At 35.9% G+C, this 60948-nt stretch overlaps 1 protein-coding gene across 1 annotated transcript; it reads right to left on the bottom strand.

The window, feature by feature from the left end:
- Window positions 1–24750: 24750 nt before the first annotated feature.
- On the bottom strand, window positions 24751–25933 carry LOC138856366 (uncharacterized). The gene has a single exon (XM_070107315.1). It carries the CDS (start codon window positions 25905–25907, stop codon window positions 24762–24764), a length of 1146 nt encoding a protein of 381 aa, XP_069963416.1. The 5' UTR covers window positions 25908–25933; the 3' UTR covers window positions 24751–24761.
- Window positions 25934–60948: the final 35015 nt, after the last annotated feature.

Raw genomic sequence — 60948 nt, 5'->3', positions numbered from 1 at the left:
TGCAGTATCACCACTTCTCCTCAATTTCTACAGGGTTGGAGGGTCCGGCTGGGAGCCAAACGCGAGCTTAAGGGCGTAGTGGAAGATTCACTTTAGCAACCGCCTCTAGTTTAGCTCCCCTGACCGTTCACACACCTTACCAGCTTATGCAGGCCGTGGTGCGATCCGGCGCTATCGCACCTAGGAAGTGGCCCGGGATTTCACTTGACCACCTTCATGACGGGAGCTAGCTCCATTTTCTCTGTTAAATACCCCAAGTTCAATGAAATCAGCACGTAAAGGGAGGCTTCCCTTTCTTGCGACATCTGATGCTTTACGGCAGTTTGGGCATCGTTCATTCCCGCTCTGTTCTCATCTCCACCGCTCAGCACTCTCTTGGCCCACTTAAGTGTGCTAGCATGCTGTTCGATTCTCGTCCATTATTCTTGCCACCGTAGCGCTCCAAGATCTTAGTTGCAAAGCGACGATCCGATTTCAGCTTTTTCGCTGCCATTACTTGTTTCTTTGTCTCCTGGAAATCTACTTATTTTTCGGTGCTTTAAATTATATTTGATTTATAATTTGAAATAAAATGTGGACTTATTATGATCAGGTAAATGAGCAGATTCTTGGAGAGAAAATAACGTGTGATTTCACTGATGAAATAGTTCGCGTATATACATACAGACGACAGATAGACGGACATGGTTAAATCGACTCAGTTCGTAATACTGATCATTGTCGACGTTTCCTTTTGAGTGTTACAAATATCGTGACAACCCTGTTCAGGGTAAAGAATAAATTCAAACGCTTAATTAACAAGTGTTAGCTTTTAAAAATTCAATTAGAACCACAAATTTCTAAGGTCTAAGTATACTCATATCTAAGTATGTGTGTGTGGATGCATTTGTGTTGGCTTGTGAATGCTTATTTAACGCACTGATGCACAAATTTCAAATTACACACTTTGCCAATTCAAATAGCAACTGAAGTGATTTGTGCATACTTATAGGCGCATTAAATCGGTTTCGGTTATTTTTTCGTTGAATATAGAGTTTGTGGTAAATAAACATCATGCATTTAAATTGCACTTTTAATATTTAGGTAAATATTTGCCACAAAGCAATCAATTGGGCTACAAATCAAAACTTTCAATTCAATGTTGTGTAACTGAGTCTGGATTCCTATAAGCAGTTACATATACTCGTGCATAAGTAAGCAAGTAAACAATATTTATCGAATTTGCCATATTTAATCAAAGTTCTAGAAGGATATTCTAGATTTTTTATTATTCAGTGGAAATTGGAAGCGTCAACTTATATTTTCTGCTGTCGAGAGAGAAATTTTTATTAATATTTCTTGAATGTGTTGTTCAGTATTTCGGCGTTCCATCACGCGAAACCGATAATTAGATAATTTAGTCTTTAGATTTCCTAAAATATCGTCATATTCTTAGCTTTTTTTGGGAAAAGTCCTTTAGAATACTAGTTTATGTGTTAGCTCAACGAAACCAACAATAATAAATAAAGTGAATTAAACTTTACACTTAAATTGATAACGTATTTGTTTTTTTATGAAAAGAAAAGAAAGAAAGGATTTCAATCTGCCCATTCAGTTTTTAATTTCAAATTGCTCTCTGAACTTCCAATGACAGGAGTTTTATATCTCCTTAACTCTCTTACGCAGCTTCCGCACATACATATGGTATACATGAAAGCAACAAAATTGGCTTTATTTAATTAGTTACAAAACATAATTGTTTTTATATTATATCACAAAAGTGCGCAAAAGTTTTAAAAAGCTTCTGTTCCAATTACACCGAACATTTTATACTTACGCAAGATATTAGACCACTTTTTAGTGTCTTTAACTCGGAATTTTTTTAATATTGCGCAAATGGCTTCTATTATAACTAAATAATTAAGCGTAAAGTGACAATTTTTTTAACCAACAAATAACAACGTGCAAAATGTTAATTTTGCAAACAAAATATTTATATAAACGTCAAATACGAATTTAAAAAAACATGTGCAGAATTCGCACCTAATTCAACCAAACAATTCAACCGACGACAAAATCAGAGATCATGATCACGAAGTTACAAAAAGAAAAAAAAGAATACGATAAAATATAAAAATTGTCCCTTCATATTTTAGGTAAGAGATTTGGTGTGAAAATTTCTGCAAAGGCACAAAAAGAAATTGAGAAACTGGGAGAGCTACTGAGAACAACGGTGAGTGAGGGAGAGACACCGAGAGGCGCTAAGAACCTGAGGGAGGCACTGAGAACCACGGAGTGTCAATGAGAACCTGAGAGAGCCACTAAGAATCAGGGATTATCACTGAGAATGAGGGAGAGCCCTGGGAAATAACGGTAATCACTGAGAACCAGGGAGAGCCACTGAGAATCAGGGAGAACCAATGAGAGACACTGAGAACCAGAGAGAGCCACTGAGAAGCAATGAGAACCAGCGAAGGCCAGTAACAGGAATTAAGAACCGCTGAGAGCCACTGGAAGCCATTGAGACTGAGAATCACGGAGAAACATGTAGAACCAGGAAAAGCAACTGTCAGTGAGAGACTAAGGGAACCTGTGGGAACAGTCTTTTAGAGGTATATAAAAGTTTCTGTAAAATATTACATTCCTTTGTAGTTCACAAGCTTGGTTGATCTCGAAAATACATACAGTAAAAAACAAATATTAACATACAAGTATAAATTATTATTATAAAACGTCCAATACGAGCTTAAAAACGCAAGTGCAGAATCGTCATCCAACAGTGGAACTCTGGGAGTAGCGGCAGTGCAAAAATAACAATTCAACCTGCGACAAATTTAGATCTGCATTATAATGTTACAGAAACAAATGTAAAATACGGTAAAACATAAAAATTGTTTGTTAAGATATTTTATCATGGCTTCAGAAACTGTTCTGAGCTAATCTAAAATAACTGCAAGGATATCTAATGTGAAGATTTCTGCAAAAGCAAATAAGAAGTTGGTGATGCGTTGCCCATGCTCTTCATTAATGATCGGCAACCTTTTAGCATTGTCGAGGACTGCGGATTTATTCAATTTGTTAAACGCTAACTTTTGCATATTATCTGCCCAGTCGGCACATAATATCAAGAACGATAATTCCAGTGTCTGATAAGGCAAGCAATATAAAGAGTGCCTTGCAACATGAGCTCAGACTACGCCACTTCTGTTATTTTGCATATACGTTAAATTTATTTGTTAAAGCAAGTATCTTTAAGTGGTCATGATGTTAACACTGTTAAACAAAAAGTAGAACAAATTTTCGCTCATTTCAAAAAAAGCACATATACAAATGAAAAATGTGTGAGTTTTCAACGCAATGATGGTACCAAACTTCTAAAACTAATTCGAAGTGTCGATACTTGCTAGAACTCTACACTTTATATGGTTAAACGTTTTATTAAAGAGAAAGATGCCGTTAAAAATACTGTCTCGCTAATAGATAAGGATTAATCCTGGCAGGATTGAATCGTTTAGTGGTTCTTGTTTTGCATTTTCTGTTAAAATTTACCATAGTAATGTGTTTATTTTTTTACTTTTTGAAAAAATCTGATATATTGATATGTGAATTTTTAACTGAAAATTTGCGTTTTTTCGATTTTAAATCAAAATAAGGTTTCCACCTTAATATTTTAAATTAAAAATATTACAGCGTGCTTGGTACATAAGAAGGTAAGTTTACATACAATTTCTTGAAAGAAAAAAATTTTTGTACAAGAGAAAAATATTTTTTTTAGATATTTTTATTGCCTACAACTTTCCCGTATAATAATTTTCTAACATTTTCTAACTGGACAAAAGCCAATATCTATGCAGATCCAATAGGATCAGTTGCTTTATTAAAATGTATCAATGAACGATTACGAAACGATGAATGAAATACGGAAAACCCCAACACCCCAGAGATATGAGTTTAAATCAAGATTTACACCAAAGCCTTACATACTCATAACTCTTAAGAAAACTCGTTCACTTAATTTTATTAAAATATTACATATTATGACCAACCTAAATAGTTTATAGTCAGCTGGAAAGTTTGGAAATCACTATACAGGGTATATTTTGGTCGAGAAAGATCTAGGCTTGTTGCGTTAACCTTTGATATCGTTAAGGTATACTTGAGAACATAAAAATAACAAAAATGATTTTATGTATGTACATATGGAGATAGGGGTATTATTGACCCGATTTTATCTATTTTTGGCATTACTACATCTTGCGCACGCAAAATATGCTCTCTAAATTTCAGGTAACTCTCATATTATATTATCACCAATACATAAGGAGTAAAGTCAACCGGATGTTTGAAAATTCTGATATTACTTTTGTGGGGCTAAGGCAAGTTTTCCTCCAATTATAACAAATTTGAGGCACAGAGATGCATCGCTATTAGAAAGACACGCCCGCTCAAATTTATTAAGATAACTCGCATATTTTTTATTAGGTATATGGGGCTAAGAGAAGTATTAAAAAACGTAATATCATCATGAAATAATATTATCATGAAATGATTATTTCCGAATTCCAGTTACAGATTTCATACATTGAACGATAATTTCGGTAAAAAGTCAACCATGGACACTGGGATTCATATTTCCGGTATCTGGGGGCTTGTATAGTTATGGTACGATTTTGACAATTTTTAGACTTGAGATGGCATATCTTGAACGCACTCATTTTGCAAAGTTTTATTTCAATATATTCAATAGTACTTTAGTGCATTAGTTAAAAAATCAGACGAGATTTAAGTTTTTGTTATATGGGAAGTAGGTGAGGTTGTACTCCGATTTCGCATATTTTCATTGTAACATAGGCATATTAGGAGAATGTTACTTACCAAATTTGGTTGAAATCGGTCAAGGAGATCGGGAGATATGAGTTTTCAACTAAAGGTAGGCACGTCCATTGTCCAATTTTTGTTTTGCCTCCTATAAATCTTAATTGTACCATCCTATTGAAAAGTTAAAAGTCTCTCAATTGTTTATTTAATGATTTATCGTACTTTTAGTAGTTTTAATCAAAACCTTTAGATAGGTAGTGGACGGGGTCACCTGATTTCACTCATTTTCAAACTGTCAGTAGGTGTGCTTAAATTATATGTGCTGATTGACGTTGGTTGTGTTCGTATATATGTGCCTAACTCGATTTTTTTGAGGTCATACAAACAACCGTTAGGATAAAAAATAATTATACTCTGTAGCAACATGTTGCAAGAGTATAAAAATGTTGCGAAAGAATTCAACATTCATTATTCGACGAGATCCTGAATGAATTGCAATGAAATATGTTATTTTATTAAGTTCTTTTATAGGTCACTTACTTAGTTTTATTGTTATATTTTACTTCGCGTCAGCTAAAATTATAGTAAAAACAATATCAAATGTGATATATGTGATACTAACTCAAAAGGAGAGGCTAAATTTAGTATATTGAAATGATGTGGAAAACGTTAACCAATCAGTAATATAATTTTCAAGACAACATGTTTATTTAATTTCATTTCGGAAAATTATCATCCAGGAGTAGGTTCAACGACTCCTCGCTGCTCGTTGTCGAAACGCTATCTGTATTTCTCAGATATCCCAATGGAATAGGTTTGCAAGAATGTGAGGACTCATAACAACCTTCTAAACTGCCAGTCCGCCCATGTACAGCGTCCAGTCGTCACTACAGCTACTTTTACGAGCTTTGTTCAATAGTCTTCCACTCAAAGATCCGATCTCCGTTAGCCCCGAAGTCCACCAAGCGGGTGTCCCTTTACCTTTCTTAGTTCTCACAGGACAAGAGCTTTCCAGAGTAGTGCTACTAACAGAGGTGAAAGCCTCGACGAGCTCATCAATCGCGTCCGCAGATAGGATCGTACTGTATGAACAGTATCCTTAAAGTTATTAAAAAATGATTTAGGCTTGGTTGCCATGCACTCTTATGTTATTAATAATCACTTTAAACATTTATTTATAAAAAATTTAAATGGCAACTTGAAAAGAAAAGGTATTCCACACAGTCTCAGAAAATTTAGATAAGTATATTTAAATCATATTAGCTTCGCTCCAGTTGATAAAAATAAAGAAAAGTATAGTTTAAAAGTTGAATGCCATGCGCCGAATTGAAAAGCTTTAGGTTTGCTTCAATTGCTTGCTGATTAAGACTAAAAGAAATATACAGACATCGAAGTTACCAGGCAGTTGAATTTTTAAATTACCGATTATTGTGTGAAATCGCCCACTAAATGTCGTTTTACAGAATAAGCTAAAATGTGTGTTATTTTATTTGTACCATATATGGTACACTATGCATTGGTGCCAAATAAAGGAGAAGGTTTTTATAGGCAAATTTCACTTCAGCTCATTAAAATGAAGGAAAATAAATGTATACAAAGAAGTAATTCACTGAAGTTAACAATAAAAGTAAGCAAACTTAATTTAAACGAAACTAGTTTATAAATATTGATTTTTTGTAGATTTTTTTTATTATATGCTACAAACAATTACGTTTATCATTGAAACAAAGATGTACGTTACATTTTCGACATTTAAACACTCAACATTGTTCATGTGTTTGTCCCCAACATAAAATGTTTATTTTTTTGCATTTTGTACGACATTGAACATTTTATGGTGGTCCATGTTATGCGGCATGAGCGACTGACTTTTGAGTTCTAGGCGAGCGAAGTGAGCAACAATAAGGTCCACATCTCACATATGAATATTATACTCTTTAATGTGTTGTCTGTTGTCCGTTCTAAGTCGGAACTTTAACGTTATCGGCATTTGTATTATGTACCGGTTTCATATCAATGATCTATTGATAGATGAGATTTAATTGGAATAGATTGAAGACGCGTGCTCAATTTGAATAAACGATCAGCATTTTTTGCATGTTATTTAACGTTATTTTTCTTGTGATGGCTTAGACCCATGAAGTACCATAATATCGTACCATACATATTATACAAGTATATCATACATAACCAAAAAACAAAACATATTATGATAAACGATTGTTTTCCATCACATTTAATTTTATTTAGCTAAAATATACACTAAAGTATTTACCGGTAACATTTATTGGACTAAGGATGTACTCACTTTTTATTTATGAAAAAACACTTTTAATATTTTGAAAAATTTACTTTCGATCACTTCGTTAGTTCATTGTCAACGAAGTATAAACATCAGAAAGCTGCGATTTTTGTGAGAATATTACATTTATTACAGAGCATCGATAAGTGTACTATTAAATAAAATTAAATTATAATAGAAAAGGGGAAATCGAAAAGTTAGTTACATATTTGAATTTAGGTTTATTGGTAAATTAATTTAGATGATTCAGCATGTAAGAATATTGGCGATTAACGGAAGCTTGCTCGTTTAAAATATATAAGTTAAAATGGAACATTTTCTTGGGCAAATCGATTTAAATTGCTCAACATTAACTATCTCCAGTAATTTTGGGTTGGTCGTATCATCATTTGCGCAAAGGATAGCGATTCATCTCTTTCTTTTATAATCCAGTTCACAGCCGCGTTATCATCTCCGTAGACTCCACTTAAGTGACTGAAACATAAAAGATAGATCACCACCAAGACCTTTTTATATTTCTTTGTACAATTCTCTGCAGGGTTATCATCATAATCACGATCATAAGTTGAAAATTTCCTTCCCGAATGATAATTTAAGGAATTGCCAGAGCTAATAAATAAAACTATTATACTCTGTGGCAAAATGCTGTGAGGGTATAAACATAGATGAAAACATACATTTTTGGGAGAGAGGCATTTGTCTGATCGGGCCATAATGCCCAATGTTTGAAAAAACGCAAATTTTTAGATGCTAAATAAGTTGGGTATCGCTTTATCAATGCTAATATGGATCGGAAGTATGTGTGAAATACACATACAGCTGTGTTCACAAAAATAGCAGTGCGAGAAATGCAATCAAGTAATGTTATTTTTTTTCAAGTTCCGTTACGATTATTCCAACGTCTACGCATTGTTGTTGTAGAATGGAATGTGTATATGGAAGAAACGAAAAATACCCGTTAGACTTGCGATATTTAAGCAAATGAACAACTCTTTTTGCTAGAAGCACCAGTCTTTGGCTGTTCATTAAAATAGCAGTGCGTATTATGATAAGTCAAAACAATTTTGTTAAGACGTTTAATTGATAAAAAGTAAGTGGTTTTGTGTTAGTGTATTATTAACATTAGAAAACACTAAAATAAATTTATATTTTTTAACTTAGTGGGTAGGGGCAAACATTGTACTCTTGAAAAAAGAAATATTATAGTGCAACTAAGAAACCTGGGAAAAACATATAAAGACATCCAAGAAATATGTGGATGTTCTGCTAAAATAATTCATACTGCTTTAAACTTTAAAGAAATGCCCGAAAATCGTGGTATCCAACGTAAAACCACGCCTCATGAGGACCGATCTATTGTGCGATATAGCAGGGCGCAGCCTTTTGCATCGTCCAGCAAGATAAAAAATGACTTAAGCTTGAATGTTAGTAGCGTTACTATTCGGCGACGTCTTAAAGAACAAAATCTCAAAGCGTGCCATCCACGAAAAGTTCCACTGTTAGCCACCAGACATGTCAAAGCACGTTTGGAGTTCGCCAAAAGTCACCTTAATTGGCCCATTACAAAGTGGCGAAATATTTTATGGGGTGACGAAAGTAAAATTGTGTTATTTGGTTAAAAGGGCTCCAGACAATATATCAGACGTCTATCTAATACAGAGTACGATCCTAGGTTCACTTTTGACAGTTAAACACGGCGGATTGAGTATTATGGTGTGGGCATGTTTTTTCTTACAGTGGAGTGGACTCTATAATCATGATTGATGGGATCATGGATCGATCTGTATATGTTAACATATTAGAAAATGTTATGTTTCCTTATGCCAATTGGGAAATGCTACTAAAATGGACGTTTTAACAAGATAACGACCCCAAACATACAAGCAAACTGGTCAAAAGCTGGATGGCATCAAAGCGGATCGATCTTATGTCATGGCCTGCGCAGTCTCCGGATTTAAATCCAATTGAAAACCTATGGGGAGATGTTAAACGATATGTTGCAAATGCAAATCCAACATCTCGATCACAGCATTGGGAGGTTGTTCAAAAATCATGGGAGCGGATCCCTGTCAAGCGCTGCCAGGACTTGGTGGATTCTATGCCTCGCAGTTGCCAGGCCATAATAAAAAATAATGGGTACACGACTAAGTTCTAACCCAAGCAAACAAATTAAAATAGTTTTTTGGAGTTCAACAATGTTTTTTTCAGCTAATTCCACTGTTTTCATTACTCACTGCTATTTTTATGAACAGCTGTAAACAGCACTTTTTTGTTTAAATTAATAATGTAAAAAAAATTAACAACATTTTGAATAATAAATTGATTTGTTTTTGTTTAAAATAATCACAAAGTTAAAACAAAATTAAATTTGTGAACATTCATTTACTTTTTGATATAATATATAAAATTAAGTTTAAAGTTTCAGCTCATGAGCACAGCTATTTTTATGAACACAGCTGTAAGTATACTCAGAGCGAGCTCAGCTATCATTTAATATTGTCTCATATATATAATATAATAAGTATATATATTAGGTAAAGTAAAAAGTTCGTTCGGTTTTTTATTGATTTTTCAAAAGATGTTAGCTTTGTGTGCATTTGTCCGATTTAAGTCAAATATGTGCCGTTTTGTTCATAAACTTGTTGCCAACGAGATGCCAACTTCATTATACCCCTCTCGTAGAAGACTGCGTCCCTATTGCCAAAAAACTCGGAGAGCCAATTTTCACAGGCCTCTCTTGAGGCTAACTTCTCACCATTAAGCGCGTTCGCCATGGACAGGAAAAGATGGTAATCACTTGGTTCCAGGTCCGGACTATAAGGTGGGTGCATTAGGACCTCCCATCCGAGCTCCCGGAGCTTCTGGCACGTCACCAAAGACGTGTGTGACCTGGCGTTGTCCTGATGTAATTCGGTCCATCATGTTTTTTTGCGTTAGTTCGTGTGGCACCCAAACATCGAGTTTGTTTTTGAATCCAACGTTATGGATTATGGCAAAAAGGTTTCAAACGGTTTTCTGACTTATCTTTAGTTCCTCAGCAATTAAATAAGTGCTCACGTCACGGTCTGTTTCCACTATTTTCATGATTTTATCGCAATTTTCGACGACAGGCCTCCCGACGCGTGGTGCATCTTTGACATCGAAATTACCGGAACGGAACCTAGCAAATCACTTTTGTGCTACACGTTCGTTTACAGTATCGGGCCCATAAACTAAATTAATGTTTTCAGCCGCTTTGGCTGCTTTTTCGCTTTGATCGAAGAAAAATTGTAAAATATAGCGAATTTTCTCTTTGTTGGTGTCCATCTTTGACGAGCGCTCACAACGAACTGAGTAAATCAATCGAAAAACTGTTAAAGACAAACTTTTAGCGCGAATAAACACGTTTTCAGCGCCGTATAGTATGATATGATGCGACACGTAACACAAATACTATGGACAATAACGCCATCTCTTAGATAAAAACCGAACGAAATTTTTACTTTACCTCATATATCGCTCAGTAGAATAGACAACATATCTAAGCAAGTAAGGAAATTCTAAATTCGGGTGTAACCAAACATTTTATACTCTCGCAACTTGCAAGGATCAAAGCCGGGAAATTACTTTAGGTGTTGTCAAAATTTTATATTAAAGGTAGTATTGAACCGATTCAACCCATTTTTGACACAAAACATACTACTATCGAAGGTTTCATTTATTTATTTTATTATATGAATTTCAATTATATATCTTACTCATTGACCGATAATTTCGGTAAAAAGTGAACTATAGGCACTGGGGTCCACATATTCAGTACCTAGGAGCTTGAACAGTTTTGGTTGGATTTAGAGAATTTATGATCACAAGATGGCACACTTTAAACGCATTATTCACGCAAAGTTTTACACCGATACATTCATTGTTGCTTGATTTTCATAGTGGAAAGTGAAAGAATCAGATGTATCAAATAACAGCCTTACATCCTATTTTGGAGCGTAGTTATGGGAATTTATTTGTTTTTGATTAATGGCGTTTTGTGGGCGTAGCAATGGTCCGATTACGCCCAACTGCAATACCAAACGTCTTACGGTACCAAGAAACATGTGTACCTCTGTAGCAACAGGTTGCGAGAGTATAAAAATTGGAAAAAGGGTTATACGTATTCTAATATTATTTCAACATGGAGAACATGTTTATTTTCGGTTCCATTATAACTTATGCTTTCCCTGCTGGTATACTTGCATTACTCACATATATACATGTATATATATATAAATATAAATGTGTATTTGTGTGCATTACGGTTTAATGTCTCCCATTTACAATGTGGATTTTCAATAATTATATGAATAAATATGTTTACATAGCAGAATATTTGAATGGAAATTGATTGTGTAGGTTAACGCTGTTAACACTCAAAAGCTTCAACTATACGTTTCCGACGATACGGAAGCGCACCAACAACAACAATATGTATAAAAAGCTGATGCCATGTCTGCCACGCCGGATCAACGTACCAATAGCCGGTACACGCGCATCCATTCCATTCTTGACTTAGCCCCCATATAACTATGTAAAGTCAGGATTTTCGAACACCCGGCTGACGTTACTCCATATGATTGGTGATGGTATGTGAGAAACCCTAATGAAACTCTGAGCGCATTTTATTAGTCTGTGGCATGTTAACAGTATGTGGTATTGGCAAAAATTTAGGTCAATACTACCCCCAATTCCCATATACTACTTAAAATTATTTTCGTTATTCTAACAAGTTTTATGCCGAATATGTCGGTCAGTGAGTATTATTTATATATAAAATTGCTTCAAAATACGTTCTCGAGTATACCTGAGTAATAAAAAATTTATGAAATCAATCATAAAAAATGATTTCCGTCTTTCCACCTGTATTTATACCGTTCAGGTTGGTTGAAATGTGTGATATTTAATGAAACTAAGTGGACAAGTTTTCTTAAAAATTATGTGGTTTAGCGCTGAATTAGAATGGAATTGATTTATACCTTGGTATAAATCTCATACCTCTAATATAATGAATTCCGATCCTCTGGTTGACGTTTTTCACATCAACTCAATATATTATATTAAATTTAATCTCTTCGGTTGAGTTTGCATCACATATATTTCATTTGAGGATGATTTATGTTAAGAGATTTTTTCTGACGAGAAATAAAATATAGTAATAAAACTAAGTGAGTCTTTGACATATTCAAAATATGATGTTCAAAATAAATTAATATGTATAAAATTGAATGTAGTTGGAAAGTTACAGGAGTGAAAATGTAAGATCTTTAGAACGCATGGACTACACACCTGGAATTTCAAACGTGTTTTTCTCGAATTTACATTTTTAAATTGGCGTCCACGATTTCTCAAAAACGGTTTCATCGATTGCTTTAAGGTTTTAATGGTAGATCAGGGATGTAGTTATCGCCCAAACTATGATTTTTCATAAAAAAGTGGTAGCAAAAATCAATGAAATTTGGGGTTTTAATGTATAATAGCGATTAAAAAGTTTTCATTTTCAAAATTTGTAAATGAATCTAGTTCCGGCGATAGCCATCTACCTACAGATTAGCCAGCATGCTAAAATCACGGACGCCATTTGCCTACCATATTTCAACCTGGGTGCCATTGAGCGATAATTCTCGCAATTAGCAAAATATTTTTACTTAAAAGTTTAATAAATATATAAATAGTAAAAATTTGGAAGCTCTGTGTTTTTTCATTTCTCCATAAAAAATTCCGAAAAAACCTTTAAAAAACGACCGTCACTCGTAATGACCTCCTTAATATAATATAATATAAAGTTTTGCCAGCACTTCAATAAATTGCAAGGAATTGGATTCTTGCAAATTGTAAGAGTATAAAATGTTCGGTTACTCACGAACTTAACTCTTCCTTACTTGTTTAAAATGAATTCAAGCTTGTGATATGACCGATAAATTGAAGGAATTTTCGGCATAAATCGAAGGATTTACCAAACACCGTATTTGCCACTTTTGATTACTAGCGATTGTTTCCTTTCTATTAGACTCTAATAGTGCCACGCTGTAAAAAGACTTCAATGAAATAAGGAAGTCAAGAAGGAAGCAAATGCCCATTATTTGGTCCCCTTAGCCTCACACCACCTAACCGGCATCGAAATGTTGAAGGACCATTACAACAAATGCAATATTCTAAATGAAGATCATTGCTTTATACATTTTAAATTAAAACCACGTTCTTTGATTGTTTCATCTGTATGTACATAAATACTTATCCAGCAGCATGAATGTAAATTATGTAAATGTGCAGAATTGCGCCGTTGCTACACAGTTTTATAATTATGTGATTGCTATACGCAGTGTCTGCATTCGCATGCAATTAATTGATTTTCATTTATGTAATTGCCTTAATTGTGTTATAGCTTAAAACAATCATTTGATGTTGGTTTGAGTTTATGACTGTTTGTTGTTTCAACATGTTATAATCAATAGCATAAATGGAATTTTAAGCGACTTCAGCTGTCAAACCTCGATAACCCCAGTTTTGATATATATAATACAATATAAATAATTGTGTAGTGGTGTTATGTAAATATTTGCAGATAACACAAGGTTATATAAATAAGAGGCATGTGTAAAAATGCTAATAAGTAAACATTTCATGCATTTGCATATGAGTACTTGCTTTAAGGTGCCGTTGGATATGGTAAGACGATGTACTTTTCTTCTAAAATCACTGTCAAAGAGCTTATTTGTCGCACGAAAATCCGTAGAACTTGATTTTGATCGTTTCTATGTCAGCGTAATGCTATAGTAATCTGATACGAACAATTTCTTCGGAGATTACACCGTTGCCTTGGACAATAATCAAAGTCAAATTTCGAAAAGATATCTTCTTAAGTATAAAAGTTTTCCATACAAAAGCTTGATTTCAATAGTTCAAATTGTATGACAGCTATATGCCATAGTGGTCCAATATCGGCGGTATCTTCAAGCAGCTATGTCTTGTCGTTTTATTCTGCGTGTTAAACAACTCATGCCTAGGGATAAAACGTGGTTCAGGGATAAAAATGTTGCGTACGCATTAAACATTCATTAATCGCTATTTGAATGGTTAACGATAATATTAGGTATCTTATTCACGTATATAGTGCGTCATAGACACACTTAGTTTCATTATCATATTTTGATTCGTGTCCGAAATATTTATATTAAAGTCAACCTATTTATACCCCGCTTGTAGAAGGCTGCGTCCCTATTGGCAAAAAACTCGGAGAGCCAATTTGCACAGGCCTCTCTTGAGGCCAACTTCTCATTATTAAGCGCGTTCGCCATAAACAGGAAAAGATCGTAATCACTTGGTTCTAAGTCCGGACTATAAGGTGGGTGCATTAGGACCTCCCATCCGAGCTCCCGGAGCTTCTGGCGCGTCACCAAAGACGTGTGTGGCCTGGCGTTATCCTGATGGAACACAATTTGGCCTCTGTTGATCAAAGATGGCCTCTTCTGGATGAGTGCTGCCTTCAAGCGGTCCAGTTGTTGGCAGTAGAGGGCCGAATTGAGCGTTTGGCCATAGGGGAGCAGCTCGTAGTAGATGATTCCTTGCCAATCCCTCCAAACACACAGCAAAACCTTCCTGGCCGTCAATCCGGTCTTAGCCACCGTCTGGGCCGCTTCCCCGAGCTTTGACCGCGACCTTTTGCGCTCGATGTTGTCGTAAGTGACCAATTTTTCATCGCCAGTCACAATCCGCTTCAGAATCGGGTACTCTTCAATAGTGCAGCATCCAGATAGGAGGTCTTACCACGGTAGGAGGTATATAAAGGGCTGGATCAAGGTGTCATGCGACCCGTGCCGAAGATCAACCTGGCTGGGGGCCCTTAAATAGCCCAGTCTCGCACGGAGCTTATGGATACCTGGCGTCCTCCGTAATAAGATAGCCGTAGCGGGCGCTATGCGCAAGCGGAAATACTTTCCCCTACACTCGTGGGTCCAAAATTATGAGCCAAAACTTCAAAAACACAAACAACAAAAACAAAAAGGAGTCCGGACCTCCTTCAAAAAGACCGGAGGGAGCGAGTTGTTCCCCGAGAAGAGCAGCGTTTGGCATGAGCTCGACAACAGCCAAAGCGAGGACAGGAGCGAAGCTGGGTCCTGGAGCAAAGGCAAATGCTAAGGGGCAGAAGCCAAGACTGGCGCCATGAAAGCAGCAGCGCTAGAGGCAGCCCATACCAGCCCCTGTTGCCAAGGCTTGGCTGCTAAGCAGGAGAAGGGGCGAGATGCCAAAAGCGATGCTGCCAGCAGTGGGTCAGCCAGAGAGTGGCCTTCCTTTAGGATTAAAGACGCAGCAAAAGCAGAGTATGCAGAGAGGCGACGCGCTGCATACCTGCTGAAGAAGGTGGAGCTGCAACCGCCAACCAATGAGTAGCTCACAAAGGAGCTCCAGGAATCCATTGATTGCGCGAGAGCTGTTCTACCTTACTTCAAGCTAGAAGCGCCGGTAGTGGCAGCTAAAAGATAAAGGTCCGCTGAAGAGGCTAAGCCGTCAGCTAAGAGACCGAAAACAAAGGGCGTGACGCCCGCAAGATCTTTTGCTGATGCCCGAAACCGCATTGTCATTCGGGTACTGGATGAGGGTGACCCCGAAGGAAAAATCCCCAGAGCCCAATGGAAATGGGTGCAAGCCGCACTGACGAATGTGGCTTTGGAAGTGCTACTAAGCAATCCAGGGCCACCCTGTCATGTGCGGATGCCGGATGGTATCAAGGGCAGATAAAGATGATAGCGTGTGACGACGAGAGATCGGTCCAGCTATATAAGGCTGCAATAGCTAAGGTAGGGGAGGTCTACCCCGGAGATAAATTACTAGCGGTAGACAGGAAAGATATCCCATCCCGACCAAGGGCAAGGGTATGGATCCCGGCTACACCATCGCAGCCGGACCAAATAATGCAGCTTATAAGAGCCTGCAACTCGAATCTGCCAACTGGGGGATGGAGAGTCGTCAGGGCCTTTGACGACCCCGCAGCGGAATCTGGTGGGGAGACGAAACGAGCCACAATGCAGATTCTGCTGCTTCTAACAAAAGAATCCGTAGAACCGTTAGCGAAAAGTCGCGGAGAGATCAACTACGGATTCACAATAGTAAAGGTCATGACCTACAAGTCAGATGAAGATGCAGGAGAAAACTTGGCATCGGAATCGGAGTGCGAAGTCGAGGAAGATCCAGTGGAGTCCTCGAGCGACGCAGAGATCACAGATGAAGGTGAGTGTACTTCGGGGTCTGAGCTTGCGGACAGACTCTCTAAACTCTACACTGAGAGTGAGCTTTTAAGCGACTCTCATGATGATGCAGAGAAGACAATAACTAATGCGTCTTCTCCAAATTAATCTACACCACAGAAAACTAGCGTCTTTAGCCCTAGTTAACCGCATGGTAGAAGAATGGCCTGACATTGTCCTCATTCAGGAGCCATGGGTTAATGGAGGGCGTATTTGCGGTCTGAGGACACCAGGATATAATCTATATGCGAATGGTTGTGTAGGTAAGCCAAGAACATGTATATTGGCTAGCAAAAAGCTTAATGTCTTTTTATTATACAGTTACAGTAGTAACGACACTACAGTGGTAAGCTGGGAGACGGGTAAGAAGAAATACCGGCTGGCACCATGCTACATGCCGTATGACGAGGTAGCAGTACCATCGCAGCTGTTCAAAGAGCTGGTACGAGATACCGAAGCATCCAAGTGTTCGATTATACTTGGGCGCGACTCCAATGCGCACCATACACTACGGGGAAGCACGGATATTAATGAAAGGGCTGAGTTGCTCTTTAATTATTTAATAGGAAGTAAGCTTTTGTTATGTAACAAAGGTAGTACAGCACCATTTATAACCAGAAACCGACAGGAAGTATTAGATATAACACTGGTATCGGAAGAATTGGTGGATAAAATAACACATTGGAGGGTACTGGAGGAACATTCCTTCTCAGATCACTGCTACATTGAGTGTATGATTGAAGAGAATGTAGTTAGGGAAGAGAAATTTAGGAATCATAGGAAAACGAACTGGCAGATGCTCATGCAGAAACTAAAAAAGCGTATTCCTATGATTCCATCATTTCAACCAGAAAACAAAGAGGACCTAGACATCCTCGTTAAACGATTCACAGATTTTTGTCGTCAAGCACTAGAGGTAGCTTGTCCATTAACGTACAGTAGGGGAAGAATTAGACCTCCTTGGTGGTCTCCAATACTTAGAAACATGCAGAAAAATTGCAGGAAGCAATTCAATTTAGCCAAATTATCCCAAGAAGATATAGAGTGGGATAACTATCATAACCCCTTCGGACATACAATACATAGTGTCAGAGGGCAATGTTTATTGGGAAATAAGCAGCTTCAGGCCTTATAAAACGCCGGGGCCAGACGGTTTATTCCCGGCTCAGTTACAGCAGTCCCTGAGCTATACAATAAACTGGTTAACAACCCTGTTTAGGGGGGCACTGAAATTAAACTATATTCCCTCGATATGGAGGGAAGTTAAGGTGATATATATGCCAAAGGCTGGCAAAAGCTCACACATTAATCCAAAGGATTTTAGACCAATTAGCCTTTCATCATTTCTTTTAAAAACGCTGGAGAGACTAATAGAAATACATATAAAGGACATACTTAACCCAAGAAAAATGGCAGTTTCGCAGCATGCGTACTCGAAGGGTAGATCCACAGAAACGGCATTAAGCTCAGTAGTAGCAGGGATTAAAAAGTCTCTGGAAATAAAAGAATACAATACAATAAAAGAACACAATACTCGTAGCCTTCCTAGACATAGAAGGTGCTTTCAATAACGTCCAGCCGAAGGCCATATTGAGCGCGCTTAAAGATCTGGGCATATCTGAGTCTCTCCGGAAATAAATTGAACAGATGCTCTTGGGCAGGTGAATTATTTCAACGCTGGGAGCTTCAACGATGCGCAGATCTGTCCGAAGGGGTACACCCCAAGGAGGCATGTTATCCCCACTTCTCTGGATCCTGACAATAAATAAAATGTTTGTGGATCTAGAAAAGAAGGGGGTACATGTTGTGGCCTACGCTGATGATGTGGCAGTCTCGGTTAGGGGCACGTTCCCGAACACCCTCGCTAGCCTTATGCAGACAATATTAAACTATAATAATCGATAGGCCGTATCATGCGGACTGAATTTAAATGCTAGCAAGACAGAACTAGTATGGTTCACTAAGAAATACAGTACTCCAGAAATCATGCCGCCATTTTTAAATGGCACCAGGCTAACGGTAGGAGATAAAACAAGCTACTTGGGACTAATTTTGGACAGCAAGCTTCCTTGGAAACAAAACTTGGAAGCGAGGGTAAAGAAAGCAGCTACAGCGCTTTACACATGTAAAAGAATGGTGGGGCCCAGGTGGGGACTGACGACTCGGGTGGCTCACTGGCTGTACACAGCAATTGTAAGGCCGATCATGACCTACGGTATAGTAGTATGGTGGCCATTTAAAGAAAAGAAATATGCGATTAGAAGCATGGAAAGTATACAAAGAACAGCTAGTATAATATTTGCATCAGTGGAGCTCTCAGAACTACGCCAAGCCAGGCACTCAACATAATTTTACACTTGCTGCCAACAGATCTGTATTGCAAGCAAATGGCAGCGAAGTCAGCTCTGAGACTGAGAGAATACTCCCCACTAGTCGCCAGCAACAAGGGGCATTCTATGATACTTACAAAGTTCCCGTTTCTTCCCAACTACGAATTTTCGCAATCCTATGGAGCTGAACATAAATCCGGTCCTCAATATTGCCTTCCCCTCCAGAGAGGAGTGGGAAAGGGTCGTAGTGGACAAGGAAGCAGGGATAAGCTTAGGAGTACTAACAGGCCACTGTCTAATAGGCAGACATGCAAGTAGACTTGGCACGCCATATAACGACTATTGTAAAATCTGCCAGAAGTAGAAGAGGAGAAGACCATTAACCATCTTCTACACGATTGCGCAGCACTATATAGGAAAAGAATCGCAGTCATCGGTTGTGGGTTTCTTGACGACGTCTCGGAGGTTGCACGGATAAAACTTGTCTCACTGATGAAGAAGTACGGGGTGGTTCAAAGAGGAGCCAATAGAGTGAGGGGATCACAGTCTCAGTGGTATCACAATGGGCCTCCTAGGCCTCATAGGCCTAAGTGCGTCGAGTGACAGCCACTTTACCAACCTACCTACCTAGGTACTAGGAGAATTAGTGAACGAATAAAGTTCGAACCAGAGGGTTGATAACTCTCTCGTCTATTTATAATACCACATAATGGTGTTTCTTTTTTTTATACGTGTGTCCACTTAATTATACTCAGACTTTCTCTAGAAAAATGTTTGCAAATAGTGTAAACTTATTACCAAAATAATTGCTCGGTTCGCACGACACATCGTAAAAAAATTACGAAGCTCATAAGCCTAAGTGGAAACATGTTCATAAGCACACTCGGGTTTAAAGCTAACCGATGTAGTGTTTTCCCACTTTCCAGTTGTCTATATACCGGTTTGTTGGTTAATATGTGTTATATTTTAGTGAAACTAAGTGGAAATGTGACTTTAATATAAATATTTTACACATGAAGCAAAATGATGTAATGAAACTTATAATTGAGAATATGACTAGTATGAATTAATAGCATACCGAATATTATTATCCAATCACAGTTTGCTGAAATGGTTTAATATAAAGTTTTGACAACCCGTAAAAATCTATCCCCGGCTTTGATCAATGAAATTGCGAGGGTATAAAATGTTCGATTACACTCGTACTCAGCCCTTGTTAAATCAAAAACTTTTATTAAATTTTTACTTAATTTGACTTAGATAATATTTACGGGTATACATATGTTACGTGTACAGATGTGATGCATATACACGCGAGTGCTGAGTTCATTGATTTTCGAAATTGTTTTAACAACTATCAAAACCGCATGAATCCAATCAGAGTCGCACTGCAACGCATCGAAATTGTGGTGAAGTTCGTAAATAAGGGTGTTCGATTATATGTTATATACATAAATGTATATATATATATATATATATATATTATGTGTATATAAATGATTAAAGCCAATAATCTGAAAATCATGTGCTAGTTATTATTCGTTCCCTCTTATTTCAAAATTCTCTTTATACTTACATACATACATATATCAAATTTAGGTTAAGTTTTTTGATAATATTAAATTAATATTTACCCTAGAGCTTAGGTTAATGTACTTCAATTTATCTGAAAGACACCTAAGATAAAAAATAGATTTGGTCGAAAAAGCTAGATAAAATAAAAAAAAATTATTTATAATTAAATTGCGTTCATTTGTATATCCAAATCTGTATAAGACTGCTAGTTTTTAAAATTTGATAATCGAAACTTGAGCACTAAGCTAATGTTCATTTATGGCTTATAATATATAGTATAATGCAAATGAAAAAATAAACTTAAATATAATTGAAATATTTTATTTTTAAAATAACTCCAAATCACAGTCGAATACATTTTATTATATAAATAGGTAGAACTATTTTTAATAGTTGGATTTCAGTTTTGAACTTGTACGTTATGAAAAATTATAACTAAAAAACTAAATGTGTTGAAATCGTGTATACAAATTAAACAATGGCAACACTGGTTAAATGAAAACAAAAGAGAACAAATGATTTCTACGTTGCAACTACAGGCATAACTTTTGACAAGTTTGGTTTGTTTCGGGCGGTAAGTAGGGAAGGACGGAATGTCGGTGACTGTTTCCAGCATTAGCGTAGGGTACTATACTCTTTAATATTTGTTTACATAACGGGTGTTTATAAACCGTATGATTACACTGGGAAACATTAGTTTTGTTTTATGAAGTTTCTTGGTTGATTTTGCACTGCTATAAATCTATAGTCAGTTTTTCTCTAGCAGTTCTAGTTTCCGTTATATGAACATATAACATTTTTAGGAAATATACTAAAATTTTTATAGAATCAGACGCGTTTAAACGGCATTTTCTAAACATATAGTCACCACAAACAGCGCAAAAGCTATTCGGATCATTTAAACAAGTTCTCTTTAATGTAGACAAAGCCTTTTTATACTCTCGCAACCTGTTGCTACAGAGTATAATAGTTTTGTTCACCTAACGGTTGTTTGTATCACCTAAAACTAATCGAGTTAGATATAGGGTTATATATATATAAATGATCAGGATGAAGAGACGAGTTGAAATCCGGGTGACTGTCTGTCCGTCCGTCCGTCTGTCCGTCCGTCCGTCTGTCCGTCCGTCTGTCCGTCTGTCCGTCCGTCCGTGCAAGCTCTAACTTGAGTAAAAATTGAGATATCTTTATGAAACTTGGTAGACATGTTTCATGGTACCGTGAGACGGTTGGTATTGCAGATGGGCGTAATCGGACCACTGCCACGCCCACAAAACGCCATTAATCAAAAACAAATAACTTGCCATAACTAAGCTCCGCAATAAGATATAAGACTGTTATTTGGTACACAGGATCACATTAGGGAGGGGCATCTGCAGTTAAAATTTTTTTAAAAAAAGTGGGCGTGGTCCCGCCTTTAATAGGTTTAATGTGCATATCTCCTAAACCGCTAATGCTATAATAACAAAATTCACTGGAAGCAAATATTTTTAGCACTTCTATTGACGGTGTGAAAATAGTTGAAATCGGGTGGCAACTCCGCCCACTCCCCATATAACGGTACTGTTAAAAACTACTAAAAGCGCGATAAATCAAGCACTAAACACGCCAGAGTCATTAAATTTTATCTCTGGGATGGTATGAGATGACTTTATAGGAATCCCGTTCAAAATTAGTCAGTGGGCGTGGCACCGCCCACTTTTAGGTGAAACCCCATATCTTGAGATCTGCTCAACCGATTTCAACCAAATTCGGTGCATAACGTTCTTTTCATGTTTCTATGTCATAGTGCGAAAACGGGTGAAATCGGACTACAACCACGCTTACTTCCCATGTAACACCATTTTCAATTCCATCTGATTCTTTCACTTTCCACTATGCAAATCAGGCAACAATGACTGTATCGGGATAAAACTTTGCGTGAATAATGCGATTAAAGTATGCCACCTTGTGGCCAAAAATTGTCTAAATCGAACCAAAACTGTTTAAGCCCCTAAGTACTAAATATGTGGACCCCAGTGCCTATAGTTGACCTTCTACCGAAAATATCAGCCAATCCACAAAGAAATCTCAAACGAGTATACTATTTGACTTTGCGAGAGTATAAAATGTTCGGTTACATCCGAACTTAGCCCTTCCTTACTTGTTTTTATAAAATTTTGTAATTTAATGCCCTAAAAATTAATTCAAGTAAGCTGAGTAATGATATTTCAAGAAAACGAGATTTTGTAGAAATTGAAGGATAGAGTTGAAATCAGCGACGTTAGACTAGTAAGAAACAGTTTAAAAACTTCATAAAATAAAAAAAAGTAATTTAGTATTAAGCGAGATAGATTGAGGTAGGAGTAATCAGACTGCCCCTAACGTATTGTAGTTAATTGTTTTTTTTTATGAATTATAACGTCGTTCTTTACTTACACACACATCTATATTTATTGAGTCCTAAATGGTGTGGATGCTAGTTGCCATATTTAAAGCTAAGTTCAATAAGTACTACAAGTATATCCAATGCTACCTACTTGTAATTTTGTTCACTTATTTTAGACCAGTTCAACGACTATGAATGACTTTAATGACAAATTACTATAAAACAAATATAATAATATGGTGATATTTTAGACCTTTAAAATTCAAGACTTAATCCAATATGGTATATCTATGTATATACTTGTATAAGAAAACGTTAGCACTTTACCAAAGCGTATATACACTTAGTTCTGTTTCCAACAATGAAATAACTACAACAATTTAAAAGGAGAATCAGATTACAGAAATACTATCGCTGTAGAGCTGATTACCGGCGATTCAACACTTTTTATTGATTTACAGACCCCCTGAAAAATTCGAACATAACCTACACCAAAACTTTTAACTGCCTTACTGGAATTATGGTTCAAATTCTCATATACCGGTAAGCAAATACAATAGTATATATGCGCGTGGATTTGCTGTTCAAATGTGTAGTTTTTGCTCGCCGTTAATTCGATTTTAATGACAAGATGACTCAACACTAATTAATTGATTTGACATAATTAACGATGGTATTTCGTGGATTAGGAATTGATAACAAATTAATTGTGTTACCTGAAAATTCAAGTGATAAATGTATTCATTATATTTTCACATGTTTGCAGGTTTTTATGGGAAAAGCAAATCAACAATATTGAATGTTCAACTTGTATGTAATTACGTAAATTAAGTGGATAAAATATACAAACGTAAAAGGATATAATGCATTAGTGATTATAATCGTGATGTATGTTAGTAAGTGTATGTAAGTTAGTGAAAATTCGACGGACAATTGATATATTACCGCGATGTCACCATGACAGGCAATAAAAAACCACTGACACGAAATACGCCTACTTATGTATAACTGAGTGATGCATGTGAAAATTAATGAATCATTGAAAACCTTAAATGGATTTTATTTCATTAGTTCATTTAATTCATTTGCATTATTTTTCACGAAGGTTTTTGTCAAGGCAATATATTAAACAACTTAAATACATCTACAAATATAAATAATCATAAGATTATCTATGACTTGATATATTATATAATATTTGAGCTGGTCCATAGTGCCTTCCATTATTTATCAGGCCCGTACTTGATCTTTTAATGACAAGCCGTTAATTGAAAATTGCGCGAGATAGCTGAGATAGTAGGTGTTGAAGCGATAGGTGCCGCGCCATACCGTACAATTCACCATGAAACCACGTTTCAGCAGTGAATGAGCGTAATCGTAAGGAGCTTCTGCATCATGCCGCAACGGTTGATAATACAGAGCTCCACTGGTATACCTGCGGTTTTCTAGGATTTCTAGTCTGTGACCTAAATCGACTACGACGATCTCAGGGTTTAACAATGCTGAATTGTGGGACAGAATTTATACAAAATTGCAGAAATAAAAACCAGTTGACAAAGAAAAAAGAGTAGACAACTAAATGTTGACCGAATAAGGTTACAAACTGCTGCCGTTCACCGCATTCTCCAGATGTGGCATGTGTGTGTGAATGTCAATGAGTAGGTAGTAGTTCGGCGTTAAGAAGGCCAGAAAACACATTTATCAAACAGTTTAAGAAGTTGGTTTTTTCATTTGTAGCTTAAGTACTTAACAGAATGCCTTCATATGTTTATAGATCGTACACGATTGTTAGTGCAGTAGCGGCAAACTGTCATCTACTTACAATGACTGGAAAATCCCTGAAACTAAAATTTTTTTTTATTTTATTAAAGGAAATACAATTATAAATAATTATACTACCAATAAAATATAACAGCACTAGCGACAAGGCCTCTGCATCATGTCTGTGGGCTTAATTTTACTTGTACTTTTTTGTATGAGATTTTACTTATGAATATGTATGTACAAGTATATAGTAATACTTATGGTTATACTTAAATACTAATGTCTATGCTTTTGCTTAGAATTAAGAGGTAGCAATATATGTTAATATAGGAAAATTGTGGTCAAATTTTATTATGGTGGTTTTAGATGAGATGTTTTAGTTGGGCTCTGGAGATGAAGTTGTAGATTTCTTTTATGTTGGCAGTTGACGGTTCTTTGAGGAGTTTCGAAGGAGAAGACTCGACATAGTCCCGTCTTATATGACGAAAGGTAGGACATATGTTCAGTATGTGTTCTACAGAATTTGTTGGACTGTTGCATAGCCGGCAGCCAGGCGTTATGTTGCGGTCCAGAATATGTTGGTGCGTTAAGATGGTGTGTCCTAAACGGAGTCGTGTAAAAATTTTTATCTCCGGGATGCTGCATGTAGAGGGGTATACTGCTTTTCTTAGTTCGGGGTTAACGAGCCGGTAACGGTGGTCGTAAGTATACCATTCCGCTTTAGCTTTAAGCTTTGAGAAATTTACAACAAATCGCAAAATGTCGTTGCTCTCATTAGTTCTCACGTAAATACATGGACTAAGAGTGGCGTTTTTTGCTTCCTTATCAGCGAGTTCGTTGCCTGGAATGCCACAGTGTCCTAGAATCCACATTACTTTAATTTTATTTCGGCTATCAATCAATTTGTCCCGAATTTCACTGATTAGAGGGCTGCTGTTGGATGTATTTCGAATAGCTGTGACTGTTGCAAGGCTGTCGGTACAGATAACATATTTACCTTTGGAAGACGTGATCCATTGGATAGCTTCTTTTATTGTGTATGCTTCTGCGGTAAAAACAGAAGATGGTGACAAAAGTAATCCATATTTAATGATTTCCGAGTTCTCGGAAACCACTGCATATGCGGTGTTGTGGGGATTTTTTGACCCATCGGTGTAAATAAATTTCCATCCTTCTGAATAGAGATCTGTCTTGCGCTGCATAAACTCTTGTTTATACACCTCGTAGTTAGTGGAGGCTTTGTTCCAGGTCATCAGTTTATCTTCTATAACAGAAGAGTCTAGAGCCCATGGAGGATGTTTGCTAATCTTCGAACGTTTGGGTGAAAGGTGAATATCAAGTTCATCAACGTACTTTAGAATTAGGTGTATTGTTGATGGGAACTTGGATGTTCGTTTTTTACGGGTGGCCGAACGTATGTCGTTGAGCAAATTCGGGTTAGAGCCTAGATATACCTTTGGAATCAGTCGTAATGTGTTAATCTCCAATCTTTCGTTAATGTGTGGCATTCCGGATTCAGCGAGAATGCTTTTGATGCTGGAAGTTGGGAATGCCCTAAGACTACGTCTTACTGCCATGTGATAAGGCGCATAGAGTTTCTTTAGCTCGCTGCCGGCGTGGTATCCGTATATTGGTAGTCCATAATCGATAATTGAGAGTAGTAAAGATCTCACGATATTGATAAGTATTGTAGGATGAACAAAAGAATGTCGTGAAGCTAAAAACTTTATTATATTTAACCTATCGAACAGTTTTTTTCTTATATATAAACAATGTTTTTTGAACTTAAACTTAGAGTCAAAAATTAATCCTAAAATTTTAATTTCATTTACAGTAGGTATTTTTATGTTATTAAAAGATAAAGTAATATTATCACATTTTCTTTTACGACACATATGTAAGATATTGCATTTATCTAAGGATAACTTAGCCCCGGATGTGAGCGACCAGTTAGATATATTATTAAGTATTTCCGTAAAAGTTAATTTGACGTTATTCAGATCCAGTTGTTTTGAAAATATCAGAATGTCGTCTGCATACATACAGTAGTAGACTGGGAAATTGGATAGTATCTCGCTTATTTCATTAAATACAATTATAAATATGACCGCAGACAAAGGGGAACCTTGAGGAACTCCATTTTCTAAAGGCAAACAGTGAGAAAAATGATTATGAACTTTAACCCGAAATCTTCGATTTGTTAAAAAATTTTTAAGTAGGTTGCAACATTTTGGTCCCAATTTCCATTTTGCTAATTGTTGTAGAACTTTATGCAGTCCGATACGGTCATACGCTTTTTCAAAGTCTAAGCTAAGGCAGGTAACGTGCCCCTTGTTCGAGATAATTTTGGAAGAATGGTGCTCAAAGTGTAAAAGGGCATCCATTGTACCTTGATTTTTTCTGAATGCGACTTGGTTGTGAGTGATTAGTCTACTCTTCTCTGCGTACTACATTAAACGTTTTGGATTATTTTCTCCAGAACTTTTCCTAAGCAAGAGAGCAGCGAAATAGGCCTATAGCTTGTGAGTTCTGATGAAGATTTTCCAGGTTTCGGTATTGGGACGATTCCAGCGATTTTCCAACTTTGGGGGTATATACCGTTTGAAAGTATTTTATTGTAAAGATTTACTATCCTTTTTTTAAAGTCATGTGGGATGTGTCTTAACATGTCATAGGTAATCCTGTCGATACCTGGTGTTTTACCTCTGGAGTTTGATAGTGCGACGTCAAACTCATCAGTGGAAATATTAGATTCTAAACTTAGCGCTGGATTACTAAGATTTCCGCTAGGTAAAAATTTATCGCCTAAAGATTTTTGTTTTTCAGCTGCGAACTGTTTTGTGAAAGTAGAGTCACTTGAATAAGAGCTCCAGAACGTGGCGAACTCGTTCGCTATAATAATTGGGTCGTTAGTTAATCCAGATTGGGTGTTTAAGTAAGCGATTGTAATAGGTTTTTTCACGCCAGACAGGCGTCTTATGTCACGCCAAATAAGTTGAGGAGAGGATTTGGTGTTAATATTTTCAGTAAATTCCTCCAGACATATTTTCTTAGCCTTTTTGGTTTGTCGTTTAAAGATAGCATTGTCGCGTTTATATGTTAAGAGATCAAGAAGGTTGCATGTTTTTTATATTTATACCAACTTCTACGTTTTTGTGTTCGAAGGATTTCTAGTTCACTATTCCACCATGGTTTATATCGGTGTTGATATGTATTCTTGATTTGAGGGATGGTGTGGTGTGCTGACGAACATTATATTTTTCTTACAACTGCGGCCTTTTGATTAATATTACTCGAAACAATGAATTTACTAGATATTGATGAGCAGAGATCTTTGTATTTCTCCCAATTGGCTTTATGTGTTAGAAAAATTTTTTTGTGGACTTGTCTGGGTGAAATCCAATTTCTATCATCAATGGGAAATGATCACTACCATGGAGGTCCCTAAAGACCTTCCAAGAACATAACGGAAAGATATTGGGGGAACATGTCGTGACATCTACATGAGTGAACGATTGATGGGTGGAGAAGTGTGTAGGACTACCATCGTTTAAAACTATGAGGTTGCTGCTTAATAAGACGTCTTCAAACTTTATACCTCTATCGTTTGATAGAGGAGAACCCCAGATCGGGCTCCATGAGTTGAAATCACCCATCCAAAGAATAGGATTTTGCGTTTTATTTAAAATATTTAAGATATCTGAGCAAGAGAAACTTTGCTTGGGAGGGATGTAGGTATTGATTATTGTTAGTTTTGGATTAAATAATATCTCAATCGCAATAGTGAGTAAGGTGATATTGGTAAAAACAATTTTATGAGGTATGTCTTCTTTTACCAAAATTGCAACACCTTGTTTGCTGTATTGGTATTGAGGGCTATTAAGGAAATAACCATTATAGCCATATGGAGGTTTAGGGTCGAAATTATGGCGTATATGTGTTTCTTGTAAACATAACACTGAAGGTTTCAGGTCTTTAATTAGTAACTGCAATTCGTGATAATTTTTAAAATATCCGTGGATATTCCATTGCAAAATTGAAATCATTAAGAATTAAGAGAATTGTGGGAGAATTATGTTATTATATATCTGTATATATGATTAGTGTTGTGGGGCTAGGTTTTGTTGTTGGAGTGGGAAGAAGGACTGGTGAAAGAAGAATTGTGTGAATCATTTGGATTAGAATTTTGTGCTTTTTCGATGCTGATATGTTGTGGGTTGTTATTGTAGGCAAGTCTATAAGAAGTATTATTGTTTTCGGTTGCATTGTTGTTTTGGGAAGGAATTAAATTGTTTTCTTGTGCAGGTAGAATGTTTTGGTAATCGATTATTCGTTGTGATAAAAATTCGTATATCTCGTTATCACTGTTTGGAATTTGTGGAAAGGAGGTGATGTTCGATGTTAGATTTTGTTGTTGATCAGAAGTATGCTCAAAACTGGTTTTTCCGCTTACGTTTTTTGTAGTTTGCTTTGGAATATGTTTTTGTTTGTTATTTATTATTGGGCTTTTGAAGGACCACCAACAATAGATGGGCATTGATTTTTATATATGTTTATCGCTTCTCTCATTGTACATTTGTTTTGTACTTGCAATTTCAAAATCTCTTTAGATTGCAAAAATTTGGGACAAGATCTGTCAAAAGATGGGTGCTCTCCTGCGCAGTTTGTACACATTGTACGTTTGCATATGTCAGGGTTATAAGGAGGTAGATTGCAGCGATCGCACATTTTTGGGTTGTTGCAGCGTTTTGCAGTATGATTTAATTTCCCGCAGTTTTTGCATCGCATTGGGTTTGGAAAATATGGTCTAACCTTAACAGAATGCCATGTCACATCTATGTGATTGGGAAGTTGGTACTTATCAAAAGTAAGGAGACAGACTCCGGTATGTTTTGGTTTTCCATCTATGTTTTTGGAAAATTTGTACACTTCAACAACTCCTTGGTCAGATAAGTTTTTAATGATTTCCTCTTCACTTAGGTCAATTAGGTATGGGGCATATATTGTGCCTTTAATATAATTAAGTTTTTCATGGTATTTTGTATTAACTTCACAGACACCGTGTAAAAATTTAGTACGAATGAACTTTTCGGCGGTTGATTTGTCTTTTAGTAATAGGCAAAGACTTCCGTCGCGTAGTTCTGTGATTTTTATGATTTCTTTGCATACTAATTTTAATGCGGAATGAATTGCAAAGCAATTATACTTATTTAATGGTTTATTTATATCAACGGACGATAATACAACATATTTAGGATTTTTCACTTCTATTTCTGGGAGATTAGGAAAAGGCTCAAATTGTTTTTTTATTTTTTTTCGTTTTGGTTGGGGGTCAGACGCCAGCAAGGTAAATCTGTTATCCCCAAGATTGGGGGGCCCGGGGGCCATTATTTCTTATGTCCCAAACTATAAGTTTGTAATTACTATATATATATGATGTTTTTTTTTTTTTTGTACTAGAAAGTACAGAATAGCTCAGTTCAAAGAGCAAACACACTCTGACGTAACTATAGCACAAATAGAAACCGTACTTTCGCTCAGGCGGAAAAGAGTAACCCGAAAAGGAAAAAACACGTCTGCTCGGCACGAGGGATAGTCGGTGACTGAAACTAAAAATATTCACGTTACCCATATCCATTCATAAAGTTTTTGACCATTTCAACTTTGACCACTTTATGTGGTTATTAGTAAAAAGCAATACGTTTTTATAGTATGAGTGCAGTTGAAATTGCTAAGTTTCGTGATTAAATTCGGCCTTAACCTTCCGAGAGCCAATATTGCAGTGCCTTATAATAATCCAACAATGTTCGGTCATGTTTATTCGTTTGTTTGTGCACACAAATGTATTAAACAAGTAAAATAATAATGCAGTTATTGCATTTTTATAAGTCCTGCTGCATTCTTCTAGCGTCAACTTGTGCTAATCTATACTAAACATGCTAACATTTCTTTTGCAGTAAACTTTTACAAAGCATTAAAAGTTTACGCAGTTAGAAATTTATTAATGTCTGCTGTACACAATGGCATCGGTGTCGGTGTAGAGAAACAATTCTATGAAAAGCATCAAGTTGCCCTTTTAGGCGGTTTTATTCCAGTAATTATCATTGTCCGTCAGTAAAATGAAAGCAGCAAAATTCGCAAAGAAGCTTCAGATAGAGATTAAATATTAGCTGCAGAGAATGGCTGAGGAAAGCTGTACAACCTCATTGAACTGAATTAATAAAAATTCTATTTTTTTGCACGTTTATTTAAGGAAAGATTTAAATTTGTTTACAATTTCTTGCAACCAGAAAAGTCAACTACTACGTAAGTATATACGCATGTATAATCAGACTTCGAGTCGCCGAGAGTTAGAGTGTAGCGAATCGAACAAACTACACTGGTTTGCTTAAACAGACTGACGATCTTTTTATTTTAACTTTTGACAGTAATATGTCATTTGAGCAATTTGTCATTGGTAGCAGTGAAAGTAGCACTTATATTACTTTTTGTAGTATACCCATACTCTATCTTACTCTTTCTGCATACTCTTGTATCGAATTCAACTCGTTAACAGTAGCGGAGCGAGCAGAAAAAATACAAATCGAAGACGACTAATATGTTTCGTTATCTTTGTCGGTTAGGCCTTTTTAAGCGCTACTCTATTATGAGAATGTTGCCAAGTGGTGTTCGAACCCTGGTGTGTTTTCATTTTAACATCGTTCTAACTAAAAAGGTATTTTAACTCAATGAACCATCAATTTTATCGATAAATTTAATTGCTCGTCAAAGGCTTTGTGGCAGCTGCAACTTCTTACAAAGCTATAAAATCAGATATTCAATCAGTGCAACATTTTTATTAGCGCCACGTGAATTCTCAATTTATGTGAGGATTATATAAATGAGGATTATAAGTTGTATTGCTATTAACATAAAACCATTTCCCAACCTAGCGCCAATGGCTGAATGTGAATAATCGAAGATAAAAAGCAAAAATCAGCCTGAATATCACAAAATTAAAAAAAATAACATTTATGGTTATGTTTTGAACATTTTTCATTTAGAGAAGCAATTCATCCACCATATTGAGCGTATCCTTTACAATATAAAATTTGTTATACTTTTGTCATATTGGCAACCGCGAAAATGTACAAAATCTAAATAATAGCTTAACATAAATCTTGGTCCTGCTGCCGCTTTTGTCGGTGGTTATTTGTCAATGACATATAAAAGTCAATACTATTCGAAAACCAAACCAATGATACGAATCTGCCAATGTACCATAGTTGTCTTAAGTAGGTGATGAATCAGAAGTGGCAGCTTCCTTTCGCACATGTTAGTCTATTGGAAAACAAGCCGAGAATGTGTAATTTGCACACTTTGTTGATAAAGTAAATATGTATGTAGTTAGCTGATTTGTAATTTTGACACTATTATCATACACCTGGTTTGTATATATACATATGTATAATACATACATACAGATTGATGCGTGTAGCCATCAGCTGAATTTCAGTTTATGGAAGAAACAGCATTATGGAACTAACTACAGTACACAGTCTCTCAGCTGCTGCGTTGTGCTCTTTGTCTGTAGTAAAAAGTCATTCATTATATTCCGCTCGTCACTTCAGCATTCACTCATCAGAGTAACTCATATGCTGTTGCACTTACACATTTCGTACGAAGCCGACAAGAAGGCATCGCTCTAGTCTGAAAAATACTAGTGTTCATCTAAAAAATTCTGACTGAAACAGAATTGGCAGAAAACCATGAAACTTTTTGAGAAAAGTTGGTTTGGCAGGAGAGCATATAGTTAGTAAATAAAAAGCATGGCGAACTAAATAAAGCCGTGATTAAAACTGTTACTTAGGAGATAAATTGAACTAAGTGGATTTTTGTTTTTTATTATATAATTATATTTTGTAGTGGTATAAGACTGGTATATTTTTAGGCGTACGTTTGGTAACGCTTTCATTTTTGGCAACAAATATCTCAGAGAAAATGGCCCAACCTTGGAGAGAAAAAAATGAAACAAACAACTTGTATAAATATAAAAAACTGGTATAGTTAAATTGATAAGTAATAGTGTTCGGTTATACCAACTAAAATATGTAATTTTAGGGCAGCTTTTATTTGGTTTATTTCACTGCTAGGTATATTACCGCAATTTTTATTAGGAAATCTGCAGAATATCGCAGGTGCGTTTTTGCCAAATCTTTATCATGTAATTTGTATAACAATTTGTTATAAGTACCTCTCCATATCCCGTACCCGCTGACTTATATCAAGCTGGATTCGCACCTATTGCAGTGCAACGCAAATCAACGCATTTGAGCGATTTTGCACCATCTCCAAAGCAAGATTAATACGAGGTAATTAATTTCTTTGTATTTTTACTTGTTAGCATTTGAGAACCTCAAGAAATGGATGTCTCGCATATATCGACGAGTACATAAAAGCATGTTTGCTGATACGGCTTATTTAGGTACTTATAGTATAAACGGTTTCGCGTTATTATCAGTGGTTCTGCCATTTTGGTTATATATAAAATAAAAAGGAAATAAGGTTGATGGAATAACAGTTAATAGTACCCACTTGATCTGGCGACGGCGGTGGTGTGAGAGGGTGGGTCGTCATGGTGATAGATCACTTTTTTCTTGGTCGGCGTTAAAATAGTAATATAATTCGTCTTAATAGAGCCATGTGACCGTTTGTCTTTTTCCAGAAAGCTGATGTACAAGGTGCGTTCCAAAGTAAACAGGACTTTTAAAAAAAAGACAGAACAAATGGTTTTATCGACAAAATCAATTAATTTTATTCAAATTAGTCTCCTTCTGCTTTAATACAGCTTTTTGCATGGTCCAAAAGCATGTCGAACGAGTGTTTTAGCTCGTTGCCCGGTATGGCCGCCAGAATGCGGGTGCACGCCTTTTGAATGGCATCCACGTCTGCATAACGTTTTCCTTTAATCGGCAAATGCATTTTTCCGAAAAGGTAGAAGTCGCACGGTGCCATATCAGGTGAATACGGGGAGTGGTTGATTGTTAAAATGTGATTTTTGGTCAAATAATCAGCCACAAGCGTCGATCGATGAGACAGCGTATCGTGCAACAAACGCCAACTTCCATCTTCGCGATATTCGGGCCGAACACTTCGAACACGGCTCACCAAACGCTTCAAAACTCCAAGGTAGATTACCGTATTAACGTTTTGGCCAGGTGAAACAAATTCTTAGTGGACAATACCCTTGGAATCATAAAAACAAATCAGCACTGTCTTTACTTTTGACTTCTCCAGGCGCGATTTTTGGGTTTCGGCTCATTTCTCATTTATGTCCTCACGACCACTTTGAAAACGTTGAAACAACTCGTTCACTCTGCTACGGGATAGGCAATCATCGCCATAAACTTGTTTCATCAATTGAAACGTTTCGGTAAAAGCTTTACCAATTTTAAAACAAAATTTAATGTTGGCTCTTTGTTCGAAGCTAATTTTCGCACCTATGGCAAAAACATACTGACACTTAAAACGCAATAACTTCACTTACAATAGATGAAATGTCATGAAATTTTTACTGGAAGTCGATAAAGAATAGCAGATTCTAACGCACTAGTCGACATATAGATGACGTTCCTAGAGTTTACTTTGTTACTTTTTTACTGTTTACTGTGGAACGCACCTTGTAGATCACCCTTAGTGAATTCCGGGAAGCGGTGGTCATCAACGTTCTGGCCGTCACCAGACCAGACCGTCTTCTTCGGAGTTAACCCTATATTTAATACCCTATATTTATTTTTGATACTGCTCCTTGGTTGATCATAGGTTTAATACACAATTTTGCTTTCTCTCTCTGATGCCTCAAATTGAAGGGTGTTGTTAAAATTATTAGTATAAATACAATCATTTATTCGACAGTCTAAAGCTACAGCTAATTTAAAGTTTATAATATTTATTATTGACTTCTAAAGCTTATACATGACAAATAAAACAGTTTTCCTTGTTGCACGATCCTGAGTTATAACACTGGCATAAGCCAATTTTTGAAAGATGTATGCTATTTAAAAGAGTTGCGAAAAAATGGCGTTTTGCTTTTCTAAGCGGCTTCCTCATTTTCTGAACCCTTTGTTTTAATAATACCTAACAACAGAAGTAATTTTATGTTGATATACGAGACGCTCAGTGGTCATGGGATTGTTCTCTCCCAGCACCAAAGCATATAAATGAGAATAGCTTCATATGATGGTATATACGAGTACTTGAATGTCTTTTCTTCTTTTGCATGCAGTACTTACCGATTATATGCTTTTATTTAATTAGAGTGGTTTGCATTTTCAATTTACAAATTTCATTTTGCGCGAGGAGCTTATAAGGACTCTCTTGGAGAATTGGTGTATGCACAACACTCGACTCACACACAATGACTTGGATTGTGCCATCTATTTTGGCCATTATCAGGGACATTAAAGTAATCAAACGGACGTGATTGGAATTATTTTCCAATATTATAATATAATTTTTATGCTAGAACGCATAAAAGTGCTAAGCAAACCGAGTGTGAACAAACGAACACCATGTAGCATAAACCAGCATACAAATGCCAAAAAAATATTTATTTTTTTTGGATGACTGGATTTGTGTGTGCCTCAGCTGGGTAGTTAACTAAATTTATGGATCTAAAGAAAGTGTTTCCAAGTAGCGGTTATACAAAATAAATATTTGCATCGAAGGTTTATCTAAATGTATCATTTTAGGTTCACACAAAAGTTATTACTCGATTAGAAAAAAAAGTGTTATAGAAAATTCTCTTGTCATCTGCATGCATATCTGCGCATAAAACTGACTCTTATTAATAGCGCCATTCCCACGAGATAAAAACACTTTAGCACTTTATGCACTCCCCACATCTACTTAGCAATCATTTCGTATGCAACAAGGCCGACGGGCAGCTACCCCGCAACTCAGAGATATTCATTTGATTACTTTGTCAAACAAATGTATGCTTAACCCCCCGTCAATACTACTTTTTTTCCTACACTTTGTGTTACACACTGGCATCTATCGATAAGCTCGGTAAATATGATAAAAAAATGTTCGTGCGAGTAGAACAAATATGCTCGTAAACAAATGCCCGTAAGTGCATCGAAAACGATCCAAAAGCAATAACAGTTTTCATATAACAGGCGCTACATTGCCGAACTCCTGGAAGGTGGCACGCATACATATATGTGCGGGTTTACAACTTTGCCCTTACGCAATACAACACATTCCCTAAATTTGTTTACCATTGTTTGCATATGAATTGCGTGCATCGCCTTGTTTCTCAAAGGCCTACAATGCGACACCCCACCTATGACCAGTAGCACCCATGCCCTCGACACATTTCCCGACACAATATAACAACGTCCACTAACTGCTCCTGCAAATAATTGTGCGAGTAACCTTTATCGAGAGTACACCCGAACTACTCTTAACGGGGTACAATTGGGAATGAATTAGTTTCCAACACATAACTGTGGGATCATATATGTAATAATTTTTCTCAAACGAATAATTTTGATTTTCTCACATCAAATAGCGTTGAAAATGTAACAAGTCTGTAAAAGCTTGAAAGCGATTGGTATTTTTGTAGCTTTTCGGGTAAAATTAGTCCCTTAGGCATATGACATGCTCGAACGGAATGGAGCAGTTAGTTCCATTACTGCAAAAAACTGCAAGCAAGAGCACACCTTAGCGAGAGTACTCATACTTGGATTACTCTTTAAAGGGGTAATGGGGAATGAGTTAGATTCCAACACATAGGCATTCATTACTATCAAATATAGAAGTCCTTAAAGCTTGATTGATTTGTTTTTATAGTATTTTGGGTACAAAGGGCTATAGTTAGAATCTTCATAGGACGTACTCAAACAAAAGTTCCATCCGTATAAAACAATCAAAAATGGTGTTAGTCACATGTTGCTTTGCGACTAATCGGGGACTCATCTCGCACTTGCCGCATGTTTTGCAGTGTACTTACCTACATACGTATAAAATGGCCATTCGCAAGACGCGCATACTCGTAGAATTAGAGGCAAACATTCAAGGCTGGTCTTCTGGACAATTGGCCTCGCTTCATCTGTATAATTTACACTTTTTCGCCTCGAAGAATATTCGAAAATGGATTTTCTTTTTTATCGCCATCATTATTTGCTGTTTTGTGTATTGCTCTATTGGCCTGACCGCATCTCGGCCCACATTGCCGTCCACCAGCATTGAATGGCCCTCAGTCCAATTTGTCGTTATTTGTATGCCGTGCGTTTGGCTCGTTTCATTTTTCACCCCCACCCGCGGGAGTGTGGGTATCTGCAATTCGCTTTTGCTATTGTATCTTAATATTTTATATTTTTATCTGTAGCATGCTTTGTTTGATAGCTATTTTTAATATATTTCGGGTCGGTATTCGCAAATACATTTGGTGGTTCATTTCACTGTTTGGGCGTGTTTATTTATGCGTTGTGCGTGCAAATGTTACCCGAGTAAATCGCATTTGAGAAGGATTCCTTTTGAGGGAGAATCATTTCAAATAAACATTAGAGTTCTTAGTTGTCTGATTATGCAGGCTCATTTGTCTAATAAAACCAGCTCAAAAATGCATAATAAAAATATTTACTAAGTTTTAAATAAATATTTAGTAGATGGAAACATTTTTCAAACAATCTTAAAATACTCGAAGAATTAGAAAGTGTGCAACGAAATATTTCAAAACTCAAAAAATTTAAAATATTAAAATACACAATCAAATGCATGCTCAATATGTTTCAAATTTGTACCACCAATCTAATTGCAATTCATAAAATTCAAATTAAGCAATTTAATTCATCTATATTTTGATCACCGTGATTTTATTTCCCATTACTTGTACGCTTCTAATAACAATATAAAAAATGAAAAATTTAATAATTGAAAATCTAAAACATTGTCGCCAGAAGGTGAACGAACGATGTGCGCCATCCTGTGAATAAGTAATCTAATTAAAATTGGATTTGAAGGCAATATGTCACAAGGGCTGCAAACAATAACAACTTTTTTGATTTCTTAACAAAACCCTTCCTTTTCGCCTAAAAGTTTTGTTTGTAGATAAAATAAGGTGGAAAATGTAAGTGCAGTGCGCTTAACATACAATAAAACATAATCCAGTGTTACAGTTATAGTTACAAGACATTAGTCAATATATTCAGACTGTGTATGCGCTCTATAAGGGCACGTTTTGAAGAGTTGAAAAAAAGTGGTGGTGAAATTAGAGAGACTAAATTTACAATTGACCAGAGTTTCACCACAATTAGGCAAATATGTGCGGGACCCAACATTTATTGGAGAAAAAACTGCCTACGATATGCCAAAATTAAATTGGATTTCCCGTACGGTTTTGACCGTTAGTTCTACTTTTTATTAAGCAAGATGAAATCAAAAACAAGATTATCTCATTCTCCCTTTCCGAAAGTACTACGTTAGCTTTAAGGACGTCGACTACCTTCGCGATGGATTGAAAGAAAACTATTTCTTGATTTTATTTTTTTAATAAAGGCTTTAAAATGGCAGCTTAATGCTATAGTGGTCCCATATAAAAAAAATTTGTTGAAGATTTTAGCGTTGCCTTTAACAATAAGCTATCAATCCACAAATTTCGTGAAGATATCTTAGCAAAAACGGTTTTTTTATAAAAGAACTTAATTTTTATCGGTCAGGTTGTCAGCTATATCCTGTAATGATCGGATATCGGCGATTCCGACAATGAGCAGCTTCTTGGGGCGAAAAGGCTGTTCGAGTTGTTCGCATATTAGCGCATATACAGACAGACAGACGGACGGTGAGACAAATATATCGATGATCATTTACATACAAGTATATATTTTATAGGGTCACGCTGTTTCCTTCTGGGTGCTACAAACGTCTTCTGAGTGAAAACAGACCTTTATTTGTTTAGATGTATTTGAATTTCGCTTGCGGTTCAATAGTGGCAAGCTTCGTTGCACTCAAAATAATATTGAGTAATGCTGCCAAGTTGACAGTCCTTGGTCGGATATAAGTCCGGACCCGTTACAGTTACGCTGACCCGATTGCCCTGCGAACCCACAAAGTTGTAGGTGAAAGTGGCCTATTACAATTTGGAAAGCTTTTCGGTAAAATCTTGGTAACCTCTTGTAAAATAATATATTTTGTTCATTTGGAATGTAAGTTAATAATATATATTTTCCCAAAGTTGCCTAATCTAAAATCGTGGGTAATATTAAATGTGCCAAATGGCATAAATTCCTACGGAAAAATCATATTTTTAACGCGATTTACACAAACGAATCTCTGCTGCTCGCTCGTTGGCGCAGGACAGATTTAATTTGGTTGATTTACCGTTGCTGATGATGCTCTTTTTTTCAACGTCTTCTTTCAGGTTTCGTATGTGTGGCGAAAATTGCAACAAGCAAATGCAAAAGTGCAATAAATAAATACACAAAGGCATGTACATTTGCATATGGAGTATAAAGTAATATATTTACATGTGTAAATGTGTGTATAAGTTAGCATATTTTGTATACGTTTATACGATTTTGTGGTTGTGTGTTTGTGTGAAGTTGTGCGCACGTAAGTTTGTATGCCATAGGTTGGCATAAATAATGCAACATTGGTGGGCATACCACACGGTTGTACGTTGACAATGACAAACGTTGCAACATTATTGCTGTTGTTGTTGTTTCTGCTGCTGATGCTTGTAACAACACGCATATAAGTGTCACCATAATTGCTGCCATAAGGATACGGTGATGAATGTGTTTTTACACTCAAATGTGCATTCATACTCACACAGACGCAGCCATACGTGCATAGCTCATGCTCGTGTTTGTGTGTGAATTTGTAGGCGAAATATGACGTTGTAGTCCCGCAGCAGGAGACAGAGTGTGATTTTAAAATGCAACTTATCAAAATTGCAATTTTTTTCTCATAAATAAAATGCGTTTGTAACTACATATTAAAGAAAATATCGGCTGTTATACATACATACATTCGTATATTGTATATTGATGCCATTTTCACATCGAAGAAAATGTTTTGAATGCTACAAAAATTTGTTACAAATGAAATATTTTTAATAATTTGGGACTTATCATATACATATACTCCGTGATCAAAAAGTAAGTTGAATTTGTATAAATTTATATAATATAAATTCTTTATTTGTTCTTTCAAATCAATTTCATCCCCTTCAAAGTAATCCTCGTCCGATAAAATGCACTTTTGCCAACGGGGGTTTCAGTCTGCGAAACTGTCCAAATAGTATTTTTCCGGTATAGCAGAAGTCGCAAGGGGTCAAATTAGACGAAAGTCGAGTTTTTGGCGAACAAGACAAAGAGACCCAATGCAGTATGACATGAGGCATTTTGACAGAATAACATGAGGCGATATCGTGATGAAGGAACCAAGAGTTGTTCGCCCATAATTCCGGCCATTTCAAACGAACAACTTAACGCAAACGACACACAACGCGCAAATAATATTCTTTGTTGACAGTTTGGCCCGGCGGAAGAAACTCAGATTTTTTTAAAATGGTATCGTATATTTGATGGTCACTGCAGACATATGAAAAGTTTTTAATATTATATTATTTTAGATTCCTTTATGAGGAAAAGGGATTCCTTTAAAGAAAAGTTTGGTGAACCATAACGACTTCGTTGCATAAACGACGCCGAATTTACATAAAATCACATTAGTCCTTCTTCTATGTGTGACCTCTCAGATATAAAATTAACTGACTTCTATTTGACTTTTGCAAAACAAAGACATTTGCCCCTGAATTTTACAATAAAATCTTTATTCACGCTTTATGACACCCCATGGCCGGGTGATCAATTTAATCACTATAAGAGTTGTTGAGACGTCGATTCTGTAGATATTATACTTGTATATGCATACTAACTCCAACAATTCATACGTCAGGATTGAACTGGGATTTCTACAAACGAATTCTTTCATCACGAACATGAAAAGAAAATCAATCGAGCCACTAGTCGTGTGTAAGTTAGCGAAATTGGCAATCTAAATCGCTTTTCTCCATCTTAGCACAATATTGTGCAAATCTAAACACTGTGCGTCTCGCTTATTGACTAACCACATGGCTTTGCAACGGGCAACGGAAATACAGACGCCATTAATCGGCCACATTTGTTTAAAAGTTCGTATGTACCTTGACATATATAAACAAAACTATGTCGCACATTTAAATGCATACACAAAGCAACGCACAACGCATGTTGCAACTGGCAGTTGGCTTCTGAATTTTCGCGCAACGCAGCCGGAGCGCGCTGCAATTACCACCTCAACTCTCCAGCACTGATTTTCGTACGGTTGAATAATTTAACTTTAACCACAGGTCGCACAAGTGGACCAATGTTATTTTTTTTTTGTTTTTTGACCTGCGTGTACTTAATACTTTTATTTCAGTTCGTGTATTTGTTGTTATTGCACTTGTTGTTGTTGTGCGAAATCAGGATATTTGCAACTTTGGTTTCGCCTTAATTTTGTACGCGTATTGGCCCTACGACTACTTTTATCGCGATATACTCACATATTAAAACATTCCCCGCTGAGAGGTAGGATTATATTATATTAGGCATGAAAAATACTAGTATAAATACCCATCTAAGTTTAACTAGTCAAAATAATACTAGTTTGTAACTAAATTTTTTGAACTGCAAAGTATTGTAACTAGTCCGAAAAAATTCATATTCGTATCAATTATATTTTACAAAAAACCAGACTAGTCTAGTTCTACTTATCAACAATTTAATAGTGAGACTTGACTTCTACGATTTTATATTACACTATTAAGCAAATTTAGTGCAAAACTAACTAAGACTAACTACATATGTAATAAATAGAGTCCATAATTGGATTAACTTTATACGTTCCTTTAGAACACGAAATTGTTGATAAAGAACACGAAAATGTTGATAAAGCAAAAAAAAAACATTATATTGGGTATATGAGGGATAATGCAATCGATTTCATACATTATTGGCACCTAATATGTCATTGAGATATAGAATTCATTAACAATATTTATGGTATATGAGGAATAAGAGTGACGGAGATCCACGCGGTATATGGGACCTAGTGGAAATTTTTGATCGATATCGATTTTTCTTGAAAGTAATTGGAATTGTGCTGAAATATAAGTGTCTATGCACAAAATTTCACTCATTTAGCTTACAAATTGACTGAGAGGTATTTTATAAATTCAACCCGTGAGTCGAAAGTTTTTATAATGGATGTATAATAAGGAAAGTCGATTTGATATATTTTTGTATTCAAAGTACATAGGCTAATTGTAACATTCTTGTATAACTGTAACGAAGTACTTACATATTATATTGCGTCAATGGTGGTTAGATTTTAATTCTAGAGTTTAAGTTCGTATTTCTTGCTTCTGTCCTCTACTTCTTTCTTTACCATAGGTATACAAAGATCTTTGTAAATTTTTTCATTTCGAATGTATAATAGTGAACCCGATATCGCTCTAAGAATTTTTGACCGGGATCTCTGTATTATGTCAATGTTATTTGCACAGGTCGTACCGCACAGTTGAATACCATACATTCAAATCGGAAGACTTTGTTGCCAAAGCTTATTTAGAATAATCAAATAGCATTCTGAATAGTTCTATAATACTCTGTACAACAAAAGACAGTTAGCCTTATGAAATACGAGTTGAAAACTAATTTGTTACCAGTCACTTTCACTGCCAGGTTTCCACATATACATATGTAAATATAAAACGTATCTGCCTTCATACAAATATTTGCATATACAAAGGTTAAATACATACAGTTGTACATGTATATATGGCCAACTTCCGCTCGGTTTGCTCTGTTATTGATGAGGCTGGCAGCGTTTAAAACCGGCTTGTAGCCATTTAAGTATCCTGATTAATTGTAGTGAACGATAAAGGGAAACTGAAACAAAAAAAAAAAAACGGCAGCCACAATTTTTATTGCCATTCGCTTCATCTGATCGCGAAAACTCGATACTTAACAGCTGAGAAATTTATGAAATACTCTCGAACATAATGATGCTTGTCGTAAATGTTGCTGCTCTCGGTGCTGCTCCTGCAAGTAGTGCATGCTGTTGCATGCTTCACTACGCTGCAATCGACTGTCTAAAGTTCATTAATGCGTTTTGCGCACCAGGAAGCATTTTCAATGCGAACGGATAATGACTTTCAATTGGCATATAAATAAATAAAATTAAATGAATAACGGCAAACAAATTCCTGAAGTGCGATTGGCTGATAATCCGTAAGGCCAGAAATGCCACGACTCACACAATAGCAATTTTATAAAATCCGTGAATTTAAAGTAGATGAGAATTATTGCATTAAACGCATTAATATGTTGCATGCATGTTTGCATTGGCATTTTTATTGGAAAATATGATTAGCGCGAAAAATCCGATTACTTTATTATACTTAAGTTCTGTATGCATGTTATATGTATCTGTATATGGACGTCGTATTTCGAATACAGTAAAAGTTCAGGACATGCTTTTGGTACTCAATGACAATAAGATCACGGTTATAATCCTTTTAGCTCCATTAAATTACTTCACTTATTGAGAGATATTTACTGCAAAAGGTCAAGAGGCAAGACATGTCCTCATATGCGGTATATGGGGGCTTAGAAAAGGAGTCGACAAACTCCGACAATAGTTAGATGAGAGTTGTCTCATATCAGAGCTGACATTTTGGTATAGTTTTTAATCGATATTTAAATTGATGCTTCAAAAGTGGTATTTTTTGAGAAGTAGGTGTGGATAAAGTCTTACACTCATATTGATGTAATTTCCAGGTTTGTTGTGAGATAAAAATTTTCAAAATGTAATGCGCGATGTCTCGCCGATAGTCCACACATACATGTTTAGCTTTTATTTCATGTTTTCTGAACCTTTTGATACTATAGCGTAATAATTTTGTTTTGTTTGAGGCTTAAAAATAATTGTCCACATAGGAGGATCTCAATACCTTTGTACAAAAGATATCAGTAATCCATTTTTTTCTAATAATAATTTGGCCTGGCGCTCAAAATGAATAAACTCGGATCAGTATATGCCATAACCTTCTTATACCTATATATTCAAATTTTGGATAGGCTTTACACGGTATACCATCTGATAAAATTTCACTGGTATACGCCTTGTATAGTATACACCTTCCCGTTATTAAGATGGCAATGTCGTCGGCATATGCCACTATCTTATAGGTTTTATCCATCTAAGTTCCTTAGCAGTTTATTCAACACTAAGGTTCACATTGCGGAGTGCCTCTATAGACTTGATTGGTCATTGTAGCGTCGTTCCTTTCTGGTCCTTTTATAGAGGCTTCGGATCCAACGGTGTATAACAGTATTGACTGAATACTATTCAGAATATATTCTGTAGAAACGTTGTTGAATGCTCTAGAAATGTCCAGAAACACTCTGAGCATATTTCATATATTCAATACCAGTATATGCGTGTTGCCCTTCTGCAGGCTTCTAGGGGGTTCTATGGCCCTGATGTGCAAGTCAATGATTTTCTCTAGCGTTTTCAGCAGGAAGGAAGTTAAGCTAATAGTCTGAAACTCTTCCGAGTTTCGGGTTGTTTCTACCTGACTTCGGTATGAAAACTACTCTTGCCTCTCCCCATGAGTGTGACACATAGCTGAACTTCAGCCATCCCTTAAAAATCGAAAAATCGACTTTAGCCACGGCACGGATAGACAAAACGCATCTGCATCATGGCTAGAATGATTCCGTCCGCACCGGGGGACTCATACAAATCCCCCGAAAGACTTTTTATATAAATATAAATAAATAATAAATTTTTAATAAAATCACATTGTTCCGACGTATTGCGAATTTACAAACAAAATTTTGTGGATCGCGCGATCAATATTGAATGTTTAATTCGCGATACACGATCGGCGATCCGGATTTCAAAATATTTAAACATATTGTGATACGAATGGCAATCCACCAATATTGCATGCTTTCAAATCGGACGATGATGGTACTCGGAGTTACTCGCATATATTCACTTGAAATTTTATTTGTAGCTCATCTATTTTTGTTTTTATTGAAATTTTCTTAACACAAAACAAGAGCAGCAAGTTTTTTCGGAAATAAATTTTAAATTTTGTCACAAGTCCGTTATTCGCAAAACATTTACGCAAAAATCTGTTTTTATACTCTCGCAACCTGTTGCTACAGAGTATAATAGTTTTGTTCACCTAACGGTTGTTTGTATCACCTAAAACTAATCGAGTTAGATATAGGATTATGTATATATAAATGATCAGGATAAAGATACGAGTTGAAATCCGGATGACTGTCTGTCCGTCCGTCTGTCCGTCCGTCCGTGCAAGCTGTAACTTGAGTAAAATTGAGATATCTTTGGTAGACATGTTTCTTTGTACCGTGAGACAGTTGGTATTGCAGATGGGTGTAATCGGACCACTGCCACGCCCACAAAACGCCATTGATCAAAAACAAATAAATTGCCATAACTAAGCTCCGCAATAAGATACAAGACTGTTATTTGGTACACAGGATCAAATTAGGGAGGGGGATCTGCAATTTAAAATTTTTTAAAAAGTGGGCGTGGTCCCCCTAATAGGTTTAATGTGCGTATCTCCTAAACCGCTAAAGCTATAATAACCAAATTCACTGGAAGCAAATATTTTTAGCACCCCTATTGATGGTGCGAAAATGGATGAAATCGGGTGACAAGCCCGCCCACTCCTCATATAACGGTACATCCGAACTTAGCCCTTTCTTACTTGCTTTATTTTGTTTGATATAACACAAGATCTTAGAATCACCGTCGCCCTCGAAGCTTTGTTGTAAACGGTGGTTCCGGGCATTGAATTACTTTTTCCTTACTTCCAAAATAAATGATCAATGTTGTGCCTTTTTGAGGTCTCTAGATTCTTAAGAATTTTGCGTAGCACTAATTAGGCAGTGTGACATTAGTAAGATTGCAACTATCATCGGTTAAATGCTAAGTAAAATTTTGCGATAGTATACAAATTTATTAGCTCTTTATGAATTAAAGTCGCTGGCTATAGGTACATATGTACATCTCCTGCCATGCAGTACAAAAAGTTTTCATGTAAAATAAAACAAACGGACATGCTACATTTATTCCATCTTGTTCGTGCAAAGTTGCCCATATTGATGACCTATTCATGCCATTAAAAACTTTTTCGACAATTGTAACTTATCTTGCCACACTTTAACTTAATTTGAAAATATGCAAACATCAAAGACCCACAAACAAAAGTGCTGCGCCATAATTCCATTGCAATGGAGGTAGATGGGGAGCGCGCCGTGAGCAGAGTATGCTGGCGTTTGCATGTGCAAAACGAGAAAAAGATGAAAAAGGTAAACACAACAGTCACAACATCTATAAAAATAAAATAGCAACAATAACAACAAAAACGGCTGAATGAATGGCTACGCTGGCAATGAAAGTGATTTAATACGAGAATGTTTGTTGAAGTGGAAAAGTTTTCGGTTGCCTGTTGTTGCACCAAGCGAATGACTTCTACTGCCGTTTACCATTTCACTGCTAATGATATTGTTTTGTTGGCTTTTGTTACCGCTGCCGTTGCTGGTACTGCTACTATCACTGTTATTGTCTTCTGCCTTTTGCAACTGGCTGCCAACAATAAAAAAGACACACTTCACAGTTAATCTGCATTTGGACTGTGCGAAGTGCCACACCATCAGCACAAAATTCTATATACCAACTCTCCGCTTGCGCTCGAAAGCAGGCAACGCTTCCTACAAAATACGCAAAAATTTGTATGCACATTACAGTGCGCGTATCGATGTGTGTTGCATTTCTGCTCATTTCATATGTCTACTTCGTGAGCACTTCATTTTATTATGTTTAACTTTTGATTTACTCGCAGCCGCCCGTTCTTCGGCCAAACGCGCCGGGGGAGAAGCGAGTCAGCCGTATAAAGTCGCGTTGGACTTGTTTGTAGGTCGAGCATACTAGCATGGCTTGAAATGTTCTGTTATTATTGTTGTTGTTCATCCAATTGTTGTTCTTCGTTGTGGTTGTTGTCTTTTATGCTGTCAAAGTTTGGCACCGAAATAAAGTTAATTTTCGCACTCAAACTCAATTGCGAAAGTTTGCCCAAGCAGATTTTTAAATCACAACAACAACAACACAAACAACTAATAAGGCAACAAAGCATAAAATAAACAAAAAGAAGAGCATAACTTAGCAAGTTAGCAATAAACCTTGTTAACTATACAAATACACATACACATATCAGTTCGCTATCCACAAACCATAACAGAAACCGCCGACCATCTTCCGTAATTTGTTTATACAATTTATTTTCCTTTTTCTTTGAAACTTTGCACAATTTCCCATTGACCGCCAACGAAATTATATTCTATTTTCCTTCAGTTTTGCTTTTATTTGTTTTTTTTTATCTGGTTTTTATGTCCATATTTTATATCTCCAATATTAACGGCCAAGGTTTCATTATAATTTACTGCACTTCTATTACAGTTTTGTTTATTACCATGTTCTTCCGTCTCGTTTGTCTGATTAAAAACTAAAATTTTAATGCATTTCTAAGCAAGGTGTGGAGAAAATCTTAGCACTGGAAAATATTTCAGCATACGTGTATTTGTGAGTGCATTTGTTGGCATACTCCGAGATGCATACACGATACATGCGATATACTCGTACGTACAAATTTACAATGAATTTGTCGAAAAACTCTTGACCAGTCGCTGAAAGTACTCAAAAGGTAAGGCGAGTCTAGGATTTTTAGAATCCATTATATTTTTGTGATGCTTTAAGTAAACTTTATTTACATAAAAACACTATTCAATTGGTTGACTAGTAAAAACTTCTCTCCTATCCAAACCGCTGTAGTATGGAAGCGATCGGGTCTGTCAGCTTCCGCATGTAAAATTTCAAAAGCGTTTTTATTGAAACTGCATTTTTCAAATCCAGCGACGATGGTACTTCAGAAACTGTTTTTCATGCAACTAAATACTACTTAAAATTTTCATTATCGGTAAAAAAATAATAAATTGATTTTAAATCCACCTTTTTCCGAATAATGTATGTTAAGTTTAGTTTAAGATCCCGATTTTTATTTTGTTTCAGATAGTATGAGTGTCGAGAACCACCGTCGCCGTAACATAAATTCGAAAATTCTAATTACTAACTAATTAAAATTATATTATATATATAAAACAAAACTTGTCTAATTGTTAATAGAGGCATACAAGAATCTTTTTATTTTTCTGCTTCTCTTGTTTCCGAACCTCTTACTCAAATGTATCCACTACAGAAAAAGCGTCCGACCGATCGGCAGGATATCGCTTTTAAAATTACTTGGCTAGCAACCAAGGATTCGCTACAACTATTATTACACTCCCTTGTTGTCCCAAATTTATCTCTTCTGTTATATACTTGTAAGTAAAACTTAATCATTTTCGTTATTTTTAAGGTTAGAACTAGGGCCCGACCAATGTGATTTGGATGATCCCTTGATTCCCTCTGATGTGGTTGTCGCAACTACCTCTTTCACTAGCGTCGTCTTGCAAATTTTCTAGGGGTCTCTGGTTTTAGCAAACTTAGACTCACCATCTCGAATCACCTTGACTAACTGGACAGGATGTAATATTGTGATGCATTCACCGCAATCGACCAACCTCATCTACTTTCACTGCAGCTATTTGAGGTATCTTATCTTCCTTGGCATCAGAAACGTCATTGTTTTGTTACTTCCGTGTTATGGTACTGGTATTAACGTTTCCATAGTTTTTTCATATCTCTAATTCTGATATCAGCTTGCCCCATTTGTAATCTTTAAAAGTTCTTCCAACTGATCTCTATATTACGGTAAGATCATAGCTACTTTACAGAGAGGACAATTTTGTGAAAAGATTTGGTAGTTCTTGGTCCCCGGTATGAGGTGGTTCTGCACGCTCAAATGCGATGTTAAGAAAGGAGAAGGTCGAGTGCAGCCAAAAATTAGATAAATTCGAAAGTTTTAAGTATTTATGGCATAGAAAATATTTCGAGATATATGCAAATTATTTTTTGACAGATTGTTTCGTTTCACTATGGTATCTGGTTTAGTCTCCGAATTTTGCCTAATTTCAAACTATTTGATAGAATTCGTAAATTCATTACATTTACTGATTCATACAGCACAAAGAGAACCTGAAGTATATTTACTCTTAAACGGGAGTATGGGGGTTGGGGACTTGACGTTTTAATGGAAATATGTAAAGTTGTGCTTTCTGAATAATTTTACAGAGACTTGTTGTTATATTAAATGTATGTTTGTATGTAGATGTAGGCAGCTATAGCGAAAACAATTCGTCCATCGTTTTGATATGAGTAACTGTATAAATATTTGGTTTTATTTTTGGTGTCTCTGTCTTATACACCATATTACGAGAGCATAGACATCAGCAAATCGGATAAGCTTGGTGTGAAACATTACGTTGTAGAGCTGCAAAACAATCGATGGGACTATTGATAGTTATATTTTCGTCTCACTATCGATAGTTTATTTTGACTATCGATGGTTTATGCCTTAACAAGACTTACCTCATTTAAATTCATTTCATAACATTCCAAATTTCACTTAATATAGCTAGGGAAATACATTTCAGTACTGCCACATTATGAGAATGTTTGCGGTGAATATACGCCCGAGTGAAGTGAGGCGTGTGTGCGAAAAACTGTGCGCTATTATTTCTCCGTTTATACATACATATGTATTTATGTATATATATGGGTCTCGTAGTTAGAAAAAAAAAGAATTTTATGGCATTGAAACTAATTTGCAATAAAAATAGGCAAATGTACTTGTATGCAAACACAAATTGACTAGCAATTTACCTTTAGCAGTGTTTTCCACTTTTAAAAAGGTACATTGAATGTGTTAAAAATTTGCTGATGCAATATTATCCTTAACTGCATGACAATAAAATCGCTGAAAATCGATTTCGGAGAAAATGGAAGATTTTTTATTGGGATTAGAGCAACGCAGTGAATACTAAATACTGGCGAGGTTGATCCAAAAGAGCGAATATTGTATTTGCGTAAAGATTAAATAGCTCAAATTATTCAGATATTTGCATGACTTTCGTAAAGGGGTGCCTATGCCACATTTTAACCCTTAAAAATCACACACTCAGTTTGCCACATTTTTTCATTTGATCGGACACATGCCGGTGCACACATGACACTCGTGCTTAACGAAATCACATATATCATCAGCACACTATATCTTTTTTTATTTTTTTTATATGCTATCCGTTTTCATGATTGTCACTCGAATTCATCCTTCCGGCTGTCACAGTCCTTGTGATGATTTTAATTAATGACTCTCGTATCGTTTGTTACGCGCCTCTACGTCTACTTTTACAGCTACTTGCCTTTTGTTTTTGTTGCAGTCATCACAACGGTGGTTTTTGCTTTCTTGTTACTATGCCACAAATACCATAGCATTGGTGGTGTGATACGACAACTGCTGTTACTTTTGTCGTTGCCTTCAAGTGAGATAGGCTAATCGTGCGTTCAACAGTTGTTGAGTAGCTGAGTGGGTGTTGTGTCAGCCCGCTTCACTAGCTCACACTTTGCCTAGGTCTGGATTAGGTTATACTGCGCGCTGTGCCGACGTTGGCAGTCAGGTGACAAGTGCTAATGTGCGACAATCAATACCCTTGCCGTTTGTTATTTGTGTAAGCAATTAGCATCACCAGCACTAATAGGAAGCAAGCCACTTGAAGAAAAATTTAGTTAAATTTATATAATCCAAAAAAAAATATATATATTTTACCTTTTGCTTTGCGGTCAAGGTATTTATTATGATATCAATCTGATTAACTCAAATGAGATGTATGTGAGGGCCTAAATTGTAAACAAGTAAGGAAGGGTTAAGTTCGGGTGTAACCGAACATTTTATACTCTTGCAACTCGCAAGACTCAAAGCCTTGCAATATATGTTTATATTTATAACCAAGTTATATATGAGGGACTCTCTGTCTGTCCCACCGTGGATCCGATAAGTTGAGTATAAATGGAAATATCTTAAGGAAAGTTGGAACACGTGCCCCATGGCAAAAGAGTAAAACGAATTCGTAGATAGGCGTAATCGGACCAGTGCCACGCCCACAAAACGATATTTATCGTAAACTTATATATTTCCATAACTAAGCCACAAATTAAGATACAAACCCGTAATTTAGCACAACGAATCGCAATAATGAGGGGCACCTGTGGTTTAAAATTTCTTTAGAACTGTGCGTGGCCCTGCCTTCTACTAGGTTTAATGTATACTTGTATATTACACAAACCATTCAAGCTACATCACCAAAATAACTCACATATTGCCCGATATATGCGGCATATGTAAAATCAACCGGAAGTTTAAAACTCTTTATATTAGGTACTTGTATACATATGTGGGCTAGTGGAAGTATTAACCCGATTCAATCCATTTTTGACATACAGACTATAATCAGGAAAATATCCTCTCTGAATTTGAGTTATATATCTCACACATTGACCCATATTTTTGGTAAAAAGTCAACTATGTGTACTGGGGTCCACATATTCGGGGCTTGAACAGTTTTGTTTCAATTCGTGAAATTTTTGATCATAAGTTTGTATACTCTTAAGGCATATGATATTAAAGGCACAACATAGAATAGCAGAAGAACGTTACATACCGAATTTAGCTGAAATCGGTCGATCAGGTCCCGAGATATGAGTTTTCCCCTCAAGGTGGGCGGTGCTACGCCCTTTATACAATTATTGTTTTGGTTCCTATAAAGCTTAATTGCAACATTTTATGTGTAAAATTCAACGTCTCTGATTTGTTTATTTAATGAGGTTTCGCACTTTTAGTAGTTTTAATCAAAATCGTTATATGGGGAGAGGAAGGGGTTATTACTCGATTTCACCCATTTTCACACTGTCATGTACTAATAAGATTCCCTCTGAGTGAAGCAACTTGTAGTTAATATAGCTTTAGCGGTTTAGGAAATATACGATACAGAAAGCTTTTGTTTTTAAATTTTGAGTAATAAAAAGAGGAAATGGGACGTGATAAGTCGCTCTCTAGCTATAAACAAGGACAAGTTTCTGCTTTGTATACTCAGAAAATAAGCGTGAGAGAAATTGCCAAAAGTTTGTGCAGATCTTTTGTCAAAAACAGAGAAAATGACGGGAAATTAAGAGTACAGGTTGGCCATAGATTCTAACTACGCGTAAAACCCGTGCCATTTCCGAATGGCATCGAACTCTAGGAAAATCTTTGTCTAACAGTATGAAAATGAATGAAATTGGGTCACAACCCCGCCCACTCCCCATATAACGGTACTGTTAAAGACTACTAAAAGCGTGATAAATCAAGCACTAAACACGCCAAAGATATTAAATCTTATCTCTAGGCTGGTATGAGATGACTTTATAGGACCGCGTTTAAAATTAGTCTGTGGGCGTGGCGCCGCCCACTTTTAGGTGAAAACCCATATCTTGGGATCTGCTTAACTGATTTCAACCAAATTTAATACATAACATTTTTCTGGTATTTCTATGTTATAGTGCGCAAATGGGCGATATCGGATTACAACCACGCCTATTTCTAATATAACACCATTTTAAATTGCTTCTGATTTTTTCACTTTCCAGTATGCAAATCAAGCAACAATGATTGTATCGGCGTAAAACTTTGCGTGAAAAATACGTTTAAAGTATGCCACCTTGTGACCAAAAATTGTCTAAATCAAACCAAAACTGTTCAAGCCCCAAGGTACTAAATATATGTGGACCCCAGTGTCTATAGTTAACGTTTTACCGAAAATCTCGGTCAATGTGAAGGATATGTATTTAATATAATAAAATAAATAAATGAAGCCTTCGTTAATAGTATGTTTTGTGTCAAAAATAGGTTGAATCGGATCAATACTTCCTTTAATATTAAATTTTGGGAACACCTGAAGTAATTTCCCGGCAAGTTGCGAGAGTATAAAATGATCATGTAAGTGGATCCACAAGGCAGTGTTTTAAGGACCACAATATTGAATTGCCTGACTGGCCAGCACGTTCTCCCGTTATGAACGTTATGTGGAATTTATGGGGACTGCTAGTACGCCAGGTGTATGCCGAAAATAAAGAGTACGGATCAATTGAAGAACTAAATGTGAAAACTTGTAATATTTGGAGACAAATTCGCTCTGACGCCCAACATCCTCTCCATGCCCAACAAAGTTTATAAAACAATTGAAAATAATGGAAACTGCATAAATTATTAATAACTTAAAATGTTACAATTGAAATAAAAATTTCGGTACCAAAATTACCATTTGATCGCAATGTTTTTTTCAGACAGGTTAAGTTGGAGCATCCTTTGGTCAGATGCATAGAGCTGAAAGGCGATTATATGAAGAAAAAGATAATATGTACCCACAAGGGCAACCTCGTACAACAACCCGTTTTTCGACGTAAGGTACCGTTGTATATAAATCACATCTAGAAAAAAATAAAAAGTTGTATACACAAACTATCTACATACTTAGTTACATATCATGATATAGACTCCTTTTAGCTTTCACATTTTGATTGAAACAGATGCGCAATGAAATAGTATAATTTGTATCCAATAAAAAATAAAATAATCAAATAACTGTAGTCATATATGTACATCTGTACATATGTACATATATCTATAACATTTATGCATAAGAATAACGGACATAAATAAATACGCTTGCAAGTGCGTTGATAAGCGCCTCAATTGACAATATTCACCGTTAATTGACAGCTGATGACATTCAAAATGTTGTTGACAGTCGCCCCAACGCACCGAGAAGCACATGTAAAAAACAGTAACTAGCAACTGCTTGTTGCCGCTATTAAGCGGCAAAACGTTCGTCAGTAACTAATTACAAAATATCTGATTGTAACAATTTGCTGATATGACAATCAAGTGAAATGCAAAACGAGCGTTTATAACATCGTCATAGCGCCTGGTCATGTCATGTCGGAATGTCATATATCAGACGCATCTAGCCAAAGCAGCTGCATGCATTTTTTGCCGACATATATGTACACATGTAATTTATAAGTATGTATTTTTGCTTGAAAAAATATTAATTGTTTCCCTACATTCTTTGGCATTTATTTATTAAATATTATTTATTTCAAATGTTGGAATGTTGTTCTCTCAATAATCCATTGATTGATGCGATGTGTGTGAAGTAGCGCCGTCTTGTTGAAACCAAATGTCGCTGAGATCACGAGCTTCAATTTCAGGCATAAAATAGTCGTTTATCATGGTTACGGTTACATTCTCACTGACATCATTTTCGAAAAAATATGGACCAATGATTCTACCGGCCCACAAACCACACCAAACCATTGTTTCTCTGGAAGAATTGGCAGCTCTTGAAACTCTTCAGGTTGCTCTTCGTCTCAAATGCGGCAATTTTGCTTGTTTACATACCCATTGAGCCAGAAATGGGTCTCATCGCTGAACTAAATTTGGCTCGAAAGCATTCGAAACACATTCTTTACAGAACATGAATTTTAGTAATAAAATTTAATGATTTTTAAGCGTTGTTTAGACGTAAGTCTTTCTATGATAAAATGCCAAACAATACTGAACAAAAACAACATAACATCTTGACACGACTCACCTGTGATCTGATATTATATATATATTTTATATATACATACATATTTTACGATATTCATTTATCTCTACATTTTAATCTTCAGTAGCTCAGTTATACGTATAATATATACATATATATATATACTTGTATATACATTTTTATATATGTGCTCTGGATATTTTATTTTATGTTCCATAATTTTCCAAATCTCTAAAGCACAGCTATGTTTGAATATGCCTTTAATAGTACAAGCAATTAATAACATATGTGATCAAGGTTGTACTGGCCGGCTGTCACGCCACACATAGACATACTGGTCCTTACTAAATATGTGATCAAAGTGTTAATACTTTCGGCATCCAATTGTCCGATATCATTTAGAATAACTTTATAATAACAGGTCCATATATGGGAGGTCGATTAGTAGATTGTCCAATACCGATAATTATGCTTGAATAGATATTTTCCTTTGATACTTAAATCTAGGGAATAGATTCGGTTTAGCAAACTTTTAAACAAATACCGAAAAAAGACTTTACTGAAGAAATGAGTTTGGTTCACCGTAAAATAACGTTTATAGAGACAGCTAACACTCCAAATATATGTCGAATATGTTATGTAATAGTTGGCTCGCTCGTTGCGAGTAGATTGCCGTGTGTAAAGAGAACGCTTGTTAAAATTAATCCCAGAGTGAGGCCAATTTTGAAGCAAACGACAAATCCTATAGAAAAAATTGAATTTTGCCATAAAAATTCACGACATATGTAAATAATGTTCTTTATCTCGGACAGCAAGTGATTAACCTCCATATAAAATTATAAAACTTTACCCCCAGCGTTATTTCTTATATATAACTAGAAGCCCGACAGACGTTGTCCTGTATCACGTCTTAAATGTAAAATTTTTAAAATTTTGATGAAAATTTTTATTATAAACTTATTACAATAAATAACGTCATTCATATATATTTATCACAATCCGACCAATTGATAGCGTGTCAATATGTATACTAGATTGCTTTCAGAGATGTTAATTGTAGAAGCTGTATTGAATGAAAACTTGAAGTCGTTTTAATTGATTGTGAAAAGGTTAAATAAGGTTATAGAATAGGGTATTTATTCTCAGAGTTAATTATCTACAAAAACTGAAGTTATTGTAATACTATAAGATGTACAATATTTTTGGCTAATCCTTGAGAGGTATAAACAAATAAATTCGATGGGTTTCCTACTCTCGAGCACGTAACGTATAATTAGTCGCCAAAAAAGTCTGTCTGCCGGAATTCTATGTAAAACGTTCTAACATCTGCGATGGTAGCGCAGTCTATTGGATCCAATGTAAAACATTCCAAAATTAACAACTACTTATAAATGAAAAATGAGTTAAATAAACATTTTCTAATGGACTAAATAGTGAATCTAAACCATCCTCGAATCCCCTTGAACTTACACAAATTTCATCAAAATCGGTTCAGCCGTCTAGGAGGAGTTCAGTGACATACACACGCACACAAGAAATATAATATATATATACAGACAATACTTGTAGAAGTAGGAAGTGTTGCCACAGTATTTACAATCACAGTGAAATTAATTAAAGCAATTTGTATACTAAGTTTACTAAAATTATGAAACATCGAACTTAAGTACTGTTTTATACGGTTAGGATTTTATATAAAATGGATTATAAATATATGGAGGTATATAAAAATAAATCGATTTTACTTTTAAGAACTAAAAGTTTTTATTTATTACATCAATATTATCGTCACATTTTTTTAGTATTTAGCAAATTTTATTTTATTTTATATGACCTCCATACTCAGCCACGCATATGCGACACCTAATTAGAAAATTATTCATTGCGGCCTGAATGAAAGATTAGTCACCTTTTTGCGTTCTCTTCGATTTTTTTGCATCGAATTGTGTTGAAGAAGAAGAATGAAGTCAACAACGATCCGGGTTCGCTCAAACGGGTCATAACTGGTGACTAAACCTGGGTATATGGTTATGACGTCAAATCCAAGGCCCAATAATTCCAATGGAAACTGCCAGATGAGCCAAGATCGAAAAAGACAAATATGCACAAAATTTAGTCGATTGGACGGTGCCACGCCCAATGTAAAATTTCGAATAAAGCTTTATTTATTTATCGTACTTTTAGTAGTTTTCAACACAACCGTTTTATGGGGAGTGGGCGTGGTTATTATTTGATTTGACCTATTTTCTCAATGTATAAAAAAGAGCTAAGAGAACTTTTTCTTTACTTATTTGGCTGATTTAGCTTCAGCCGTTAGGAATATATGTTCAGTAAACCATTTGGAGGGCGGGCCACACCCACTTAAAAAACATTTTTAGTTCACAGGTGTACCTTTTTACTGCGATCCCCTGTACCAAACTATAATTTTGTATCTCAATTTTCGTCTTATTAATGCCACTTTATAAGTTTTCATGAATTGAAATTTTGTGGGTGTGGTTGTGGTCCAAATACGCCCATCTACAAACATCCATTTTTTTGCAAGGAGCACGTGTACCAAGTTTCATTACGTTATCTTAATTTTTACTTAAATTAAAGATTGCACAGACAGATAGACGGACGAACAGACTGTCTCCCGAAATTCAACTCATCTTGTCATCCTGATAACTTATGTATATACTTATATACGTATAACACCATATTTATCTCGATTAGTTTTAAGTGATACAAACAAGCGTTAGGTGAACAAAACTGTTGCTACATGTTGCTAGAGTATAAAAATAATTTGTATTACTAACAAGCCGATAATTGATAAAAATATAAGATATGCATAAACAGAAAAGCACATTCAATACTATCATGAATAAATTTGTAATCTGGACAATAGAAAACATCAAAATTTGCCAAGATATCTATGGCAACAAAATAAAATTTTTTTTGGCTAACTGTCTTTCACATGCGGAACCAATATATGCATTGTATAGGTCCACCGTTACTGTCTATATGAAATGTCAAACAATAAAAAACGTAATACTTAAAAAATATGTCATATGTAAAATATTTTTTATAGAGAATTGATTTAAAGTTGTTCACATGTCTGCTTGCTTAATCCTGTTAATTAATAGTTTTTTAGTAATATTTTTACTGCGCTGGAATTGAGTTACTACGGATTTTTGTTTTATAAATATTTGCACTTGTATATACATATGTACGTCTATATAAATGTTTAAGTATATATTATATATATAATATAAGGGGCGGATCAAGGATTTCCGAAAAGGGTGGGTGTTTTTATATATTAATCTAAGAGTATAAGAACATTTTCTTCCCTAGGGATGAATACTACCGGAAAATAGCTTGAATAATGTTATTTTTTTTATTACAAACATTTTTAAAACGGTAACAATGTTTGATAGCACTGCAACTAATTTTACACAAATACAAAACAGTTCAATATAATTATTACGATTTTTAAATATAGGTATGTACATATATGTTTCATGAAATTTAATAAAGAATATTAAAATTTGTGAGATGAATTGAAAACTGCTTTATTAAAAAACGGTGTGTATAGGTGCACGATTCGAAGAGAAAAAGTGCACAAAAATATACATATCTTATGAAAAAAATCTTCTATTGTTCGTGTTAGTTATAGTTGGCATTATTGAAAGATCAAGCCAAATACCATGTATATGTATAGAATTTATTTTCTTATATATACACCTATTACTCTATACTATTGTTATTTTTACATACTAAGTATAGTTTTGGTTCACTTCCATAAAACATTTCGTATTGAACGTATGTCTTCGAATTAAATGTTCTAACAAAGGTGATGGGCCCAGACCCATTCCGTGTTTCGATATAGTCGCTTCAGCCAAAAAATCGCTCGATATAATTAATATCGTGTATTTTTTTGTAATATTGAAAATAAAAACAAGTAAGGAAGGGCTAAGTTCGGATGTAACCGAACATTTTATACTCTCGCAAAGTCAAATGGTATACTCGTTTGAGATTTCTTTGTGGATTGACTGATATTTTCGGTACAAGGTCAACTATAGGCACTGGGGCCCACATATTTAGTACTTAGGGGCTTAAACAGTTTTGGTGGCATACTTTAATCGCATTATTCACGCAAAGTTTTATCCCGATACAGTCATTGTTGCCTGATTTGCATAGTGGAAAGTGAAAGAATCAGATGGAATTTAAAATGGTGTTATATGGGAAGTAGGCGTGGTTGTAGTCCGATTTCGCCCATTTCCGCACTATGACATAGAAACACGAAAAGAACGTTATGCACCGAATTTGGTTGAAATCGGTTGAGCAGATCTCAAGATATGTGTTTTCACCTAAAAGTGGGCTGTGCCACCCCACTGTCTAATTTTGAACGCGGTTCCTATAAAGTCATCTTATACCATCTTAGAGATAAAATTTAATGTCTCTGGCGTGTTTAGTGCTTGATTTATCGCGCTTTTAGTAGTTTTTAACAGTACCGTTATATGGGGAGTGGGCGGAGTTGCCACCCGATTTCAACTATTTTCACACCGCCAATATAAGTGCAAAAAACATTTGCTTCTAGTGAATTTTGTTATTATAGCATTAGCGGTTTAGGAGATATGCACATTAAACCTATTAGAGGCGGGACCACGCCCACTTTAAAAAAAAAGTTCTAACTGCAGATGCCCCTCCCTAATGTGATCCTGTGTACCAAATAACAGTCTTGTATATTATTGCGGAGCTTAGTTATGGCAAGTTATTTGTTTTTGATTAATGGCGTTTTGTGGGCGTGGCAGTAGTCCGATTACGCCCATCTGCAATACCAACCGTCTCACGGTACCAAGAAACATGTCTACCAAGTTTCATAAAGATATCTCAATTTTTACTCAAGTTAGAGCTTGCACGGATGGACAGACGGACGGACGGACAGACAGTCACCCGGATTTCAACTCGTCTCTTCATCCTGATCATTTATATATATATAACCCTATATCTAACTCGATTAGTTTTAGGTGATACAAACAACCGTTAGGTAAACAAAACTATTATACTTGTACTCTGTAGCAACAAGTTGCGAGAGTATAATGAGCGGGTCGGTTTTAAATATTGAAAAATTGGATGGTGAAAATTATGAGAACTGGGCTATGCAAATGAAAAGTCTCTTAATTACCATGGATTATTGGGAAACAGTCATGTCACCTGTACCGGAGGATGAAGCTGCAGAAGTTAAGATTAAGTAGTTGGCAAACGATCAAAAAGCGCTGGCAACTATTACGTTGTGTTAAAAACCTTTAAAATTCAGCGCGTGTGGCAGATTGAAACGGTAAAGATTGTTTTGAAGCTAAATTAATTGCTGGTATATTTTGTGTTTATATGAAGAAAAAGCAAGAGCCTATATCAACAGCAATTCAACTTGAAGAGAATAAAACCGATGCGTATATCGTCTCAGAGCGGTTCAAGGTACTTAATAACCTTTATTGACGATTGGTACATTTCTACCTATTTCTTAAAAAAATAAGTCAGAAGTGCTGCGTGCTTTTAAAGATTTTGTAACGTGGTCAAAGAATATCCGCAGCGACAATGGGCGCGAATATTTGAGTGGCGAATTTCAAAGTTTTTTAAAAGAAAAAGGTATCAATCATCAACTTATAGCCAGTTATACGCCACAGCAAAACGGATTGCAGAGCGGGCTAATAGGACTTTAGTGAAGATGGCTAGATGTATGTAAGCTGAATTGAAATTGCCGCAGAGCCTGTGGACAGAAGCTGCCAATACAGCTACTTACTTGCGCCAGAGAGCTTAGAAGAACGAGAAGATGCAAATTGAATAATGAATGCGCCCACTGCTCTATATGTAAGTATGTATGTACAAATATGCGTATGACCTTGCAAAATAAGTAATGCATGCACAAATTTATATACATATAAGTGTACAAATGTAAGTATGTTAGCCAATAGAAAAAATACAAACATTGTTATACAAAAACTACAATTGTCTCAAATAGCATGAGCAGCGTCAGAAATCAATATGGCAGCCAAATTGACAAATCCTAAATTTGTAGTAAATCACACAAATCGTTTCATTCATATAAGCAAATGTCTTACACATCTCCCCGTGCATGCGCTTGCTAACAAGCGTCTTTACGCGACGATGGCAAAAGCTAGAAATCATAAATTGAACAACTTTCTGATGTTCCCTCTAGAAGGTAAAAGTGACAGTCTTGAATCCATCATCATCTGTGTAATTATATTTTACAGATAAATTGTAAATTGTATTTTACAGGTCTATTACCAATGTAGCTATCCTTAAGAGTTTAGACGCCAATCAATATTCTTCTCATTTATTCTGAACAAGTCACATAACGGTATTTCCTCCTAGAATGGTATGTCCTCTCATTTTAAACACAACTGCCTAATTTCTTAGAGTTAGAGAGCTGCGCTAATTACAAATGCAAATGGCTAGGGTGGAATTAATTGTTAAAAAATTGTCTAACTGCGTTGAACTTTGAGGGCACCAAAATTCGACACACCCATTTGACAGCGGCAATTTCATTGCTCTATCAACCACAGCAACAGTTGATCGCGTTGAAATGTTCGATTACCAATCAAGAGTGATTATTACAATTTGTTTAATACCTGCGTATGCCTATTTGTACGAGGGTGTTCCAATAATTTTTTAGCCTCTAGATTAAGAGCAATATTTTTGGGAAGATAACCATAGTTTGAACCAGCGATTCGAAAACTTCTTTCGTCTGAAAAATACGATTTTTTGAGGGCTCTAAAGTAAGCCTCCATGGCGACTAAAGCTTCTGCTTAGCGAGGGTTTTGTTCTTGGAAGCAAGCTCTTTCCGCTTTCGTACTCA

Source organism: Bactrocera oleae, chromosome 3 (genome assembly GCF_042242935.1).
Source record: "Bactrocera oleae isolate idBacOlea1 chromosome 3, idBacOlea1, whole genome shotgun sequence".
Lineage (NCBI taxonomy): Eukaryota > Metazoa > Arthropoda > Insecta > Diptera > Tephritidae > Bactrocera > Bactrocera oleae.
The sequence above is the reverse complement of the archived record's forward strand: the minus strand, read 5'-3'. Positions and strand labels throughout refer to the sequence as shown.

Coding starts and splice junctions, on each gene's coding strand:
- LOC138856366 (XM_070107315.1), bottom strand. CDS start 25,907: ATGCCACACATTAACGAAAGATTGGAGATTAACACATTACGACTGATT.